We start from the raw sequence: 72,089 nt of genomic DNA, 5'->3' as shown, positions 1-72,089 counted from the left end.
TAATACTTTGTATTAGTTCTAAAACTGAAGATAAGTGTTTAAAAAGAGAGAGATAATTGAAACAATCCAGACAAGATGTAATGCGTTCCTGAACTAGGGTGGTGGCTGCCTGAGGAGAGAGAAGGCACTACATATGAAAAATATAGAAAGAAAATTGATAAGACTTGGCAACTAATTATGTGGGGTGAAGGATAATAAAGAATCAATAATAACAATAATAGTAATAATATCTAACATATGTGTGAACTTTTAGCCTACATGATGAATAAGACATTTGAAAAATTGGAGGCCTATTCACCACCCTACCAATTATATAATGTACAATTATATACTGTATAATTCCTGAGTTAGGCTCCAAGATTAGAAAGGTTCCAATAGGTGGATGTTTGCATTTCCTTTGTTCTTAGGAACTCCAAGGAATGTTTTCCTTTTATCAAAACCTGGTTAATAGGTAAAGGAGACAATGATTCTCTTCCTACCTTTGAGACCCCTATCACCTCTAGAGGTGAGGAGAGGTTGAGAGTTTGATGGACTACCTCTTGATTAGCTATTTACCAATTATAGATATCTTGTGATATCCTAGGGAAGGGCTGAATAATGATACCAAGAGTATATGAAGGTATCTGCCTGAGGAACCTTCAGGGTCTTTGATCTTCAAGGGAACAACTGCCTATCAATCTATTGGTTATATGCTAGCCTAATCAATAAATTAATATTCTTACCCCAAAACTGGTCTTTGAATACTTTAATCGTGACATATATAGTATTTTAAGGTTTGCAAAATGCTTTATTGTTACTCATTGGATCTAATCACTGGACAATTCCAAGGAAACAGATCTGAAAAGAAAATGATTGTTCTTTGTATTTGAAGGGGTCCAAAATGACATCACTATTTTGGGGCCAATGTACAGTGTGTATGCCAGGAGCCATCAAAGCCATGCTGTTTGACACAGTTGTGCATGGAAACCAGGAGGTCACAAAGTGGCCCCCTGGAAGGATGGAGACTCATTCCCAACTCCCGCGCCCCGCCCCCCCCCCCCCCCCCCCCGTGTGACTTCTCTCACTAACATCCCTTCTTATTGCAATTGCTATGATTATTGTTCTCTCCCTACCTTCAGGAAAAATAATATGAGAACAAAATACTTGCAGGATTAATACTAATATTCTACATTATCCCCCCAGAATATCATCAAAAGATTATACTTACAAAATTTAAATATTTACATACTAAATACAAAATACAAAAACTAAAGACTATCATGGGTTAACTTCTACTTATGCATATAACTTCTAACAAAGCTGCACTCAAAATTCCCCACCCAATGTATAGGCCTGGAACAAGCTCTCCTGAGCAAGTTTATTAATTATCCTTCAGGGAGAGGCCAGTATGCCGTGCCTCAGTGACTTGATTTACCAACTAAAATCTCTCTTGGTAACTCCCCATGAAACACTAGAAAAATGATTAACCTAATATTAAAGAATATCTGAAACTGAATTGTGTTTCTATTACCCCTTTGATCCCTCAACTTGGCTACAGTCTTTGTTGATTGTTTTCTAAAGAACTCCTGATTGATCTGGATTGTCTAAGGGAGTGTCCAAGAGATTATCTCAAGGCTTTTCTGCCATGAACACTAGTGTTTCACAACTGTGTAATAGTTCTCCTTAAGTAGGTAAATCTGGAAGCAAGGTGGTAGGGTTAAGGGTTGTACAGCGTTTCAAGATAATGTTTTCGCTATTTAACAAGGTTATTTCATACCTTGTAATTTGTTGATCCAAGAATGCCTGTGTTCTATGCTTTAGCAACAATGCTTCTACCTCATGTGGGAACATAATTGTTAATGGGCTTCCCAATACTAGATCAACAGTTTTTGTTACTAGTAAGGCTGTAGCAGCTACTCCTCTAAGACATGGTGGTGCTCCTGATGCTACTGGGTCCAGTTGGGCAGAATAATAAGCAATTGGGCGCTGAGAAGGTCCCAGAGTCTGAGTTAAAACACCTGAAGCTACTCCTCTTCGCTCATGTACATACAAATAAATGGCTTGTTGTACTCTGGGATGCCTAGAGCAGGGGCAGACAGGATAGCCTGTTTTAAATCTGATAGAACTAACGGGTGTTCTGGTTCTAATTTGAAGGGTTCAGGGACCAAATCCTTTGTTAGTGCTATAAGGGGTTTAGTAATTTTCCCATAGCAAGGAATCCATTGTTTACAAAATCCTGTTACTCCTAAAATTGCTCTTAACTGTTTCTTAGTGGTAGGAGCACTTAAGTTTTGAATATTTTCAATATGTTTGGGAGAAATAGAGCAGGCACCCACAGTCAGGATGAACCCCAAATATTCTACTTTAGGTGAACCTTATCCTTTGAGATGTTATGCCCTCTTTTGTGCAATTCCAAAAGAAGGTGTTTACTATCTTCCTGACATGTATCTGCATCTGTTGAAGCCAAGAATAGATCATCTACATATTTGATTAATTTACTATTTTTAAATGTTATATTATCTGTGTCTTGGGTCAAAATTTGCGCAAAAACACTTGGGCTTTCCACATAACCCTGTAGCAGATGACTTCATGTATATGGGAGCCCTTCCAGGTGAAAGCAAAGATATGCCTAGAGTTCTCATATATGGGAATGGAAAAGAAAACTGAGCACAAGTCCACTACTGTAAAGTATGTAGCTGTGCTAGGAATAGAGGAAATAATAATATTTATGTTGGAAACTACAGAGTGTCTCTTTATAATGTGGTTGTTCACAGCCCTCAGATCCTGTATGATCTATAGAGGTACTTGCCATTGGGCCCCCTTTTTGGTTTTTTAATGGGCAGGATGGGCATGTTGTATTCAGATTTACAAGGGATTATTATTCCCTGATCAATTAATAAGTTTATTACTGGGGTAATACCCTCAATTGCCTCTTTTGAGAGGGGATACTGAGGAATGGAAGGAGGTGGGCTAGATTTAGTTTTAATCTGGACAGGAATAGCTGATTTAAGTATTCCTACATCAGAAGAAGATGTGGCCCAAAGAGACTCCGGTATATCTGTAGGTATTTCAAAGGTGGAAGGCTCTTTTGCCTCCTGGCTCTCTGAGAGAAGTACAGGGAGTAAATTTAAAGATTCCTCAGGTACTTCCAATGATAAGGAGCCATCTGGGGCGCAAATTATTGTGTCTTGGAGTTTGCATAGTAAATCCCTTCCCAGCAAGTTTGTGGGGGCTCCAGGCATTAAAAGAAAAGAATGTTCAAGTTAGTAGTTCCACTCATACCATGCGAGGAGAAAGTTCTGGGACCTTTAAAGGTTTTCCTGATACACCTACTACATTTAGAGAGCCAATAAAGTCACATTTTGCATCTGGTTTGCTTACCAAGACTGACCTAGATGCCTCAGTGTCCAAAAGACAATCTTAGCATGAATTTCCCACCTTTAAAGTGACATGAGATTCCTTACTATGCGGTGGTGTTGGGGGTGGGAGGGGGGCATGTATAGGGATTACTGGCATTAAAATATCAGGGTCTAGAAAATCAAAGGTTTCACTCTTTGATTCCAAGGCCCTCGCCCCCCCCCCCCCTTTACACCTTCATAAAGGTGCTTGGGCAGTTTTCCGGGATCCCCCACGCTTATGGGGATTTTCACCCAGACTATAGTGTGGACAAGCTCCATTTTTTCATATATTGTTGTTGGGCATTGTGTTGGGTATTATCATTTTCCTCATTTGGAGCACTGTCATTATTTTCCCAATTTCTATTTCTATAATTTTTATTGAAAATTTTTTTATTTCTATAGTCATTATAGTTATTTCTATAGTTCTAAAATTGTGATTTCTATTATCATTATCATAGTCATTTCTATAGTTATTATTTCTAAAGCTGTTATTATTCCTTTTCCCCTGTAGCCAGCTCCTACAGACCATCGTTGCATGGCCTCTCTTCCCACAGAAAAGGTATGTTAATGATTTATCTGTGGATTCCTCCAAGGGGGCTATGGTCTCTCCTTTATTTTTCAATTGTCCCTTTAACATTTCAATTTCTTTTTTTAAGTCTTCCACTGACGTATTGTATTCCTCAGGTCTTTTTACATGACCCTTATAAACATGGGCTGCTACTCTCCTCAATTCTTCAAGGTCCATAGAGTCCCAATTAGGACAGCTAGTTTTAAAGTAGTCTTTTACCACTGAACAACAATTCTCAATTAATTGCCTACATATTTACCTAATATCCCTTTCTCTGGATAAATCAAGGTCCATATATGTATTTCCTATGTCAATAAGTCTGTCCATAAACTGGGAGGGGGTCTCATCAATTTCTTGTTGGGTTCTTTCAAATTTTGGCCATTTTCCAGGTCTATCAGAGCAAGCTCTCAAGGCTGTCAATAATGCTTCTCTGACCTGGTTTAGTTTTGTGTGATCTAGTTCAACATTGGGGTTCCAATGTGGATCTTCAGTTGGCCAATAATTTGCTTCTCTACCTCGCTTCTGATTAGCCAGAGAGATGACACAATTTTTCTCTCTCTTTGTCAGAAATTTTTCTAATACATTTTCAACATCCATCCAAGTGGGGTCAAAAGTTCTGAATATGTTCTCCAATCTTTTTATGATTAATATTGGTTCTTCTTCAAATGATGGAAGATCTCCCTTAAATTTATTTAAATCTTCAGGGTTAAAAGGTGTATGGTGTCTTATAGATACCAAGTTCTCATCTTTATTAAAAGTGGGTAGTTCCCTTAAAGGAAATAAACTATCTGAATTATTTGGTACTCCTGTCTCTAGGCTTCTTGCTCCATTCTCAATGGAGTAGGTGTGAGAAAGGGAAGGGTTGGGCACACTGAGGGGGAGGATTTGTTGTTGTCCCATAGTGCCAGAAAGATCAGAGGTAGGAAGGGTATGTGAATTGAATTGGGCAGGGTGGGAAGGAGGGGTAAAGGAAGAAGGGTCAGTAGCTGGGGAAAGGATGCAGAGGGGTTAGGGTTCAAGGCATGAGTAGGGTGTGAATTTAAGTGTGATCTTAAGGTGGAGGGGGTAGGGTAGCAAGCATGGGCAGGGTGTGAACTTAGATGTGAACTTAGGGTAGAGGGGTTAGGGTGGTCAGTATGGGTGGGGGAGGAATGGGTTGGGTAGTAGTAAGTTGGGTATGGGAGGGGCATGTTTGTGAACTAGGACTCAAATTGTTCAGAGCAGGGTGGGACAGAGATTCTGATAATTAGGAAGTATAGAGAGATAAGTCACTCCTATTCTGGGAAGTTATTGAGTCCCTTTTAATACTTTTCATAAAAGCTATGAGTTCCCCCAAACTTTCCTCTATAAACTCAAGCCGAGTATTTAGTTCTGCATTTTGTTGAATATTAGAAGGAGCAATTGGTTCATTTGACTGGGAAATGGGTTTTTCAAGGAGATACAATATTACAGCTACAACAATTAAAATCCTAAGGGGGAGTAGTGTGTTGATTAGACTTTGCCACAAGTTCCATGGGATGAGCCATTTCAGAGAGACATGGAATAATATATTTACAAGTTTGGTAATGGAGCTGATAAGCCAGTTGTTAAGTAAGTTGTGAACTGGCTGTAACCACATATTTCTAAAGTAAATATGTGGGGAGCAGGACAAGGCCAAAACTTTCTCCAGGTTTCCTAGACCTGCCGCTTTTGGTTTAAAAAAAAAAAAAAAAAGAAATACAGTTGTATTTTATCTAATTTAAGGAGGGGGGGGGGATCCAAATTTACTTACCTCTACAGTTGATCAAAATAAGTTATTAAAAGCTGAACTTCGGGATAGTCACAGTAAAGAAAAAATTTAGGAAGGTTAAGAAGATTGAGGGTATTTCTTCACAATCAATGTGGTCAGCCAAAACTGTAAAGATAATTTTAGCGTTGTAACTTAAAATCTAAATTAATTGGTCTCCAGGGAAAATCCCAAATAACAAAATACCCAAGTCAGCTGGAAATTATGGTGATTTTAATTAATATAGAGAGAAGGAAATAAGGAAAAGAGAGAGAGAGAGAGGGATGAGTTAATTTAAACTGCTTCAGCTCAGGCTGAGCCAGGCAGGGGTTAAAGACCTTGGTCAAAGGGGCCTCCCTCAGCCCAAGGGAAAAGGAAGTCAGTCTTATCACTCACCACAAGACTGTCTCAAGGAAGCTGTCTGAGTGAGCTCCTCCAGGCTGAGTTCCAGGATTGAACTGGTGCCCAGGCTGCTCACAAGAAGTGATCAGCCAGATCCATCTCTCTGGGGAAAGAGAATGTTCTCAATCAAGAACTCCCTGGATACAGCAAGGGTGTCAAATATATAGAACTTTACCCTTATGTCTCCTCCTCTAAATTTTCACATCTACCAATCACATCAAAGGCTTTCTCCAGGACTGCCCATACTTTTAGTTCTCACCTTCTTTGATTATATTTTTGAGTTACTTAACACTTTGTTAAGTTCACCTTTTGTTAGTTACTTGACCTTTTTTGTAATTTAACCTTTATAGTTACTTAACACCTTTTTGTATTAAGATCTAAAAATACTTAGCTTAACATTCTAGCTTCACTATAAGGTGAGAACTAAGTACCTTCATTGTTCAATCAGTAGATTACAGCCTTTTCTTCCCCTAAAGTAAGTTTTAAGTAGGGTGGAGCAATGTAAAGTTCCCAAGACATTCCTGATCAAGTATCTCCATTGTTACAATCAGGAAATAGCTAAATCAAATCTTCTTAAAGTATGTCTGAGTAGGGTGGAGGAGTTTTAAAATTCATACCACCACATACCATAAAGGGGTTCTGACAACTTCTCAAGAGATTATCAGATTCCCTTGGCTGGTTCCAAGTGTGAGACTGTAGCATTGCTCATATTTGCAGAGATCCAGGTCCCAAATCTGGGTCATAGTCTCAGGGCAAGGAGGAGCACTAGTACACCACAGTGCCTATGGGCAAATGGGAGTAGAGAACCCTGGATACAGATCCAAGACAGAAAAGAATGCTTGTGATTGCTCACAGATCAGAGAATAGGTCTGGGGAGTATAAAACACATCCTTTCTCAGACCATACTACCGTGGAAGAACTGAAAACTTGTAGATCCCCAGAGGCTATCTCTGATGGCAAATACACAAAGAATCTAACACTTAAAACAATTCTCTCTTTACCACTGGAATGGCATGTCCACTTTTAAGTTAAAAAAACAAAACAAGAAAAAGGCTGTAAAATGAGCAAATAATGACCAAAGAAACTCAATAAAAGAAAGTTATTTTGGTGACAGGGAAGACCAAAACACAAACTCAGAAGAAGACAACAGAGTCAATACTGTTTCATCCAGTCTCCAAGAAAAATATGAATTATTTTCATGCCTAAAAAGAATTAATGGAGGAGCTCAGAAAGGGTTTTAAAAATCAAATGAGAGAGGCAGAAGAAATATTGGAAAAAGAAATGAGAATGATGCAGGAAAATAATGAAAAAAGCCAAAGGAGGCACAAAGAATAATGAAGAAAATGAGGCCTTAAAAAACAGACAAGGTGGGCAAACAGGTGGTTCAGTGGCTTAAGAGCCAGGCCTAGAGATGGGAGGTTCTGAGTTCAAATATAGACTCAGGTACATCCTAGCTCTATGAGCATGAGCAAGTCACACATTGATTCTAAGACAGAAGATAATGGTTAAAGAGAGAGAGAGAGAGAGAGAGAGAGAGAGAGTATAGGTCAATTGGTTTTTGGCATAAAAGGGCATAAAAATCCACTGAAGAAAAGAACTCTTCAAAAATCAGAATTGGCCAAATGGAAAAAATTCACTGTAAAGAACTTCTTAAAAGACAGAAATGTTCATTTGAAAAAGGAGGTACAAAAATTCACTGAGGAAAAGAACTCTTTAAAAAGTAGAATTAGACAAATGGAAAAGGAGGTACAAAAGCTCATTCAAAAGAAAAGAATTTCTTAAAAGTAGAATTGGGCAAGTGGAGACTAATGACTCTATGAGGCATCAAGAAATAATCAAACAAAGTCAAAAGAATGAAAACATAGAAGAAAATATGAAATATCTCATTGGAAAAGCAATTGTCTTGGAAAATAGAACAAGGAGAGATGATGATCTATGAATTACTGGCCTATCTGAAAGCTATAACCAAAAAAAAAAAAGAGCTTAGAAATCATCTTTCAAGAAATTATCAAGAAAAATTGCCTTGATATTCTAGAACCAGAGGGCAAAATAGACATTGAAAGGCTCCAGTGATTACCTTACTTAAATGAGATCCTAAAATGAAAATCCCCAGATATATGGCCAAATTCCAGCACTCTCAGGTCAAAGAAAAATACTGTAAGCAGTCAAAAAGAAAAATTCAAATATTGTGGATCCATAGTCAGAATAACACAAGGTATAGCTCCTTCTACATTAAAGGATCAGAGGTCCTGAAATGGAATATTCCAAAGAGAAAAGGAGCTATAACTTCAACCAAGAATCACCTATCCAGGAAAACTGGGCATAATCCTCAGGGGGAATGGGTATTTAATGAAATTAAGGAATTTTAAGTATTATTGTTGAAAAGACCAGAGCTGAATGGAAAATTTGACTCTCAGATACAATACTCAAGAGAAATTTAAAAAGGTAAACAGGAAAGATAAATCAAAAGATGGTCAATAAGTTCAAACTATTTAAATTCCTGTGAAGAAAGATGAGTCTTATAACTACTAAAACCTTTATCATTATTAGGGCACTTAAAAGGAATACACATGGATAGAGGGCAAGAGTGTAAGTAGAAAATTTGGGATAATATCTAAAAACATAAAATTAAGGAATGAGAAAGAGGAATGCATTGGGAGAAGGGGAAGGGAGAAAGAGAATAGGGTAAATTGTCTTATATGAAAAAAAGCATGAAAGAGCTTTTCTAGTAAAGAGAAGAGGGAGAAGGTGGTGAAGGGAACACTTGAACCTTACTCTCAGAATTGGTTCAAAAAAGGGAAGAACATACACCATTAATTGGGAATAGAAATCTATCTTCCCTATAGGAAAGTAGGAGGGGAAGGGCATAAGAGAAGGGAGAAGGGCTGATAGAAAAGAGGGAAAATTGGGGGATATGGTGGCCAGAAACTTGAGGATGGACAGTATGAAAGGAAAGAGGAAAGGATAAATAGGTGGAGAAATAAAATGAAGAATAATATATACAATAATCATAATAATGAAAAAAAGTACAAGTTTCTAATAAAGGCTGCATTTCTCAAATATAGAGAAATGAGTCAAATGTATAAGAATATCAGTCATTTCCCCAACTGATAGTCAAAGCATATGAGCAAGCAGTTCTCAAAGTAATTAAATCTATGTATAATAATGTGGAAAATGCTCTGTCACAATTAATTAGAGAAATGTAAATTAAAACAACTCTGAGGTACCACCTCACCCCTATCAGATTGGCTATTATGACAGAAAATAACAAAATCTAGAAGGGAAGAGGGAAAATTGGGATACTAACACATTCTTGGGAGAGTTGTGAACTGATTCAACCATTCTGGAGAACAATTTGGATCTCTGCTCAAAGGGTTATAAAACAGTACATACCCCTTGAATCAGGAATACCATTCTAGGTTTGTATCCCAAAGAGATGAAAACAAAAAAGAAAAGTACCTATATGTACAGAATTACTTAAAGTGGCTCTTTTTGTGGTAGTAAGGAATTGCAAAGTGAGGGAATACCCAACAATTAGGAAATAGATGAATAAGTTATAGTATATGATTGTAATGAAATCCTATTGTGCCTTAAGAAATGATGAACAAGAGGAGTTCAGGAAAAAAAAATTGGAAAGACTTTCATGAACTAATAAAGCAGAACCAGAACACCATATATAGTAATAGCAATATTGTATGATAAACAACTGTGAATAACTTAGCTATTCTCAGCAATAAATATAATGATTTGAAAAAATCCCAGTTTTCATGACAAAAAATGTCATCTATTTCCAGAGAAATAACTGATGGATTCTGAATCCAAATCAAAGCAAACTTTTTTCATTTTTTCTTTTTTAGTTTCCTTCCACAAATGGATTAATAAGGAAAAATGCTTCACATAATTGCACTTATAAAATGTTATAAAGGTGTAATCTGTGTGGAAACTATTTCTGGTTGTAATAACTGGAATATATACTCTGGCTTGACTAGAGAGCTGCTACTAGGGGAACCTGAGAGTGTCCAGTTGTAATGGAGATAGATGAGAGATAATGAGAGATCCTTCTAGAGGGGATTACTTTGGAGCTGCCTATTAATCACTAATGTCTAATAAATCAAACTATTTCCTACCCTCTACCCTTCACCTCCCAGTCTTCTACCTGAAGCCCTCCTGCCACCCTTTCCCCTCCCCCGGTCTTAGTCAGCCACCTTCTAAGTAACCCAGGGGAACTATGAGATTTCGGAGAAATATTCTTTACTCTTCTTTTCTCAAGTAAAGGGGTTTATTGGTAACAAACAGAATGGGGATTGAGGTGAGAGGGATGAGGTTTGTCCCTAATCTACAAGGAGAATTAGGAGGGTGTGGGAAATATCAGTACAGCCACAGCTGTAACATGAAGACAGTCAAAGAGATGGAGGACAAGTATTTTTCTTTTTTTTTCTTCTTTCTTTAGTCAGATAATCTCTGCTTGAGTAATTCAAGTCCAGACTCTGTCAAAAACCACAAAGGTCTCTCTCTCTGCCTAGGTCAAGAAAAACCAGTCTCTTTTGGTCAGGAACCCAGAGAAGAGGTTTCTCCCTTGGTCAGTAACCTCAGAGAGAGAGGTTTCTCCCTTGGTTAGTAAACCCAGAGCCCCAGTCTCAGTCCTCTCCTCTGGCCAGGTCAAACTGCCTCTTCCTAGGAACATTCTGTTTGGAATCTTCCCCTTGATTGACAGACAGGTCCTTCACCTTGGTCTGCATGCCTGGCTTGTGCTGCAAATCCTCTCTTTCTTCATGCTTCTTCCACAAAAATCTATATCAGATTGTTTACCCTTTCATGTTTGGGGAAGGAGGGAGAGAATTTGAGAATCAAACTTTGTAAAAAAAATTAGAAATTGTTTTTATATGTAATTGGAGAAAAAAATTTAATGACATGCCTATGTGACATCTAGTTCAAAATGTCTAATAGGAAAATTGGTAATCTGGGATTGGAGTTCTGGAGAGAGAACTGGGGCTGAATATATAGATCTGGGAATCATCTTCATAGATATCCATAGATACGTCATTAAAAATATGGGATTTGATGAGGTAACCAAGAGAGAAAGTATAAAGGGAGGAAAACCTACATTAGAAACTTGGCCTACTTCCATAGTGGTTAAAGGCCATGTAGGAGTCAACTACAAAGGAGGAGAATGAAGGGTGAGCAGTGTTATAAAAATCCAGAGAGCATGTAGTATCCAAGAGAAAAAAATGGGCAACCGTGACAAATGCTACAAAGATGTCAATGAGTTTGAGTATTGAGAAAAGACCATTAGCTTGGCCATCAAGAGATCAGGAGAGGGACAGTTTGAGTAATGAGGATGAAAGCCCGATCTTTAGCAGCAGCTGAGAAGTGAGTGAGAGAAGTGGAAGCAATGAGTACACAAATTTTTTTGAGGATTTAATTGAGAAAATGAGGGAATATATAGAATGATAGCTTGAAAGGATTGTAGAGTCAAGTACAGATTAGGGAGATTTAAATGTGCTTGTTGGCAGCGAGGAACCAGCAGATTCAAAATTAGACAGATTGCAGAAATTCAAGGGGATATGATTAAGGGTATGTGGAAAAACTTTATTGCACTGTTTGAACCTAGTCCCAAATGGCTGTGGAGACTAGACTTGTTGCTTAGAGACTAGATTGGCTTAATGCTTAATTCAAGACTCAGGTTATACTGACCCTGCCCCCCCCCCAAACAAACAAACAAACAAAAAATGCTTCCTGGGGAGTGAGAGCTGAAGATTGATGCAAGGAATGTAATTCCTCCTATTTTACATATCAAACAACCTATAAATCGTATTGGAAACTGAATCTTAAAATTTCTCAGACTCTACCTTGGAATATTATCTTAAGGTTATGGTTAAGGTTATTCCCCATTTAAACAATGGAGGTACTTGATCAGGAATGTATTGGGAACTTTAAAATTACTCCACCCATACTTAGGCATACTTTAGGGGAAGATAAAGTTGTAAAACTCCTTAGTGAACAATGAAGGTACTTAACTCATACTTATAGTGAGGCCAAAACCTTAAGCTAGGTCTATTTTTAGATCTAATACAAAAGGGTGCTAAGTACCTATGAAAGTCAAATTAATCACTAAAAGGTCAGGCAACTTGCAAGGGGCAAGCTTAACAAAGAGGTGTGAAGTACTCAGAAGATATAATCTCCCCAGAGAAGGTGAGAACTAAAAACTTAGAATGGGCAGTCCTAGGAAAAGCATCTACTGTGATTGGCAGACATGAAAATTTAGGGGAGGTGACACAAGAGGAATTTCTCTTTAAAAGGAGCTGTCTGAACCAGATCAAGGTAGTTCGATTTAGTTCAGCTTTGGTAGCTGAATTAGAGGTCAGGAGTCAGAGGAGGCTGCTGGGTCTCTGAACACTAGAGTTTTGCTTGAAAAGATCTTGTGGTGAGTGATTAAAGACTGACTTAGTTTCTCTCTTAAAGAGAAAGGCTAGCCTTTTCCTACTATTTCCTCTTACTCTGTCTCTTTCACTTTCCTTAATTCCTTCATTTATATTAATTAAAATCTCCATAAAACCCAGTTGACTTGGGTATTTCATATTTGGGAATTTTTCCAATGGTGACCACTTATTTTTATATAAAATCAAGACGCTAAAAATTATCTTTGCAGTTTGGGCAATTCACAGTCTTGAAACCCATATTTTGGGGGTCACAAAACTGCCTCTATGCTGGCCAGTCAGCTACTGTTTCCTTATTCCTTTGAATTCCACATAATGCAAAACTTACCGGAGACTGGGGGAGGTGGAGAGTGGGCTCCCACTTTTTTGCACTTCCCCCTGCTGGATGACTTAATAAACTTCCTTCTAAACATCTGTCAATTTTGAGCTTGTTCTCTGCCAACACGTATATATTGAGGAACTGGCTTGGTGAGAAAGTCCCTCATTCATCTGCAGGTGGAGGAATTGAGTTGAGAATGGGTGATGTCATGGAGTTTTGACATAGAGTAAAGGGGAGAGGAGGGAGTTGGTTATAAATAGCTTCTATTTTTTTCAGAAAAAGATGAGGGAATGTCCTCTGTTGAAAGAGTTTGAAGATGATGTTATAAGAGTTTTGAGAAAAAAATAGGTTTGGAACAGCCTCTGTAGGGAATGATGTAGAGAATCAATTAGGCAGGAGCAAAAGGAATGCCTTGCTGCAGCTGAGATTTGATAACATTAATTTGTATTTGGTGTGACTTCCTCTGATGTGTAGAAGCATAGGAAGTGGTTTGTGGGAGTCATTTAGGATTGGAGTTTGGCAAGACTTGAGTAGCCGTAGGACAAGGGTTGAGATTTAATCAATTATCTGTTGATAAGTATCTGTTTATTGTCTAGAATAATAAGCCCAAACAACTCCTATTATCTTTGAGAGTACATTCTATCAGATAGAGACAACACAAACACAAATATATATATATATATATATACATATATATATGGGGGGGTATGCATATATATATATATGCCTGTGTGTGTGCAAATACATTTCTATTCCTAGCAGTAGGGGGGAATCAGGAAAACCTCTGTGTTGAAAGTGGTATTTGATGAACATAGAATAGTATACCTGTCAGATCTATGGGAAAGGAAGGAATTTAAGACCAAGCAGGAGGTAGAGAACACTACAAAATGTAAAATGAATAATTTTGATCATATTAAATTAAAAGATTTCTGTGCAAACAAAACCAATGCAACCAAAATTAGAAGGGAAGCAACAAATTGGGGGGAAATTTTATAACAAAAACCACTGACAAAGGGCTAATCTCTCAAATTTATAAGGAGTATAATAAAGGGGGAAATTAAGCCATTTCTCAATTGAAAAATAGTAAAGGGACATGAATAGGCAGTTTTCAGATAAAGAAATCAAAAGTATCAATAAGCAAATGAAAAAGTGTTCTAAATCTCTGATAATTAGAGAAATGCAAATGAAAATAACACTGAGTACCACCTCACACCTAGCAGATTGGTCAATATGACAGTAAAAGAAAATAATAAATGTTGATGGGGTTGTGGCAAAACCAGGACACTAATGCATTGTTGGTGGAGTTGTAAGTTAATCTAGCCATCTGGAAGGCATTTTGGAATTATGTACAAAGGACTTTAAAAGAATGCATACCTTTTGATTCAGCAATACCACTACTAGATTTGTACCCCCAAGAGATAATAAGGAAAAACACTTGTACAAAAATATTGATAGCCATGCTCTTCTGGTGTCAAAAAATTGGAAAATGAGGGGGTGTTCCTCAATAGGGAAGTGGCTAAACAAATTGTGGTATATGATGGTGATGGAATACTGTTGTGCTGAAAAAAATGATGATCTAGAAGACTTCTATATGAACTTGGAGAACTTCAGTGAACTGATGCAGAGTGAAATGATCAGAACCAGGAAAACATTGTACACAGAAAGTAAACATTGTGGAACCATCCAATATAATGGACTTTGCTACTAATAGCAATGCAACAAGCCAGGACACTCCTAAAGGACTTATGGGAAAGAATGCTAACCACATTGATAGAAAGAACTATGGGAGAAAAACATATGACATCACTTATCATGTGTATATATACATATGTGATTTGGGGTTCAAGCTTTTAAAAAATTGCTCTATAGCAAAAATGAATAATATGGAAATGGATATTAAGTGATAACATTTGTATGACCCAGTGGAATTGCTTGTCAGTTCTGGGAGGGGGGAGAGAAGAGGGGAGGGAAAGAAAATAAATCATGTAAAAATGAAAAAATATTTAAAAATAAAAATAAAATAAATAAAATAAAAATGAATAAAAAATAAAAAGAGAAAAAAGTGTTTGAGCTTTCATGAAGAAAGCTGGGGATTTCTAAGAGAAAGAAGTAAGGATATGTATATTCTGGGCATGAGAGATGGCCATTGCAAGAGCAGAAAATGGTATAATGTTGAAATGGTTAACTATAGGTTCAGGCTTGGAAAAAGAGGGAAGTCTAGTAGAATCTATGTAGAGTATATACACCTTTAAGAAACAGAAGTGATATTAAATAGCATGAAGTGGGGTGGACCTTTTTATAATGTGTAATATAATGATTGGATCAAAACATATGATCAATTTTGTGATTTCTACTTTAATTGCCATATTGTACTCTAAAATGTTTGCACAATTTCTGCAATACTACCAAAAATCTATTAGGGTGCCTATTTTCCCATAACCTAACCAATACGAGACTATTTTCTTTAGCTATTCTAATGATTATAAAATAGTATATAATCCACATTTATCCTTCTCTTTCCCCTGCCATCAATGTGGATATGGTACTAGCCCTGGAGTCAGAAAGACTCATCTTCCTGAGATTTAATCTGGCCTTAGATACTTACTAGCTGTGTGACCCTGGGCAAGTCACTTAACCCTGTTGGCCTCAGTTTCCTCATCTGCAAAATTATCTGGAGAAGGAAATGGCAAACCATTCTTTGCCAAGAAAACCCCAAATGGGGTCATGAAGAGTCAAACAGAACTGAAAAACAACTTCCCATCTCGTCAGCATTTCTGTCCTCTAAGAACTCTAATTTCTCTTGCAACTTTGATAATTCTCTTTACAGAGGCACTTGTTCTACATTATCACTAGAGCTAGAAAGGCAGGTAGGTAGAAAAGCACAGTCAAAGCCCTTGTGCCTCCTGAGGGCAGGGGCTGGAATATAGAGCTCCTCAGGATGCAATCTCTACATGAACCACCGGGTGGTGACAAAAGCCCTTAGCTGCCAGCCCAAGTTCCTTTGTGCTTTCATGGATGTGGTTTTTTAGAGTTTCCTTGGCCCCTTAACTTAGGGTACTTAGGTTCTTTGTCCATGTTATAAAATTTCCCCAAAATAAAAATTGGACAAAAAAAGCAAACAAACCCTTATGCTCTCATTCCTACAGTATCATTATCTCTTCAACATCTTTTGACTCAGAAAAACTATAAATGGATAAAGCACTGATTGTGAGTTTCTTAGGTGTTAGGCACTGTGCTAAGCTGGGAATACAAATGCTCTCAAAAAGAAAGACAGTTCCTGACATCTAGGAGGAGTTTACATCCTAATACAGGAATTCGACTCTTACAAAGGAGCTGAAAAAGGGGAGGAAGTTCCCATTTGGAATAATGGGGTTAGCCTGGTTTGAAGAGAACATGACTGGTAACTACTTCCTCAAATAGATTTTATGGGGACAAGCTTGACAATCAGAAGTGGCACATATTTTAACATGAAAACTCCTCAGTGGCAGAGGCAGCCATTCTCAGAAACGAGTAAAATATCAACTTCCTGGTGGCTGTGACTGTCACATATATCTTTAATGTTGTCAGCTTCACTTTCACTAAGGGAACAGATATTCCCAGAGGCTGCTTGTAAAGGAGGGCCAGCTAGCATCTCCTGAGATCCAAGCCAAATTGGGCAGAGGAATCATTCACTCCATTTGAGATTTGTGATTTACTGTGACTTGATTTTTGGCCAAATGCCAAGTGACACTTGGAAGTAGATAATCAGTGGAATTGACACTAGAGGTTCCAAGGTCAGAAGCCACCTTGGTTTTCTCCCAGCTCAGGGGCTTCCAGGCACCCTGGACTTAGGTAAGTCCCCTTACCAAGAAGTAGAGTGACTCCCATCCTGTTCTGCTCTGGGGATGCAAACTTGGTATCCATGAAGCAACTTAAAGATGTCGTGTTTTCCCCTATTTTTTTTCCTGGTGTATTTACTATTAAGCTGACAACTCTGTATTTTAAATATAGCACTATATTGGAACATTAAAAGATTTTACATAACTCTTCTTTAAGATGAAAAGTCCCAGACAATTCAATTCCCAGTCCCCTACATTTCTACTTCTCTCAAGTGCCTAGTTAGAAAAATAAAGAGGAAAATGTTAAGGGCCTGAAACTTGCAAAGGATTATAGCTATCAGGTGTTCTGTTCCAATTCAACAAATATTTGTTACGTCTCTACTATATACAAAGCACTTTGCTAGACTCTGGAGATTGAAAATGAAATTCACATGAAAGTATTACTGAGTCTATAGATTTTCTCAGACAAGTGCACTGGAGTGGAAGTTAAGAAACTTGGATTTTAGTGTTACTAAAGTTCAAAGGCAATATGAAACTGGGCAAGACCAATGATAATGAACAATGCTACCTCCTTATAAAGAGATAAGAGATCTAAAGATGCAGAATTAGATACACATTTTTGGAGACAGCCAATATGGAAATGTGTTTTGTTTATTTATACATATATATTTGCCACAAGGATTATTTTTTTTTCTTTTTGAGGTGGGGAGGGGTAGGAAGGAGAGAAAACAAATACATATAAATAAAAAAATAAATTATTTTAAAAGATTTTTAAAAAATGAGTGAGTTGAACTAGATGACTTCAACTCTATGAGGTACTTCTTTTATTCCCCACAGAGCCTATCCTAGCTTGTTATAAACCAGGAGCTCAGCAACTACTTGCTAAATGAACAGTTTAATGTTTTATACTTCCCTAGAGAATGTACCCTTTTAAAGAGGAAGCTTGGAGATGCAGTACTTTAACCCAGAAATATGAGTTTCTAATGATAGCATTTTAGGCCCTTTGGCATGTGAAGAAGGATATTAATTTTCAGGGGTTGGGGAGTATTCTATTTATACTAGGGTCTTCTCTTTTTTCTATATAGTCTCTCCCTTGGTAACCTTATCAGTTCCCATGGGTTCAAGTATAAACTCAGTGCAGAAGTCTCCTAAATTGATATCTAAATTGTCTCTCCAGAATTAAATCTTTCTCATATCCCTCTACACCCTAGGCAACCAAACAGTTGCCAAATCTTGTTGGGTTAATGGCTCTAGTATCAATTCTCTTTCTCTCCACTCAACATAGTTGCTTTATCCCTACAGGCTAATATTACCTTTCAAAAGGATTATGGCAATAGCCTTTTTGGTCTCTTTGCTTCCAATGTCTCCCATCTCCAATCTATCCTCTACACAGTTGCCAAAATAATCTTCCTGAAGCAAAGATCTGGCCTTGTTAACTTTTTTGCTCAAGAAGATCTGGTTGTTTCCATAATTAATTACAAATTTATTAGCCTTGCATTTAAAGCCCTCCCAGATCTTACATCTACCTCACCTTTCCTGTTCCTCCTCTTCACACACTAGTCTATATTCAGGCCAAACTGAACTACTAACTTCCCTTAACCCAACCTGCCATCTTCCACCCTCCCTGAACTCTTCTTTGAATGGGTTGTCCTCCAGGGCTGGAATACACTCCTTTCTCAGTCTCTAGACACCTTCAAAGCACAGATCAGATGTTCCTTTCCTGATTCTCTCCATGCCAAGAAATGAATTTGTATACACATGGTGTATAGATTTCATATACTTATTTGTGTTTCCCCCCAATAGAATATAAGCTGATGAAAGGTCAGAAGTGGATAAATGTTTAATTTTGTCTGTAGCATCCAGTGAGTAGCTTGATGTCTGAAGCGTAGTATGTGTTCAATAAATCCTTGAAATAAATTCAACTTCTTTGAGTCTGCTTCTGTATCTGTAAAATGGGGATGATGAGCTCTATGCCATCTACTTGAGAGTTTTTGTGAGGAAATGAGTTTGTAAACTTTAAAGCTTTCAATTAAGAAAATGTGAGTCATTACCAAAGAGTATCGATAGTATCAAGGGAATTAAAGAGAAATAGCAGAGACTAACTAGTTCAACTCTGGATCTCTTCCATTTTTTGTTACTATTAAACTTTTCATTTTGGTGTAGCACCTGGCAGCAAATTAGTGTCGGAGAATAGGGTGTCTCACTGCGAATCTGTTCAGAATCTGTTCTTTACATTCGCTAGTCAAGTCCCTATGACCCAAGCCAAGTCACTTAACTTTTATGTTCCTCAAGCAAACTCTCTCAACTAAAGTCACAGACTATCATGATCCTGGAGGAAATCCCAGTGCCTTCCTGTATTACCGCACAAATCCGCTTGGGAAAGCCAACCTTTCAATTCTCAGCTACTTGTAAACGTGTCACTCTCTTAAGATACGAGCCTCAAAAGGAGAGGAAAGAGAAAATGGGCGATGGTTGGAGCAAGGAGTGGGGCCTTTCGTAATCTTTCTCTAATGGCGAAAACCCAGAGAAATATCTCTAAAGGGACTAGAAGATCCTTCCTCGCTCCTTAACCTACGTGGATTTATTTTGCAAGTGACCGGGAGCTATACCAGTTTAAGTTACTATGGTTCTCCGCAAGTCTTGAACTTTCCACAATATCCCCTACTAACAACAACAACAACAAAACCAGCAGTTCCTAGAACTTTTGCTTGGCTGCTTGTCACTTCGGGGACTGCTCCGCTTTATTTCTTTCCCTCTCCTCCCACTTAGTTTACCCCGACGCCAGGCGTCCGTGCCACCTCCATTTCCTCCTTTCCTCTGTCCCCAGTGCATGTCCCTTTGAGGTTTGGCATAACCTTTTTTTTTCTCTCTCTCTTTTTAACCAGCTACGTATGAGGGGAATCACTGAGATATCGGAGATACCGGAGATACCGAAGTACCAGAGACAAACAGCTGTTCTCAAACTCTTCTATTATATTTATATCTTTTCTTCTCAAACTTGTGCAGGGCTTACCCCGACGCCAGGTGTCCGTGTCAACCCCATTTCCTCCTTTCCTCTGTCCCCAGGGCTTGTCTCTTTGCGGTTTGACACAAACTTTTTTTTCATTTCTTTTTAACAAACACTAAGATATCGGAGTTACCGGAAGTCTCATGGACACCCAGGATGCCCTCAAGCTCTTCGCGGTGTCTCGCCACTGCAAAGGAACGAGTATTTTTTACACAAGTTGTCATCCAAATCCCCCTTGCCAGTTCACTCAGGTCACCACAAATTCATCTTTGCACTTAAGTGGCAGAGAGCAAGGGGGGGTCTTCTTTACAAAGGAAACACCTTGTTTCCACGGTGATCTTTATTTTTAAGGGGAGTGTAAAATACAACCTTACACCGCTGCGAGCAGGGTTCGAACCTGCGCGGGGAGACCCCATTGGATTTCAAGTCCAACGCCTTAACCACTCGGCCATCGCAGCGCCCTCGAAGGAGGATTCTTCCCAGTCTTATTCTTATTCGGTAGACAATTACCTGTAGCGTCTTTTCATTCAGTCTTTTTTGTTTTTTCCTGCATCATGTATACGATATAGTTCTGTATTCTGTACCTTCCATTCAGGGTTAGGGAATTCTAGTATTGAGGAGAGGAGGGGTTACTCGTTGGATGCTTGTGGGTTTAAAAGAAAAAAAAATTTAAATTATTCACAAGATATTCAATCCTGGGCTCAATTGCAATTCCTTCTGGACCCGGTGGAGAAACGGAACATTCCTCTCCGTTCCCCCTAGCCCCGAGTGACTAACCCAGGGTATGGTTCCCCACCGGGAGTTGAAGTGGGGCAGCTCTGAGGACCCCTCAAGAGAACCCTCAGCTATTTGTGAAGTTCTCACTTCTCCATTTCCATTTTACAGAGGAGGAAACAAACTCAAAGGGGGAAAGCCTCTTACCCAGGATCACCGAGCAAGAACATAATGATAGCCTGCACAGAAATAATCAGAGGTTTGTAAAGAGCTTTGCAGACATGATAGCGGGGAATGGATTTGAACTAGGCACTCTAGCTTCACGTTATATGACTCGACCTAGGTCATAAAACCAGAAGCACTAAAATATTTTAGCTAATGTGATTTCCCCAATTTCCAAGATAGTCACAGTGAATTCCATAATTTTGTGACTTCTACTACACTCCCCATTCCCTTCCCCCCAGATTCCCGAAACGTTGGGTTTTTTGAAGAATCGGAGAGGGAGAAATTACAGGAGCTAAATGCTTTTTAACAACTCTAATTGGTTGACATTTTGCTTAAAGAAGACTGACTGAATCCCAGATAATAATAGATAAAGAAGGGATCACGAAGGTTAACAAATCTATCTCCCATTATTCTTAACAAATGAGACCTAGAGAAACTAAACTTGCTCAAAACCACATGGTCATCTACCCATCTATACATCCCCCCTGTGTAGATAAGACATATTCAGACTGGTGTCCAAGAAAAGAAAATGCAGCCCTCTTCCGTCATTGAAGATATCAAGTGAAATCTTGTTGTTCAAGTAGTGTCTGACTCTGAGCGACTCCATTTGAGTTTCTTTTTTTTTTTTTTAATCCTTACCTTCAGTCAGTACCATGTATTGGCTCCAAGACAGAAGAGTGGTAAGGGTTAGGCAATGGGGGTCAAAAGTCTGAGGTCATACTTGAACCTAGGACCTCCAGTCTCTAGGCCTGACTCTCAATCCACTGAGCTACCCAGCTGCCCCTTATTTGGAGTTTTCTTGGAAAGATACTGGAGTGGGTTGCCATTTCCTTTTCCAGTTCATTTTGCAGGAGGAAATAGTTAAATGACTTGTCCAGGGTCACACAGCCATTAAGTGTCTGAGGTCAAATTTGAACTCAGGAAGATGACTCTTCCTGACTCCAGCCCTGGTACTCCATCCACTGCCCCACCTAGCTGCATGAGGGGAATCTGTGGGTGCAGCATATAGCATACACTGTCAGATTCAGTTGATCCATGAGTTGATTTTGAACTGCTTTTTTAAAATCCCATTTTGAATTTCCCATAAAAAGTATAAGTTAAAGTTTGTACAAAGATATATTTTACAAAATATACACAAGGCAAAATGAGAGAGCACCACAGAACACAGACAAGATGTCAATGTCAACACCTAATAATACCTCTCAAGGTTTACAGTAGACTAGAGGAACATATTATATCCCAAGAGAGTCTGCACAATGTAACATGCAATAAATTATAGCAATGTACAGGAAGATATTAAAGATGTAGAGTCCCCTTGAATCTGCCATGATCCCTTCAGCACAAAGGAAGGCCATTTCCCACAAAATCTATATATGGGGAAATATTTGAGGAGGAAGAAAAATTCCTGAGGGAATGAAATGATTTGCCTTAAAACATTAATAGCCCTTGTTATATACTATTAGGAATACATGTGTTAAGTCTATTCAGTAGAAGGAAGTGTGGAGTTTTTTGCCAGCTATTAGTAAAGAAAATGGGTTAAGTTTGTACTTCTCATTCTAACTTAATGAGCTGAGCAAATATGACTTTCCAGAAAAATCTTGAATGGATTTTCAGTTCATACACACACACAGCCATTGCTGCCAAGCCAGCTCCTTTCATTCATAATTTATCCTCATTGGGGGTTGTGATGCTTTGACACTTTATCCCCTAAACTAAAACTTCCCTTCATCCTCTAGCCTATAGCATTTTGTTGTGACTAATACGATGGTCAATGCCATCTTTAATAGGCTGTTCATAATTAACAAATTAACCTCAAACTATTTTCCTTGTATGGGTTCCTGAGGTTCTGGGATTCTATAGTTTGCTCTCAGTCCTTCATCTCTCTTTCCCAATTAAATTTGAAAGTCTCTAGTTCTTGCTCAAATTGTCTAGATTGTTAATGCCTATGTTATCCTTATGTAAATCTGAGACTTATTGATGTCTAATAAAATCATTTTTGTTGGGAAATTGCTTTCCACAGAATGACAGGTCCTTTTTTTCCAACAGTCAATTTTTCTCCTTTATTTTTAATTCTTTCCACTGATTCTATACCATTATCACTACCACCATTAAAAGCAGCAACTTGACCATGTTGGAGTTGGTTTTTCTACTCTCAGTTTTTCACCAGCTCTGGAAAAAGTTGTTGTCTTTCAGTCAAAGCTCCCTTCTTCTCAAAGAGAGTAAAGCCAACATCTGCCATGGCAGATTCTCTCCTCTCTTCTTCCCTCAAGGAATTGACAGGCTGGAAGCTATTTTTGAAGTTTTCTTTTTGTTTGTTCAAGCTCTTAGCCCAGCCATCAATTAATGTATGAGAATTTATTTAGTAGTTACTAGTATTCACCAGGTACTGTGCTAGAGACTAGGTACTCAAAGACAAAAACTAAACAGTCCCTGCCCTCACTGAACTTGAGTGATATGCACACATAAAATTATATACAAAACACAAACCAAATAAATACAAGGTAATTCTGCAGAGAAAAACAGCAGGGACTAGGGGTTTTGGGGAGGGGCTAGAAAGGTCTTATGAAGGGAGGGGGGTATTTGAGCTGAGTTTTGAATCATCTAGAGGTCAGCTAAACAGTATAGTGCCTGGTCTGGACTCAGAATGACCTGAGTGCAAATTTGGCCTCAGAAACTTACTAGCTATGTGATTCTGGGCAAGTTACTTAATTCTGTTTGCCTTAGTTTCCTCATCTGGAAAATGAACTGGAGAAGGAAATGGCAAACCATTCCAGTATCTTGGCCAAGAAAACCCCAAATGGGGTTATGAAGAGTCAGATATGACTAAATCTACAGAACAAGAGATTCTAAGAGTGAGAGGAAGTTTCAATATTCCAGCTGTGGAAGGACAGCCTAGGCAAAGGCAGAGGGACAAGGGAGAAAATTTGTGTGTAAGGAACAGGAAGAAAGTCAGTTTGACTGAATCATAGGGTGTGTGAAGGAGAGTAATTTCTAAGACTGGAAAGACAGGTTAGAACCAGGTTGGGAAGGACCATAAATGGCCAAAAAAGGAGTTTATATTTTATCTTCAAGGTTGCTACTGGAGTTTATTAAGCAGAGGATTGACAATGTCAGATCTATACTTTGGGAATATCTCTTTGGCAACTCTGTGGAAGATAGATTGTAGAGAAGAGAGATTTAGGGCAGAGTGAACCATTAGGAGTGTGGAAAGGAAACAAGACTGACAGTTGGTAGAGGAAGGGGAAATTGGGAGTGGCAGTTGGGTCTTGTGACTAGCACTTCCTTCCTGCCAGGGTTTGAATTCCTTCCTGGTGTTGGAGGAGGGAGGAGCTTATTCAGCCCAGTCTGGGGTGGTGTGCCTCTTCTTGGTTCAGCCCAAAGATTTAGGCCCAATCACTTCTTAAGGTCAGAACTGTTCTTGTTTGCTTTCTGTCTACTGCTAAGATTCTGAATTAGACAAAGTGAGGACTGATATAGAGTAGATGGGAGTGGAAGAAACCCTCTGCCAGCCTCTGGGGCCTGGCCTCAGCTCTAAAGCTGAGGAAAAAAACTCCAATCCTAACTGGTTATTAAACTTTATATTATTTGAATTCACAGTCAGATAAGTGGACTATCTTTTCTGGGCATAGAGGGAGCTGAACCTCAGTTCAGTGATTCAACGATACACAGACCTTATTGGACCCCTGCTGTTTCCTCTTGGCAGGGGGCATCTCTCTCCTTTGCCTCACTGAGCAATATTCCCTCTCTCCCCTCAATTCCTCAGTACCCCCATACAAACTTCAATCTTCCCCATCCTTTCCCAATAAATATTACAGGAGGTAATGGCAATAGAGAATGATTATTCATAAAAATAAAATAAAACAAAACAACAACTACAACTACAACAAAAACTCTAACCTGTACTTTACACAGCTTTCCATTGTCCTGACTCCTAAACCTATTTCTTATCCTTATTAGGATGTTCAAGAATTCCCTGTTCTCTTAATCCAATGCTCCTTTTCTAGCCTTATTTTTTGTTCTTCTCAATCCTGACCTTATAATTGACCATTTCATTCTTTCATCATGCTCACCCTTGATTCTTTTCCTCTCTTGTCCTATTATTGCTCAAGCTTTCTGCTTCTCAACCCTTGCATATCCTCTACCACTTGCTCTTCTTTTCCTCTCTCTCTCTCTGCCTCTGTTTCTGACTCTCTCCTCATCCTTTCTCTCTCTCTCTCTCTCTCTCTCTCTCTCTCTCTCTCTCTCTCTCTCTCTCTCTCTCTCTCTCTCTCTCCATTGCTTTCTGTCTTAAAATTGATAATACTAAGTATTGGCTCCAAGACAGAAAAGTGGTAAGAGCTAAATTGGGATTTAATAACTTCTTCAGAGTTACACAGCCAGGAAGAATCTGATTCTAGATTTGAACCCAGCACCTCCCATCCTTAAGCCTGACTCTTTATTCACTAATCCACCTAGTTGTCCCAGCCACTTGCTTTTTCAACTGTTACTCTTGTGCTGCTGAAGTCAATCATAGAACTTGGTGGTTTAAATCTATTAAAAATTCATTATTTAATTTCAACTGGGTGCTTACAGATTCCCAGAAATTATTTTATTCTTCCCCAAGTAACCCCCTATCCCACTGTTCATAGCAACTGTTGCAATGCTTCTCTTTTCTCCGAATTCTGCTATATCACTTTCTCTCTGAAATAGTTTCTTAACCTTTTTTGGTATGTCATAGATCCCTTTGGCAATCTTGTGAAGTACATGGACCCCTTTTCAGAATAATTGTTTTAAATAAATTGAATGAAATGTTGAATTTCAGTTATGTTGGTAAAAAAAATTATATATATATATATATATATATATTATATATATATATTAAAGTATATATATGCCCTTGGATGGGGAGGGCATGGACCCCAGGTTAAGGAATCCTAATCTAAGCAGCAGACTTTGACTTCTACTTTAATGAGAAAGTCAAAGTAAGCTGCTAGGACCTCTCTTTTCTCAAAATCCTCCTGTATAATGCCTTGTTTGCTCCTCCTTTCCTTACATTTTGAAGAAAAGATGGTCTTCTTTGCCAAGACTAACCTTTCTCTTGCACTTTTGATCTTGTCCTCTTCCAAGTCTTCTGGGCCTTTGTCCTGCCACTTATTCACTTTCTTTTTTCTCATCTTCCTTCTCTTCTTGCCTCTTGGCTCTTTCTGTGATCCCTAAAATAGGCCTCACTTTTCTCTATTCCACAAGGTCTCAGTCTATATCTCTTATTTCTTTCACAGCCAGATTCCTAGTACAAGTTATCTATGCTTTTTACATACATTTTATCATTTTCCAGAACATTTTTAGCTTTACCAGTTTTTTGGAACTGGTGCCTTGTCTAAAGGTACTATATTGACTTCTGATGGATGAAGGCATTAGACCTGTGATTTTATTGGTATAGTAAGCAAACTTTTACAAATGCAGGATTGTGACTGCTTTCCAATTTATAGTCTTAGAGATTTGCTTGGGAGCCTGAGAGTGACTTATCTAGGATTTCAGAGCTAAAACTTGAACCAGCTCTTCTAGGCTCTAAGGACTTTTATTCCCTGTTGCTCCCAATTAATTGCTACATTGAATAGCTTTTTCTTAGTCTTCATTCTGCCTGATCTTTTCTCAGCTTTTAATAGTTAATCTCTATCTCCTGTTTACTTTCTCCTCCTTGGTTTTCAAGACACTGCCCTTTCCTAGTTTTCTGCCTCCCTTGTGAACACTTCTTCTGTCTCTTTTCCTGGATCATACTCAATTTCCTATCTCCTAACTCTGGTTGTCCCTCAAGGTTCTGTCTGGATCTTTTTCTCTCTCCATATTTTATTTCTTTCTTTTGCTTCTATAGATTTAATCAATCAATTGATAAACATTTATTTTGTTTCTATTATTGTTATTGGATTATTTTTATTGGATAAATATTATTATTCTGTGCCAGTCTGCGCTAAGCACCAGGGATACAAATATTAAAAAAGCAATATAGTCTGTGACTTTAAGAAGCTTTCAGGTTAAAGAATCCAATGATCAATTCTACCCAGATAATTCCCAAGTCTAGATAGCTAGCCCTACTCCTTCTCCTGAACTCCAGTCCTGGATTACCAACTGTCTATTGAACATTTCCATTGGATGTCCCATAGGCATCTTAAACTCAACATGTTCAAAAGGAAACTGATGTTCCTCTTTGGCCCCACTTTTCATTCCCTTATTAGGTTCATAGCTTACCTCAGTTCCAATAGATCCCAGATTTAGTTTTAGGTCCAAAATTCCCTTCAGGTTTGAGTTCTAAGCACCCTGAATTCTAAGCTGGAATACTCCCATCAAGGTTGCCATGGCTTGAACTTCTAGTCCTGGGATTCTGGTGGAGATTGCCATACTGTGACCTGCAACAGAGAAGGATAAATGACACAGAACAGAAACAAATATCTCCAGGCTAATTTCTCAGAGCTGGGATTAGAGAAAAGGAGAACAGGAGAAGGAAATCTTTCCCTTTCACATCCTGCTGTGTGTAAACTGTTATCTTTACCCTCAGTGCAGAAAAGAACGTAGGGTAGAAAGAGTTCAACCATCTCGTTCTTGCCTTTTTTTAAAGACAAAGAAGCCAATCAAAAGAGGCTATACCACCCACATGGCAGAGCACTTCATGTAAGGCAATGTTAGGCACACTCCCAAGACCCTTCAGGGTACCTACCATGACAATATGGGCAGGTTCTAAGCTCCTGCTATATATCTCCCTCTATTTGAAATTGACTGCCCTCTCCAAATAGGCGAGGGTGGGTTTTTTGTTTGTTTATTTTTTAACCTCAACAGTCTTCATCCAAAATTCAGAATAGTTCTATGGTTCTGGGGAGGCATAAGCAGTGCCCATTCACTAGCTTCTCCAGTACCACTCAATGGTCTCAATACAGCCAATACTAAGTCTTTCTTAGCTATTCTATCTTCATACCATTTCTGACATCGCACACACACTAGTCCAGCCCTTATCACCTCCACCTGAACTGGCATGAAAAGCCATCTCTTCAGTTTCATTTCTTCAAGTCTCCTATTTAGTCCTTCCTTTAGACAGCTGCCAGGGTAGGAATCCTTAAACTCAGACACGAGCAGGTCACTCTCCTTTCATGAAATTCCAATGGCTCTCCTGGAAGGTCAATATAAACTCATACGTTTGACGTTAAAGCCCCTCATGATTCCAGGTCTATGTTTCTAGGTTTTTACACAGTTTTGTTGTTCAGTCATTTCAATCATGTCTGACACTTAGTGGCCCCATTTGGGCTTTCCTTGGCAGACATACTGGAGTGGTTTGCCATTTCCTTCTCCAGTTCATTTTACATATGAGGGATATGAGGCAAACAGGGTTAAATGACTTGCCCACAGACACACAGTGAATAAGGATCAGAAGGCAAACTGGGACTCAGGAAGATGAGGCTTTTTGCCTTCAGGCTGCTGCTCTGTTGCTGCCCCATTTCAAGTAGCACTGAAATCCTTAACACATGTGGGAAGAAAGTTATAGGTCAAAACAATAAAAAAACATCACCATAGTAGACACAAGAATATTTGTGGAAGCAAACTAATAACAATGACACTAACCTACACTGAAATAGCATTTAGCATTGATCTCCTTTCTGGGAGAGGAGTTGTTGACAGATCTGTCAGAAAGAGAACCCTTGCATGGAACAATCATGCTTCCAGTAAGCAAGAACTGCCATTAGATTCTGAGATCCTTCAGGGCAGGGACTGTTTTTTGCTATCCTTTGTATCTTCTGTGCTTAGCATGATGTCTGGAACATAGTAAGGGCTTAATAAGTGTATGTTGACTATCTGGCTTCCCAAAAAGGAAAACCAAAAGAACAGCAGAGAATGGGATGCCTCATGGATGCCACCATATAGTGCTATTGGATTACATGAAACCGATAATACTTCTGGATACTTTACTTTATCCTTCTCAAGAGGAATCAAAAGACTTTAAAAACACCAGCGGGATCAATCAGTTGTCTCTAGTCACCAATTAGAATATAAAAGGAAGGGACTTCTCTTCTTTGTAGAGATGGAAGACTATGGGTGTGAATTAATGCGTACATTATCAGATTTAATTGATATGTTGTTTTTCTTCTTCTAGATTTTCTAGATAGAGGTGATGAAACCAAAAGACATTGATTTAATTGATATGCTGTTTTCTTCTTCTTCTAGATTTTCTAGATAGAGGTGATGAAACCAAAAGACATTAATTTTATATAATTTGTGTGTTATATGTTTTATGGTTCCCTGCCCCAGGAAATGGTGGTTGTCTACACTTCTTCAGTTTTGAGAAAAACACATGACCACTTTTTTAGGTTTAGTAGTTTGATGACTAATTTCTCCAACTGTATTCAGAAGTTCATGGTTAACAAGGCAATTTTCTTGGTCTCAGACATTAATACCTTTCAGGCAAAGTTCTCTGATGGAAAAGGTCAGTTTGGTAGGTGGTATTTCCCCCCATTACAAATGAAAAAATTAAAAATTTTAAAACACTTTGCATTTACATCACAGTTGCCTATCTATAGATATATTTATGGATTTGTATTTACTTATTTGTGTACATGTTGTTTCCATAGAATGAAAGTTCCTTAAAGACAGAGACAATTTTGTTGTGGTTTTTGTTCCTAGTATATGCTTGGAGCTTAATAAATGCTTGTTGAATTGTACTGAAATGAATGTTCTTGGCTTCATATTTTAAAGAGTTTCCATTGAGCCCAGAATTCCAAAATCAGTAGATCGATTCAGGCTTCAGTCCTCAGCTATGGATCCTTGCTCACATAATCAAACATTTAACTAATATTTGTATTTTTTCCCTTTTGCTCCCCTATTGCTCTGCAGGGTGAGGAAGTTCCTCCAAGGGAAGCAAGAGTTATCAAGGGAGTATTTGAAGATTAAGATTTTGACATTGAAAGGGACCCTAGAGATTGTTTACTGCCAACTTTTTATTTTTACAAGTGAAGAAACTGAGACTCACAGACTTGTTGCTGTGGGGTATAGAATTGAGAGCACTGGATTTTGTGAAAGAATGGGTGACCAGTCCTAGGTCTTTTTATTCTAATTAGCAATGAAACACTAGACAAATCAATTTCTTTCTTTAGGCTTCATTTTAATCATCTATAATATAAAGTTAATTATAATGATCCTCATTATATTTTACTCTATTTATCTCATCTGCTTCATAGGATAATACCACTTTTAACTGAAACGGAATTTGGGGATAATCTGGTTCAAACTCTTTATTCTAAGGTTCAGGAAATAAGGTTGAAGAGACATTAAATGACTTGTTTGAAGTTACATAGGTAGTAAATAGCAGTCAGGAGATTTGAATTCAAATCTTCAGACTTCAAATCCAGTGTTCCTTAGAAAATATTTCAGAGACTTTGGAGTTCTACAGAGACATGAAATATTATTCTTTACTGCTAGTCTGTGGCAGATGATGGCCTACATTTTTTGACTCCCAATGCTGCAGGGATCTTTCTACTGTTATGTGAAGAGTCTGAGAGTTGGGTCATGGGATTAGAAGTATTTGAGGACTCCGAGCATTGGGACTCTTTCACCAAAACTGCTACTGTAGGCCCTAAGCATCACTGGACAAGTCTGAGTAGTCTCTAGGCTAAAACACTGTATGACAGCCACTATCCAAAATGATCTGCATAGGCTACTATAGGGATGAATTTAATTTGAATTTAAGTCACATTTAATAGGAATTAATGTAAAGCCTTCTATCTCGGTTCTGGGATAGATTTTTCAAATAGAAGCAGATTTGTCCCAAAGAGGGCAGGTAGATGGCAGCAAAGTGGATAGAGCTCCAGGCCTGGAGGTCAGAGAATCTGGCCTCAGGCATTTCCTTGATATGTGACCTTGGGTTAATCACTTAACCCTATTTGCCTAGCCTTTGCCCTTCTGTCTTAAACTTGTTACTAAGATAGAAAGTAAGGGTTAGAAAAAAAAGATTTGTCTGAAAACAATCTGGGAATTTTAATGGACTACCAGCTCAGTATAAATCAATAGTATGACTTGTCAACCAACCAAAAATTAATTTAACTCTGAATTGGATTGAGAAATGCATAATTTATAGGAATAAGGAGACCATCTACACTTGGCTCTGGTCAGGTTACATCAAACAATTAACAAACACTTTATTATCTAATCAGACTTGTATGACCTGATGTAGATAGAAGGGAGAACCAGGAGAACAATTTCTATAATTTACCGCAGAGTAAAGAAAAACAATTTGAAAGGTTTGAGCATTTCTAATGGAAATTAGCCCAATGGCCAAACATCCTTCCAGAGGACCAAAGATGAAGCATTCTACCCCTTTCCTGACAGAGAGGAGATGCTTTCGAGATGCATAAGGAGACATACATCTTTGGATGGGACAGAAGAGGTGATTTGTTTTGCTTGACTATGCATATTTGTCCTAAGGCTTTTTATTTCTTTTTTTCCTCCCAAGAATGAGAGAGAAAGAAAAGTTGATTTTTGTTCATTGAAAAATTTCATAAAATAAAATAAGCTTTTGTTGATTGCAAAAATAAAAGAAAAATTTAAATGCATATTCATATCATGAACCAGATATAAACACAAAGGTCAAACATTACCATGCCTTCAAGGACCTTGAACACACTCTAAACATCTGGTGACTCTGTGGTTTGGTTTGCTACCAAGCAAGTGATAAGGCATGCCAAGCTTATCAGTTACTTTATTCTGTTTTCTCCCCTCCCTCCCCTCCCTACTTTTGCCCTCTTTAAGCTACATCCTCCTTTTGCTTCTAGCTCCTACCCTAACTACATCCTCCTTTTCACAGGGCAGGAAGAGGTGTCCAAGACCTCCAAGAGGGAGGGAGTGGTTGGAGACCAAAATACCCATATCTGTGCCACCTTCAGTCTTTTGCCAGCCTCTGGACATACCAATAAGTATTTATAAGACATATACAAATTAGATACAAGATGACCCTGAAGGCATTATCAATTGGAGAAATCAAGAAAGATCTCCTGCAAAAGGTAGCATTTGAACTAATTCTTTTTTTTTTAACCCTTGTCCACTCTCTTATAATCAATACTAAGAAGGCTCCTGAGTGGCTCAGAGATTGAGAGCTGGACCTAGAAACAGGAGGTTCGGGGTCATAGCTGTGTGATCCTGGACAAGTCATTTAACCCCCTTTGCCTACTTACCACTTTTCTGACTTGGAACCAATATGCAGCATTGACTCCAAGATGGAAAGTAAGGGTTTTTAGGAGGGGGAAAAAAAAAAGAATCTATACTAAGCATTGATCCCAAAGCAGAAGAGTGGTAAGGGCTAGGCAATTGGGGTTAAGTGACTCTTGCTTAGGATTACATGGTTAGGAAGGGTCTGAGGCCAGATTTATTTGAACCCAGGACCTCCTGTCCCCAAGCCTGGCTTTCTATTCACTAAATGACTTAGCTGAGCCTTGAACTAATTCTTGAAGGAAACCAAGGAGTCTCTGTATTTTGTTTATCTCTAGGCATTACCTTTTCAAAAATATCAATATTGATAAGGTAGATGGAGAGCAAACAGAAGAGGGTAAACAAAATGGTGAAGGGACTCCAGTTCATGCTACAGAGAGATTGGTTAAAAGAAAAGGGGTTGTATAATCTGGAGAAGAGAAGACTGGGGAGTAGGGAGAGAAGGGAGAGAACGGATGCTTTCCATCAGTTGATAAGACTGTCTTGCAGAAGAATTAGACTTGTACTGTTTGGCCCCAGAGCATAGAATTAGGAATACATAAAAACTGTAAAGAGGCTGATTTTGGCAGGATGTCAGAAAATCAAAAACACTTAAAAGTTAGGACTTGGAAAATGCGGGCAAGGTTAAAGAAAAGATATAAAAATATATCACTTAACCTCAGTTTCCCCATTTGTAAATGGGGGTGTTAGACCAGGAGCCTTCTGAGGCCTCTTCCGGCCCTATATCTCAGGACACAAATGGAATGGGCTTTCTCAGGAGACAGTGCCTCAACCTTCTTTGCTTTTTGGAGCTCTTCAATCAGAACCTGGTTGACCACTTGTAAGAAGTATTAAAGTCAATCAGTCAACAAATGTTAATTAAGCACTTGGACTATGAACCAGACACCTAATGAAATGCTAAGGATATAAAGAAAGGAGAAAAAAAAAGACCAAACAAGAATCTTACTTCCAAGGAGCTCAAGTTTCAGTAGGATAATTGATGGGGGAGACATCATGCAAAAGTGATGTAAATGGGAAATAATCTCAAAGGCAGGGTGCTAGTAGCGAAAGGACAGTAAGGGGGAGATTTCTTGTAGAAGGTGGGACTGAAAGAAGCCAGGGAAGCCACAAGGCAGAGATGGCAGAGATGAGAAGGGAGAATGCAGGGGACAGTGAGTAAAAAGGCACAGGGCTGAGGAGAATGAATTTTAGAGAAACTTGCGTGGAGAAATAGCAGCAGGAGCATAGAGAAAAGCAAAGGGTATGAAGATTGGAAAATGGGAAGGGGCCAGATGGTGAAAGACTTTAAAAAAAAGGCAAGAGGTCTCTCTCTACTCTGAAGTGCTGTGATTCTACAATATTCTCTGTATATTTCTTTTTTTATTGTCATGTGAAACATACTTCAGTATTGGTCATTGTTGTCAGAGCAATCTCATCTATAACCAAAACCCCCCAATAAAACCAAAGATATACTGATGTGGGAGATGACTACAACAGTTCTTTCTCTGGACAGTCTACAGACTTCTTAGGCAAGGACAGGTGTTTGTTAGAATAACAGCTGAACATGGAGTAAGAAACGGAGATGGAGCCTTTGTGCAAAAGTAGCGGGGCGCACAGACTGATTCAAATGTCAGCATCATTTCTTCAGTTATTAAACTCAAGTTGAGTTTATAGGCAGGCACTGAGCTAAACAGAGTTGCAAAGGGCCAAATACCCTCAGCTGACACTGGCCTAAGGCAGAAGGGGTAAGGGCGTGAAGTTGTAGTTAATTTTCAACTGAATTAGTGATCTCAACCCTTGGAGCAGTTTTACCATGTCATTTCCTTTCTAGATTGCCCCCAGCTTCTGGTGCTCATTTACATTGTAGAACCTCTCTCTCCATCCATCCATGTATAAATAACACACACAATACATATATGTACAATGCATATACATACACATATATTCTTAGTATGTATACTCATGTATATAAAATATTGTATAACTTTGCCTATACATAATAAATGTGTATGTGTACATATATACAGGCATATGTATTAATACCATATACATCTATGCATATGTGCTAAGACTAAACATGTATAATATACATAAAATACATACTGACTATATGTGAGTATATACGTATAAGTATTAAGACTACATCTACAAATAATTGTCTCATATGGGTACATGCATTCTCCCTGTGTGAATGTGAGTTCCTTGTGAGCAGGCATTTGCTTCACATTTATCTGTGTATCTCCTCCAATTTGCAGATTTGTCTGGTTGGTGTTTAGTTGTTGATTGATATTCCCTTGTGTTTGTAGTGAAAGAGCTCTGGAATGGGCTAAGTTAGAGACCAGGGTTATATTTCGTCAGTTTCAACAGTAAAGTTCTCTAGAAATCTCAAACCATTCTAAATCTTCTCCTATTTTTCCCTCCTTTTTTTCTAGTCTTTGATGATGAGCCCAATGAGTTCCAAGACTAGAAATATGTGTAGGCTTTTCTCATCTTTAAGTACAAGAACAAGAACAAAAACAAAACAGAACAGAACAAACTACTTGACCCTAACATCCTATTAAACTGTCATATCATAGTTCTCTTTTTTTCCCCCATTGCCTAACTCCTTGAAAGAGCCTCTTATTTCCTCACCACTCACTAACTTCTTATCTTGTGCAATCTGACTTCTGATTGCATCACTCTGGAAACCCTTTCTTAAAGGTAACCAATGATCTTAATGCTAAGGCTTACGTATTTTCCCAGTCCTCATCCCCCTTAACTTGTCTGTAACTTTTGATACTTTTGATCACCTTCTTCTCCCTCCCTCTCTCTCTCTCTCTCTCTCTCTCTCTCTCTCTCTCTCTCTCTCCCTCTCTCTCCCTCCCTCCCTCTCTCTCTCTCCCTCCCTCCCTCTCTCTCCCTCCCTCTCTCTCTCTCTCCCTCTCTCTCTCTCTCTCTCTCTCTCTCTCTCTCTCTCTCTCTCTCTCTCTCTCTCCCCCCTCCCTCCCTCGTCATTTTCTTTGGAGTCTATGACAGGCTTTCCCCTGGTTTTCCTCCAACCAATTTTATTATTTCTCATCAGTCTCCTTTTGATGGATCCCCATTCCATTCTTTAAGTAAGAGTTTCCCCCAAAGGCTCTGTCCAGAGTACCTTCCTCTTTATTCTCTATACTAATCTCTCTTGTTGATATCATTGCTTCCCCTGGGTTTGATCATCTTTATTCACATGACATAAAAATTCATATATCCAGCCTAATATTTCTCTTGAATTCAAGTTTCAAATTGCCAATTATCTGCTTGACAATCCTATTTGAACATCCCATTAGCATTTCAAACTTTGTGCCCAAATCAGAACTCAAGGATTATATCACCTGTGGCTCCTTCTCTATATTTGCCTATTCAACAAATGCCAGTGACTGGCTATCATTTCCTAGATCAAACATAAACTTCTTTATTTGATATTCAAATCCTTTTCACAATCTGAAAAGGGTTGCCCCTCAAGTTTCATATGTTTCATATGACTATTGAAAACGTCAGTTTCTTCCTTACAAAACTTCCTATTTATATCCTTTTAAAATTAATATTTTATTTTTTCCTCAATTACATAAAAGTTTTTTAACCTTTTTTTTTTTAAGTTTGAGTCAAGTTCTCACCCTCCCCCTGGCCTTTCCATCTCCCCCTCCTTGAAGGCAGCAAGCAATTTGATATAGATTTTACATGTGTAAGAGTGTAAAACATCTTTCCATATTATACATTTTGTGAAACAGAACTGGAACAAATGAAAGAAAATGAAGAAATAAAGTGCTATTCATATTCTTTGATAATTTTTATCAATTAAGGAATTGTTCTTAATTTTATAAATTTTAATTGATTCCTTATCTATCTTGGAAATGAGGCACAGTTTAGGGAAAGTACAAAATTTGGAGGGCAAATTTTGACTGGTATCTGTGACCAAAAGAGAGAGAGAATGGTGGGTATTGAGAGCAGATATAATGCATCTTGTTTAATATTCATCTCTATATCTCTATCCTCCACCCAAAAATAGTATGGAATACTTTATCAAATACTTTGCTAAATTCTAGTAAACTATTTCTATAGCATACCTCTGAACAAAGGATTGACAAATTACAGCCTATAGACCCAATCTAGCCTGTTGTCTATTTTTGCACAGTGAGTAAGCTATTTTTTTACATTTTAAAATATAGTAAAACTCTATTTTATTTATTTTTTAAACCCTTACCTTCCATCTTGGAATCAATAGTGTGTATTGGTTCCAAGGCAGAAGAGTGGTAAGAGCTAGGCAATGGGGGTCAAGTGACTTGCCCAGGGTCACACAGCTGGGAAGTGTCTCAGGCCAGATTTGAACCCAGGACTTCCCATCTCTAGGCCTGGCTATCCATCCACTAAGCTACCCAGCTGCCCCCATAAAACTCTATTTTAAAATGTAAGTACCATTTGTTTACTCAAGGGTGATAGGTCTAAACTAGCTTAATAAGCTTGTCAAAAAAAGGAATAAGGTTTTTCTGACATGACCACATTTTTTATGAAGTTGACCTTTGGTAATCATTGCTTCCTTTTCTAGATATTTGTTATTAGACTTTTAGTGACTTCTTCTGAAATTTTCCCAGACCTCTGCAAAGTCAAATTCTCTGACTGTAGTTTGTACTCTGTCTTCTTTTCCCTTTTTTTGAAATTGAGACAATACTTTCTCTTTTCTAGGCCTGTGGTCCTTCTTTCATTCTCCACATCTTTCAAAAACTCTCACTGATGGGGCAGCTGGGTAGCTCAGTGGATTGAGAGCCAAGCCTAGAGATGGGAGGTCCTAGGTTCAAATCTGGCCTCAGACACTTCCCAGCTGTGTGACCCTGGGCAAGTCACTTGACCCCCATTGCCTAGCCCTTACCCCTCTTTTGCTTTGGAGCCAATAAACAATATTGATTCTAAAGCGAAAGATAAGAGTTGGTTTTTTTTTTTTAATGATTTTAGAAGAGACTTGAAGGAAGCCTTGTGGCAAGATGAGACAAGAGAGATGACCAGTGACAAGCTATGGAGTTACATGCATGGAATAACAAGGAGGCCATGCCACTCTGAGGGATGGAGGTACCTCTTGTGCCAAGATATTAATTCTTCTAAATCTTGCTTCCATTATTTTCATTTCCTAAAAATTTCTTCTAGCCCTTTCATTTTTTCCAAAACAATTTTTGTGAGATTCTAATTTTATTGATGAAGTTACTTTGCATTCTTCTTAAAAATAAACAAATAAACTCTTGCTCATTTCTTCCACAAATTCTCCTTGAACTTGTGCTTAAGTTGATTATTCTTTGAGGCTTTGCTTATGGATGTTTAGAAGACCTTTTCTTCTTCTGTGGTTTATTTCTTAGTATCACCTTTTTGTCTCTTTATGGTAAAGGGTTTTGGGGGGGAGGGTGGAGTGGGGTGGTTATTGAGTGTTTGGTTATTCTTATAGCCTTACTTCCTATCTTTTATCTTTGAATTAGAGCCACGCCCTTTGCACTTCTAGATAGGTTTATTTCTTGTCTTGTTTTTTTTTTTTGCTATAGCTTTCTAGGAGGTATTGCATATGATCTTTTTCCAATATCACCAGGATAGCTTACAATGGGGTCCTGCCAACTTTCAGCGTGCTCACTGTGGTCTGATCCAAGATGAAGTTTGAGCTCTGTCCTCCTAGTCTAAGATCTGCAAGTTCCTAACCAGGTTTGGGTCTGAACAACATAATTGTGAGCTTCCTCAGCAGATCACTGCTAGACCCAACCACTGTCAGGCAGCCAGAAATTTTAGTAGTCTCAGAGAAATAGAACTGCAGATGCTCTTTTGATCTAGGCTTCCTACCCTAGTTATTCCATTACAACCTTCAAACTGCTTGTGGGTGGGATCTAAGACTTGTGACTTTTACCAGGTTCAGAGTTTTATAGGTTGCTCCTCACTTAGTACATATCCCAGGGCCCCAGGGTTTCCCTTTGCCTTGGACATTCAACCCTAGGCACCAGTGTCCTCATCAGGATACTTTGGATCTAGGATCCAACAGATCTTTTCTTCTTTTTCCCTGAATAAGGTCAGGACTCTCTGTCCTGTATATGGGGCTTCTTGATCTAGTGCATAGAGCTTAGAGAAGGCTCTTGTGTAGCCTTAGGTTAGACCTCCATCTCCAGCATCTTTACAACTCCTCTTCTCTTTGTGGATTTGGACTGGAAAAATGGTTCACCATGTTTTTGTTTTCTTGGATTTCTCATTCAGAGCATTTTCTAGATCTTTGTGGAGGAGTGGAAGAGAACTAAGCTGTACTGTTTCCTTCTACTCCCCTATTTTGGATGGTCCCTTTTGCTCTAAATCTAAAATCCTATGCATTTCAATGATCCAGGACTATTCTGAGGGACTTCTGAGAAAGAGCACTATCCACATCCAGAGAAAGAACTGTGGGAGTAGAAACAGAAGGAAAAAACAACTGTCTGAGCGATGACATGAGTCGACTGGGGATAGAGACTCTAGTGCAAATATCAATAATATGGAAATGAGTCTTGATCAATGACACATGTAAAACCCAGTAGATTTGTTCTTTGGCTATGAGAGGGGGGGAGGGAGGAGAGGAGAGAAAGAATATGAATCACATAACTATGGAAAAATATTCTAAATTAATTAATTAAATAAAAATTTTCAAATATTAAAAAAAATCCTATGCATTTAAACTCCCTGAATACAGTGTTGTGTTTTTGTCTTTGTATCCCTAGTTTTCAGGACAGAGTAGCTACTTGTTAAATAAACAAGCTCAGAAACAGTAGTGATTTGCTATATTTATAATGCCATATCCCAGGCTAACCAACAAAGCTGAAATTCTATCCTTGCCCTTTGGAAATAAAGGTGTCTCTCATCTGAGTTGCAAGATTGTTTTCTCCAGTTATCTTGATTTAGAATCTTGGACTCATAGGACTTTAGAGCTGAAAAGGACCTTCTCATTCTCATTTTAATTCTACAAAATGCAATTGAACACATAATTTTTAGATGCCAGATGCAAGGCACTAGAGTAGGCATTCATTGGGTTAGGTTAAATATAAGTAATAATAGGTTCATGCCTTCAAGGAGCTTATAATATAATAGAAGAAGTGAGATAAAAATACAACAAAAATAATACAAAGAATGGGTCTGAACAATGTGTTGCAAGAACTTGCTATATGCTGGGCACATAGTAAATGCTATTAAAGTCTTATGGAATGCATATGGAATGAATGCAGGAGAGAGATGGCACAGACTAAGGGGGTGGGGAGCAAAAGACAGGCTATTCTATTTGAACTGACTTCTTAACAGATGGATAAGATTTCAACAGGCAGAGATAAAGAAGGGAAGCATTCCAAGCCTAAGAAACAGGAAGCAAACACAAAGGTATAGTGGTGGGCTAAGAACAGGACATTTGAGGAGATTTTCAGTAGTCTAGTTTGTCTGTACTGAAGAGAAATGTTATGTAGAAAGGTTAAAGCCAGATTGTGGAAGGCCTTGAATGTCAAACTAAAATGTTTGGGTTTTTAAATGTAGGCAGTGAGAACCCACTAACGGTTCCTTCCCTTGCTCCCTCTCTCTTTCCTTCCTTCCTTCCTTCCTTCCTTCCTTCCTTCCTTCCTTCCTTCCTTCCTTCCTTCCTTCCTTCCTTCCTTCCTTCCTTCCTTCCTTCCTTCCTTCCTTCCTTCCTTCCTTCCTTCCTTCCTTCCCTCCTTCCCTCCTTCCCTCCTTCCCTCCCTCCCTCCTTCCCTCCCTCCTTCCCTCCCTCCTTCCTTCCTTCCTTCCTTCCTTCCTTCCTTCCTTCCTTCCTTCCTTCCTTCCTTCCTTCCTTCCTTCCTTCCTTCCTTCCTTCCTTCCTTCCTTCCTTCCTTCCTTCTTTCCTTCCTTCCTTCCTTCCTTCCTTCCTTTCTTCTTCCTTCCTTCCTTCCTTCCTTCCTTCCTTCCTTCCTTCCTTCCTTCCTTCCTTCCTTCCTTCCTTCCTTCCTTCCTTCCTTCCTTCCTTCCTTCTTTCTTTCCTTCTCTTGCACAGTGATAAGATTGGACTAGTGCATTAAAGCATATTAATGAAGTTCAGAAAGGACTGAAGTAGAGAATGAACATAAGGAGAACTGAAGGCTGACAACTAGAATGATAAAAATGAATGATAATGAAGACTTGAATTAGTGATGATGAAAAAATGGGGTCAGAGGTGGAATCAACAGACCTGCACACATTGATAAGGGGCCAGGGTGGTACTTAAAAAGTATGAGAAGCAAAGAAAAGGGGAACTCAATAATGACCAAAGGTTTCCAGCCCAGAAGTTCCTTTTTCTCTCTGCTGATGGCATATGAAATTGTTCCTTCATAGATATATCTCTGGTATGTGACATGACTAAGGATATGAATAACAATGTCCGAGGTTTCCTTTTCATCATTGGCTCTCATTTCATGCTCCCAGCTCTGAAGTGATGCTGCGTCAAGCTAAGATGCCCCTATGATGAGTAGAATAAATGTCTCATATGATTCTCTAGGAACAGACAACAGACAAGGAACTGGAAGTGAAACTCAAAAGTTTAAATAAACTATGTCTACAGTGAGCCTACGTGGCCATTAGTGATTTTAGGTGGTACCATGTTGTTCTATCTCCTCTTCATTTTTGTCTTTCTGTTGTGGCCAGCAGGTAAGTAGATGTTTTAAATGATTCTCCATGAGAAGGGCAACGTGGCTAAGGGTATGGCAAAGGCAGATGGGATGTTCAGTCAGTGTGAATACTGGTTCAAAAGCATTTTAAGTTAACTTGCAGAGAGAGAAGTTTCATACTACCTATTTTCTTTGGATCCTTGCACAGGCATCCTTTAGTTTATCTACAAATATGGGATGCATTAAGAGTGATGACAATCATTTTTAAAGTGTTGTTTCTTTCATTTTCTTTCTTTCATTTTTTTTAGCCTCTTTCCTTTGGAGATATCACAAGGCTTTTACTATGGCAGATTGTTGTGGTAGTTGTTTAATCATTCAGTTATGTCTGACTCTATGTGACTCTATGGACTTTGCCCATGGGATTTCTTGGCAAAGATATTGAAGTTGTTTGCCATTTCCTTCTCCAATGTGTCCCTGTTTTACAGATGAAAAATTGAAGCAAATAGGAGTTAAGTGACTTGTCTAGGGTAACACAATTAATAAGTGGATTTGAATTTAGATTTTCTTGATTCTAAGCCCAGGGTGGTATTCTAGCCACTGCACCACCTAGCTGCCTCTACTATGGTAGATAGCCTCATGACAGGTTGGGTCATATAATCTCTTCAGCAAACTATTTGAAGAATTATTTTTCTGTTACTGGTGTGTTTTTTTTTTTAACATTTACCTTCTTTCTTACAATCAGTTCCAAGACAGAAGAGCAGCAAGGGTTAGGCAATGGGGATTAAGTGACTTTCCCAGGGTCACATAGCTAGGAAATGTCTGAGGTCAAATTTGAACCCAGGTCCTCCTGACTCCAGACCTGGTGCTCTGCCCACTGTGCTACCTACCTGCTCCACACATGTTTTGCTTTAATAACATTTGCCTAACTTTGCTCCCTCCTCTGTCTTAGATGCTTTTTTTTTCTTTTTCAATCTCAATCCACAGAGTCTTCAGAAGATACCCTCACAGCAAAGGTTGGTCAGACTATCCTTCTACCATGTACCTATGTGGTTAAGTCAGAGCCTGTGCATATGTGCTGGGGTAGACAATGCAATCTGCTAAGTTGTGGCCAAGTAGTTCTCAGAACTGATGGACAGAAAGTGACATATAAGAAGGAAAAGAGATACCAGCTAGAAGGTGATCAACGCCGCGGGAATGTGTCTCTCACAATTGAGAATGTGGCAGAAGCTGACAGTGGGGAATATTGCTGTAGGATAGAATTTCCAGGTCCACTTAATGACCAAAAAACGTCCATGAACTTAGTGGTCAAATCAGGTAAGTGCAATTTTTCCTCTTTTATGAAGTTCTTATGGAAATATCCAAAGGAGAGACTTTCTGAGACTCACAGTCTCACGAAACAGCAGAAATAGAAGGAATCTTAGAGGACAAATAATATCCAAACAAGAGGTCATGTAAGTCATCTCTGACAAGTAGTCACCCAGTTGTTCCATGAAGTCTTTCAGTGGAGGCAGTTGTGGTGGGGGGCACCATTTCCTGAAGCGGCTCGTTCCACTTACTAATATTTTTAAGTTAGGAAAAACATTTTCCCCTCTTGTTATTGACCTTAAATGTACTTCTTTTCTAATAAACATCCCTGTCATTATCAACAAGCATTTGTTAAGCTTCTATAAGTGTTAGAAATAAAAATAATCTGCGCCATTATTCTGAACTAAAGATCCAGCTTTAGCTTTCAGAAATTAGAGCTGGAGGTCTCACCATACCCAGTCTGAGGCAAGATCTCATTTAGATGTACAACAGTCTGTTTTATAGGCTTTTGACAGTCAGTTAACATAAGTGATTAGTAAAACCAAATGTACAGTATATGTTATTAAAGTTTAGGAAATAATTTGCTAAGAGAGTTAATAAATTCCAATAAAAGTTTAATATTGGCAGCCCCCATTTGCTCCTGTCCTTCTGGCGATGTAGTAGCAATTAAGTTTCCTGTTTGGACATTAGAAGGATTTACAAAGATCAGGACCTCTGTTAAATGTCTCAAGCTCTAGAATGTATGGTTCATGATCTGTCACAAGCACCATTCATCATTACAGTTCGAAAGTAAAAATAACAGAAAATATGGGAGTGAATCCGATCCAGATCCACTTTTCAGTCATCTCTAATTGATTCTATAAATAATAAACTGACAATCAGACTTAACTTATTATACCGATTCTAGAAGTAAGCTTAAAGATAAACGCAAAGTTACCTCTCTGGGCTATGAACTCTGAGAAACTTGTAGTGAATATAAATCCTTCACAAAAAGAAATACCATCTTGTCTTTGTAATACATTCCTAATTTCTTCTACTGACTTAATGATTATCTGTTATCTTAATCAGGAATCTGGATTCAGTCAAGCTAAACACTTAATATTCCAAAATTGATAACAGAAACTCTTAATTTTATTGGTAACTATAATATTCAAATACTCCATAGTATAACTATTTTTTCTACTACTACGGTTAATATTATATTATTAAAATTGATATACAGAGTTAATTTACGAACTGGGTCTAACTTTCTAAATTATAGTTGCAGTTATCTTCCTAAATGATTATATAATCATTGATATAAAAGTAATAAAGGCAATTTCCTTTTTATAAGTATTCAGCTCCTGCGGGCACTGTCCTAAGCCCTGGAGATATTTGGTGCTTGCCCTCAAGGAGCTTACACTTAATGGGGATGTAGTATGCAGACAACCACACACATATAAAAATATATACATGATTAATGGGACGAACAGTACTAGCAGCATGTGTGGAGTGAAGAAATGAGGAGGAATAAGAAGAGAACCAGGAAAGACAGAGGTGTGCCAGCTTGAACCTGCTCAGAAGAAACAATTGTTGAATTTTTAGCGGGAATATTTATGACTCAGCAAGAAGTAAACCCTACAAATCAGGAATACATTTATTGTTTTGTTGATGTGTAGATTTACGTGATGCAGAAAATGCGAATAATATAGATAAAATTTAAAAAGCATTGATTATACATTTTTCCCTCCATTTCTGAGCCATTTACCAGCCCAACCCTAAAGAAAAGCCTTCTGCTTGCAAAAGGTGGTATTTCTGTTGAGACATCAGCCAAAAATTTCCCTCCAAACTGTCATTTTGCTGAACTGTGGACTTTCATGGTCACTGATGTTCAAGGAGCTAAGGTAGAACGTTCTGTTGGTATCACAGCACTTTATACCCCGGCTAGCATTTGAGACAAAGATGAGCATGGGGATTGCTCCCATGAGATAGGCTAAATATTTTAGTTACATTAAAAAGCAGTAGGATAATAAAGGAACCAACCAGTAGATATTCAGAGAGGAAGAATACCAACAAATTTTCACTAACCAAAAGCTTAATTGCCTTAATTGTGGAGTTTATCCCACAAGTAAGATTCAAAATTTTTTTGGATAGAATTAGAAGCATCTGCTTTAACCTAATCCAAACCAACCCCTATCATCCCATTCATGTCCTGTGCCTACATCTCTGCATCCTTTGATACAAGCATTCTCTTCTCTTTAATGCTCTTTTCTCTAAGGTTTCCTGTCATTGCTCTCTCCTAGTTCTCCTCCAATCTGTCTGCCTGGTGACCCCTAGGGATCTCCCAAGACTGTCCTGAGCATTTCTCTTTTTCTTCTTTAAAAACAAAACCCTCTTACTTTCCTTCTTAGAATCAATATTTTGTATTGGTTCCAAGGCAGAAGAATTGTAAGGGCTAGGCAATGGGAGTTAAGTGACTTGCCCAGGGTTACACAGCTGGGAAGTGTCTGAGGTCAGATTTGAACTCATAACCTTTTATTTCTAGGCCTGATTTTCCATTTCCTGAGCCACCTGTCTTCCACTTCTCTCTCAAGACTATTTTGTTTGCTGATCTAATCAACTCTCCTGGATTCAATTATCTCTATACCGATGATTTTAAAATCTTGCTTCTAATTCTTTGCCTCAACAAAAGAGCGCTGCTGTAAATATTTTTACATGTGGATTCTTTTCTACCTTCTTTGGGTATAGGTCTAGTATTATATCTCTGGGTTCAAAGCCACCATCGTCTAGTATCTTTGGAAACATGGTTCTGAATTGCTTTTCCAGTTTACAGTTCCATCAATAGTGTATCAGTATGCCCATGTTCCTTTAGCTCTTCCAATATTTGTCATTTCCCTTTTCTTGTCAGTTTTGCCAATCTAGTGGGCAAGAGTGTGAGCCTCAGGGTTGCTTTTATCTATATTTCCCTACTTATTCAGGATTTGGAGAAGTTTTTCATGTGATTATTAGTAACTTTAATTTCTTCCTTACAAAACTTTCTATTCATATCTTTTAAAAATTTATATTTTATTTTTCCCCTCAATTACATAATTTTTTAAACTTTCCTTTTTTAAAAGTTTGAACCAACTTCTCTCCTCCCTTCATCCTTTTCCTCTCCTCACCCTGAGATGGCAAGCCATCTGAGATAGATTTTACATGTGTAATAGAATAAAACATCCATATTAGCATTTTTTAAAACCCTTATCTTCTGTCTTGGAATTAATACTGTGTATTGGTTCCAAAGCAGAAGAGTGGTAAGGGCTAGGCACAGTAGGGGTCAAGTGACTTGCCCAGGGTCACCCAGCTGGGAAGTGCCTGAGTCCAAATTTGAACCCAGGACCTCCCATCTCTAGGCCTGGCTCTCAATCCACTGAGCTACCCAGATTGCCACCCCCCCCCCCCCAATTAGGCATTTTGTGAAAGAGAATTGAACAAACAAACAAAAATAAAAGTGCTAGTCATATCCTTTGATGATTTTCATCAATTAGAGATGGCTCTTAATCTTATAAATCTGAATCAGTTCTTTATCTGTCCTGGAAATCAGGCACAGTTTAGGGAAAGTACAAAGCTTCAGGGAGAAAGTTTTGCCTGGTGTCTGTGGTCAGAATTTTTCCTATGGAAAAGAGAGAAGATGGTGGGTATTGAGTGCAGATAAAATGCATCTTGCCATGAACCTGAGGTGAGAACCAAGGTAGTATTTGATCTGGGAAGGGGTTGACCTAGTAGCAGGAATGAATCCAAGTGAGTTTCCTCACATTTCCAATTCTAGAAGGAATACTTCTGGTAACACTTCAAGTAACAGTTCCTTATTAATGAAGCAAAGAATTTTCCTTTCTATTTTGAAGGGGTGCGGGAGTGAGGAAGAATGAAGGAGGAGTAATGACTTGGAAAGAATTTTCACTAAGATGTGCTATTCCATAGGATCTTAGGATTTAAAGAAAGAAGCAGGGGCAGCTGGGTGGCTCAGTGGATTGAGAGTCAGGCTCAGAGACAGGAGGTGCTGGGTTCAAATCTGACCTCAGACACATCCCAGCTGTGTGACCCTGGACAAGTCACTTAATTGCCTTACCATTCTTCTACCTTGGAATCAATACATGATATTGATTCTAAGAAGGAAGGTAAGGGTTAAAAAAAAAGTATGTCAAGCATCTTTTCTGTAAAAGCCAGAGAACCAGCTAAACACTCACTAATACACCCCTGGTAGTAAGTGGCAAACCCATGATTTAAATCCATCTGACTTCAGATCCTGTACCCTATTGCACCATACTTTTTTTCCTTAGAAATCATTTAGTGAAACCTCCAGAGGTCTAGGGAACAAACACATTGGGTTACATGTACTGGATGTTTGACATTTTTAGAGTATTCTAGTTTACTGTGGAGCAGCAGTCACATCTAGCAAGGTACATCTTCTTTAGAGAATGTCAGAGCTGGAAGAGACCTTACATATCATTCAGTCTTCCCACTTCCTTTTAGAAATAAAGAAACTAGAGGCTAGCCACTGTTTATGTGATTTTATAGTTAATGGCTGAGTTAGAACTAAGATTTTAGGATCTTAGGATTTCAGAGTTGGAAGGCACCTTAGGGGGGCATTTATGTTATAACTATGCAAGGAACAGTGACTACATGGTCTACCTGTACATAAGACCGCTTGCATACTAGGGTTACTAAGTTGTACAGGGAAAAGAAGTCTAGTAGTATCTTCCCAGATATGCCTGTGATTCTATCTTTCATGGGACACAGTTTCAATTAAGGGAAGAAGAACTGGAACTATGATCTCTCTGTTATAGGAAAGGGAAAAAGCTTTTATCTAGAGTTTACTATGTTTATAGGAAATTTCTTGGTGAAATTCTTTCTAGAAATGTTAATATGTTGCATGTAGGCAGCTAGGTGGTGTAGTGTGACTAGAGTCAGGAAGACCCTTCTTCTGGAGTTCAAATCTGGTCTCAGGCACTTATTAGCTGTGTGACCCTGGGCTAATCACATCACCCTGTTTGCATCAGTTTCCCCATCTGTAAAATGAGCTGGAGAAGGAACCTTTCTAGTATCTTTGACCAGGAAACTCCAAAAGAGACCATGAAGCATCCTATATGATTGAACAACAACAACAAATATTCCTTTGAGCTCTAAATTCTATTTTCCTATAATCCTATGTGAATCATTTGTGGCATTTCAGGGCTCTATATAATTGCTTTAGGTCTCATGGTACAAAGAGGAAAGTGCTAAATCTGGAGTCAGGGGATTTTAGCTTTGAATCCCAGGTCTTCCATTCACTATTTCTATGAAGGTGGGAAAGCCATTGAACCTTTAGGCCTCAGTTTCCTCATCCATAAAATGGATGAGCTCCAAGGTCCTTTTCAACTTAAAGTTAATGAATCCAGAGGACACACTTTGATGGATGACATGTGTAACTTTGGAAGAGGAGGCAAATTTTGACAAGGTTTTGTTTGAGGCAACATGAGAGGGAAAAGCAGCCTTTAAAGCAGTAAAACCTTTGGTAAAGAAAAATAAACACTAATAGAGAAGTAAAAATTGGTTATAAAGATGTCAATTTTAGTATTGGCTTCTTCCCTCCAGAGTGAAAAATACTTTTTGAGATTCTTGTTGACAACAATACAATCATGTGTTTTTCCTACTTTAAATTCCTTTTACAATAACAAGATAACTGAAGTTTGTTTAGATTTGAGATAAGCCTAAGATAACCCCCCTCCTGGCTGTAGGGAAAAACTGTCCCATTCTGTGGAGGTTTAGGCCCACACTGGATTAAAAGCATGCTTTGCGAAATCTTTTTAAATGCATTTAAAGCAGGATCTTAAAGCACTCTATAAACATTAGAGACCTTTGAGCTTTTCTGGAGGAGACCCAAGGAGTGTTTGAGCCTAAGATTCTAGGCCAGAAAAATCAGAACAAGTCTTCATTTCCTCACTGGTCATTGCTTATTTCTTAACTTCAACATAGTTTGTGCTGTTGTCTTAAAGATCTAGCAAGACAGGGAGAAAGATTTCCTGAAGAACTGGGTTTTGAATTGAGTTTTTAAATGAAGTAACAGTTAACTGTCAGATTAAACCATATCGATCCAACAGGCATTTCTTAAATGCCAACTCTATGCCAGGTACTGCAGTAGGTGCTGGAATACAAAAAAGATATTAAACAGTCCTGGTCTCAAGAAACCTACATTCTGTTGTGGGGGGAAGGAAGGAGGGACACTTACACATATAAGTACATACCAAAAATATAGAATGATTTCTGGATGTGGGCACAAGTCAAATGTTTATTAGCAGTAAAAGGGAGATTCCAGGGGGCACAATGTAAGGATAAGGAAGAATGGAATAGGGATATAGGAAGGAGAAGACTTTCATGAATGAGTACCAGGAAGCAGGTGATGAGGAAAGGGATCTTTGTTTTAGGCAATCTACAACTCAGAATGGAGCAATTTTTAGTATTGCTAAATACTAGGCAATGAGGTCTTTGTGCCTTTCACAATTAGTAACAAAAGTAATGTTGGTTTGATTATCAGTTACTGAGAAGGTAGTGTGTATGTGTGAGGAGTTAGGTCAGATGTCCGTTCTCTAGTCCTTTTTAGAGATGGAGGGGACCTCTGAAGCCAATCTACTCCCAATAATTTCTCTCTACAGATGAGGAAATGAAAATTCAGAAAAGATCTATCACTCACCCAATGACATAGGTCGTTACTGTTGAATCATTTTCAGTTGTTTCATACTCTTCATGCCCCTGTTTTAGGGTTTTCTTGGCAAAGATATATGATGTAGCTTTACCATTTCCCTCTCCAACTAATTTTACAGATGAGGAAATTAAGGCAAACAGGGTTCAGTGACTTGCCTAGGGTCACACATGTAGGAAGTGTCTGAGATCTGCTTTAAACCCATAGATAAGTCTTCCTGATTCCAAACCCAGTGCTCTTTCACTGCTCCAACTAGTTGCCTGAAATGTTGTGGGTAGTAATTAACAAAGTTAAAATTCAAATCCAGGTCCTTTGATTCTAAATCTTCCCTTCCCTTCCTTCCTTCCTTCCTTCCTTCCTTCCTTCCTTCCTTCCTTCCTTCCTTCCTTCCTTCCTTCCTTCCTTCCTTCCTTCCTTCCTTCCTTCCTTCCTTCCTTCCTTCCTTCCTTCCTTCCTTTCTTCCTTCCTTCCTTCCTTTCTTTCTTTCTTTCTTTCTTTCTTTCTTTCTTTCTCTTTCTCCCTTTCTCCCTTTCTCCCTTTCTCCCTTTCTCCCTTTCTCCCTTTCTCCCTTTCTCCCTTTCTCCCTTTCTCCCTTTCTCCCTTTCTCCCTTTCTCCCTTTCTCCCTTTCTCCCTTTCTCCCTTTCTCCCTTTCTCTCTTTCTCCCTTTCTCTCTTTCTCTCTTTCTCTCTTTCTCTCTTTCTTTCTTTCTCTCTTTCTTTCTTTCTTTCTTTCTTTCTTTCTTTCTTTCTTTCTTTCTTTCTTTCTTTCTTTCTTTCTTTCTTTCTTTCTTTCTTTCTTTCTTTCTTTCTTTCTTTCTTTCTTTCTTTCTTTCTTTCTTTCTTTCTTTCTTTCTTTTCTTTCTTTCTTTCTTCCTTTCTTCCTTTCTTTCTTCCTTTCTTTCTTTCTTTCCCTCCTTCTCTCCCTCTCTCTCTCTCCATTCCTTTCTTTTAACATAGTGATACAACTTTAAAAACATTATTTATTTAAGAATATTTTTTCATGGTCACATGATTCATATTATCTCCCTTTCCTCTTCTGTTCCCCCTCCTGGAGCTGACAAGCAATTCCATAGTGATACAATTTTAGCAATTACTTCCTGACATTTTGCAATCCATTTTCTTTTCTCCCACACCTCCTACTTCCCCAAGATGGAAGGTAATATGAGAGATTGTACATTTTTTTTCTACTCCTCTTTCTTCCCTTTTGTCCTATCTCTCTAATTCTAGGAATAAGACTAGTTATAGAGAGGTGAGACTTGTTCAACATTCTTACTCTGAGCCAGATCATTTCTGCTCCAGGATGGGCCATTTTTACATAAGTATTTGTGACTTTTCCTGCTTTATTCATATTAAGAAAGTGACTACCATTAAATACTCAAATTAATTTTGGTGTCTTTCTAATTGAGAAAGTACAGCTTGAAACAATATTTTTTTCTTCCTGGGGCTCAATTTCTTTCTCTATAAAATTGGGGGAGGACTAGGTTAAGTTCTCTCCTAGCTTTGTCATTCTATGGACATAGTATTTTACTTGGGATGTTTATACTTTTTATTGTAGATTTACTGTGCTATCAAGTTTCCTCTAGATAGAAACTGACCACATCAATATTTACTCTGAGGAACTTGCTCTGAATTTGCCCTCTAAGAACATATCTGCATTTCTCAGGAATAGAGTGATAACTTTTTTTCTGGAGAAAAATGGTGGTCATCTAAAGGTAAAATTTGCAAGGATGAAGCAAGTTGCATTTGCTTTCATGAGATGGAGTGAAATGTACCTGTCTGCTTGGCTTAATTTTATTAAGTCCATGTCAATCAGTCAATGAATTAAGTGCCTATATACTAGGTACTATGGACTTAGCAATGGAAAGAAGCATACAGTCTAATGGGGGATACAACATTTAAGAAACTATGATTATATACAGGATAACTTGCACAAATTTTCAGATGTAAAGCACTAAAATTAAGGAAGCTAAGATAAGGCTTCCTATAGAATGTAGAATTTTAGCTGGAATTTGACATAATCCAGGAAAGTCAGGAGGTTAGAAATGAGGAAGGAAAACATTCCACACAGGGCAGACAGCCAGTGAAAATACTGGAAGTTCAGGAGATTGGAGTGTTTTGTTTGAAGAACAGCAAGGAGGTCAGTGTCACTGGATTCAAGGAGATAGCAGACATTAGAAGATTGGAAAGGCAGAGGTGGGAGGAGCAGGATGTGAAGGACTTTGAGCACCAAACTGAGGATTTTATATTTGATCCTGAAACTACTGGAGTTTATAAGGTTCCAACTAAAATCCCCTTTCTATGGGAAGTCTTCCACAACTCCTCTTAATTTTAGAGCCTTCCCTCTGTTACGTTGTGGAGGAGAGATGGGGAAAAATCTGCAGCAAATGCTGGAGAAGCAGGGACCGCAAAAACTGTCAATCAAGATGGACATTCTATTTGGAAGGAAGACTGGGGAAAGACAGTTGGAAAAGAAGAGGCAAACTGAAAAAACTTTGTCTTTGCTCTTGAGAAAGAAAGGAGGAAGGACAGAAAGTCCTGCTCTCTGGTTTCTCCCTCCAATACTCCAGTGACTGATTCTTCAAACCTGTTGGCCATCTCCCCAAATCTGAACTCTATTCTACCATCCTCCAATTTAGGAATTGTTTTAGGATTAGGGAAACCCCAAACCCTCTCTCCCTTCAACTTCTTTGCCTTTCCCTTCTCCTAAATAAACCCCCTTACTTAAACTTAGAAAAGAGAGAGAGTGATTTGTCTGATATACCAAGATACGCACTCTGAGCTGAATTCAGTGATACCAGCAGAAGAATCAACTGAGGGAGGAAGGGAGGAAAGACAGGGAGGGAGGAGGGGAGGAAAGAGGGAGAAGGGAGGAGATTGGCAGATCTGATCTTGAAATTATCATCTTCCTCTTAAAATAATCCCCTAGTACACCTCTGTATATATATATATATATATATATATATATATATATATAGTTTGCTTTGTATACATTTGTTTGCAAGTTGTCTCCTCGTGGATTGCAAACTCCTTGAGGGCAGGGACTACTTTTTTTTGCCTCTTTTGGTATCTCCAGTATTTTAATACCGTATTTGACACATAGTAGGCCCTTAATAAATGTTGACTGATTGATTGATTGGAGAAGGATTATGACATTGTCCGACCTATACTTTGGGAAGATTATTTTGACAGCTGAGTGGAGGATGGATTGGAGTGAGGAGAGGTAAGGAAGATAGACCAACATGCAGGCTATTGCTATAATCTAGCATTAGGTAAACAGGGCCTTCAATAGGTTGGTGGCCATGTCAGAGGAGAAGGGGTTATAATTGATATGTTATGAAGATAAAACTAAGAGACGTTGGCAACATATTAGATATGGAGAAGTGAGAGTAAAGAGCCAAGGATACTGTGACAGTGCCTATATTGTTATATTAAAATATTAATAATAAAAACACAAAAAATATTAGTTATTATATAAACACAAAAATAGTCAGTAGAAACATTTTTTGCAATTGCTTGATGCATTATGATAAAAACAAAAACCCACAGATATTTTTCACTAATAAAAGAAGCTTGAAGAATTTTGGTTTTGAGACTAGAAGTCTTAATGCTTAATTATAGATGATCTTGGTCAAGATACTTTACCTGTTTAGCCCCTCTTTCTTTTCTAAAATGAGGATAGGATAGGAAGGAGACCCAGAAGTGCCCAATTGATAGAAAATCAGAAAGTCAAGTTTTGTCTCAGACTCATACTCCTTGTATAACAGCAAGCAAATCGTTTAACTTTTGTGTGCTTCAGGAAGCTCTTTAGGATTTGTCTTCTAAATTATAGATGGGCAGGTGGAGGCACTTCCTATACTGCTTGATGAAATCACAGATTATTCTCATGTTTTTAGCTATTTTAACTTATTTTACTATTCTTTCTTTTCAGTAGAGACAACCACCTTCAGACTTCAAACACAACAGACTTCAAGAACTGCCCAGTCTAACACCCCAATGGTAAGAGCTTGTTCTCACTTGTGATCTGATGTTGATGATTATTAATAAATGCTTATTGACTGCCTGACTGAACTCATCTAGGCTTCAAAGGTAGAATGAGCTGCCTCAGGAGGTAATGAGATCCCTCTACTTTGGAGTCAAGTTTAAGAAAAGGCTGGATTCAGGTGTGTTACTAGAAGAGATGTCTATTCAGGTGGGGAGGCTGGCCTCTATGAGACCTTCTGACCCTGAGTAAAGCTGATTCCATGAGACCAGGAGAAAGTTGAAGCCCTCTCAGGCCACCTCTTTCCATTCTGGAGTGTAGCAGTATTTGGACTCCCTGGTCCCATACAACTTTGGCAGGACTAAGGTCTGACTTATCTGGTCTGCTCTTTAACTTTTCTCTTCTGAAAACTGAATAATTATGGAGTAAGCTGCTATTTTGGTGGCACAGGTTACAGATATTTAAGTAAGTTATTTATTCAAATAAGAAGCAAAGGGATAAACAATGTCACTCTCTAAATAGCAATATTTTAAAACCTGTTGTCCATTTCCCCCCAGCTGTATTTCACTGTTAGGGGAAGGACAAAGTATAGAGGAAGTTAGGTGGTTCAGTGGATAGAACACAGGGCTGGAATCAGAAATCTGGACTAGCTATTTGACCCTGGATAAGTCATTTAACCTCTGCCTGCCTCAGTTTTCTCAACTATAAATAACCCTATTCTTCATAATATTGTTGTGATAATCAAATGCAATGTCTGTAAAGTGACTTTATAATATTGCCTGGTACATAGTAGGCTCATAATAAATGCTAGTTCTCTTCCCTTTTTCCCTTCCTCCAGCCTCCTCCTTTGGAAAATGAGGGAATTGACACTGAGACCTAGAAAGGGGGAGTGATTTGCAAAAGACAAAGTGGGCAGAAAATCAGTTCTAATACAGGAAATTAGGGAATTCATGATAAAGGAAGCAAGTATTTCAGCTGGACCTTCAAGGAGAAAATTGTCAATAGATAGAAATGGGAGGCAACAGGAATGAAGGAAAGAGCAAAGGTACAAATGCATGAAGGCAGGAAAAGTCAGGACAGGCTTGCCAAACACTTCTGTTTTGATGGAGTATAGCATCTACAAGTAATACTAAAAATGGGGCTAGAAAGTAGTTTGGATCTTGAATGCAAGTCAAGTGTCAGGCTGATTTGTTTGTGCTTTACCCATTAGGCAATGAGAAGTTTGGGGGTGAGAGGAGATATGGTCAGAAGCATTAGGATAATTATTTTGGCATCGGTGCAAAGGATGGATTGCAGAGATGAGAGACTAGAGATGGGGAGATCATTTTAGGAGTCTAGAATTATAGCTTAAGGAGAGGTTATGAGGGTATGAATTAAAGTGGAAATGGGAAAGTGGGATAAGTGTGAGAGATTTTGGAGATAGATGCAAAAGAACTTTAAGTAGGATTAGATATGAAGGGAGGAAGAGAGAAGAATCCAGCCTGACTGAGGGGATTGTGAGGATCCAATGAGATAATATTTGTAAAATGCATTGCATACCCCAAGTAATGGGAGAATGTTGGTTCCATCAGCAAAATGGAGAAGGGCAGGTTTTGGGTGGAAGAAGAAAAATTCAGCTATGAACACTATAGAGTTTGAGCTTACCTTCCATCTTAGACTCAATCCCAAGTATTGGTTCCAAGGCAGAAGAACAGTAAGAACTAGGCAATTGGGGCTTAAGTAACTTGGCCAAGGTTGGTCACACACACATCTAGGAAGTGTTTGGTCACATTTGAATCCAGGTCAGGCTGTCAATCCACTGAATCACCTAGCTCCCCCTCTCATGCGTTTTTTTCCCCCCTCACTGATTTTATTATTTTAATCATAGAAGTGAGTCTGCTTTCCTTCTCTACATCTGTCTCTGAGCAGCCACCTAGCTGTCCCAATGAGTGTGAGGTACTAATGAAACAATGAGATGAACTCTTTCAGCAGATAGTTTGAAATACAGACTAGAGCTCATGGGAGAGGTCACAGCTGTGGAAATTGCAGAGTAACCGCATAGAAGTGACCATGAGAGTCACAGGAGGGAATAAAAATGTCAAAGGAGAGAATGTAGTGTCAAAAGGAGAAAGGGCAGAGGGCTAAGAACAAGACCTTTATGGAGGAGAAGGATAGCCAGAGGGAGGGATTCCCAATGTTAGGGAATAGGAGGAGGAAAAAAGCTAGAAAAGGAGTCTAGGCATGCTCAAAGGACTAAAGAGAGCTAGGAAACAGTGGTTGTGTGGAAGTCAGAAGAAAAGTGAACCTGGCAAATCACTGAACCCTCTTTGTTTCTGTTCCTTATCTGTAAAAATGAGCTGGACAAGGAAATAGCAAATCACTCCAGTATCTTTTGCAAGAAAACTCCAAATGAGGGCATGAAGAATCAACAACACCTTTATAAATAGTTTAATTTACTTTTCAGAGATTGGACTATTTAAGATCTCTAACTGATCTCCAGATAGTTTGAGTATTTTATATTTTTGAAAGTATTGCTGAAGAGCAGCTGGGTAGTTCTGTGGAGTGAGAGCCAGGCCTAGAGATGAGAAGTCTTAGATTCAAATTTGGCCTCACACACTTCCTAGCTTAACTCCCATTGCCTGGCCCTTACAGCTCTTTTCTGCCTTGGAACTACTACATAGTATTGATTCTAAGGCAGAAGATAAGGGTTTAAAAAATAAAAAAAAAGTACTCTATTTCATTTGTGTTTTCAGTTTTGTTGTATAAGAATATACACTATGTTCTGATTATTTTTTATTTCTTTTTTTTGTGATTTCACTTTGTTCATTTTCTATTTTATTGACTTGATTTCTACCCTTTTCTTTTTAATAAAATTAGCTAAAGGTTTGTCAATTTTGTTCCCCCCCCAAAAAGCTTTTAGTTTTATTTATCATTTCTTTGTGTTTTTTAATTTCAGTGTATCTATTAATACTCTAATTTTTAATACTTCCTCTTTTGCGCTTATTTTAGATTTATTTGTTGACTTTCTAATTTACAAAATGCCAATCAGTTCATTAATCCTCCCCCCTCCCTCAATTTTGTTTATGTTTGCTTCTAGGAATATACTTTTTTCTCTGAGACTGGCTTTACCCACATCACAGAATTTTTGGTATGTTGTTTCATCATCATAATTTTCTTTCACATAATTATCACATCTATGGCTTGTCTTTGACCCATTTATTATTTAGGATTACATAAGTCTCTATTTATGTCTGTGTCTTTTGTTTGAACCTATGACTATTTTTCATTGTTTTGTGGTCTATGAAGGACGTAATTACTATTTCTACCTTTTTACATTTCTTTGAAATATTTCTGTATCCTAACACATGGTCAATTTTTGTAAAAGTTCCACATAGTGCTAAGAAATACATATATTCTTTTGTGATTCTATGTAGAAGAGGTCATCAGTCTTTTAGTTCCAGTTTCTCTAGTAGTTTGTTTAGTTTCATATTCTCCATTTTACGTAATCTTCTATTAGACTTATCCAAAACTGAGAGATGGATATTGACATTTCATGTCCCTATTCTGTTATTGCCTATATATTCTTAAAGCTCAGTTAGTGTTTCCCTTATGAACTTTGATCCTGTGGCATTTGGAACATATGTTTATTATTGATATTTGTTTATGGTTCCTTTCAGCATGATAAAGTTTCATTGTTTAACTCTATTTTTTGAAAGTTTGTTTTTACTTTGTCAGCATGATTGCAAATCCCGATTTTTTTGGATTCACTTAATAGATAATACATTTTGCCATATGGCTTCAGGTTTATTTTGAGTACTTCTTGATTTTTAAATATATTTCTTACCAGCAATAGATTATAGGGTTTTGCTTTGTTATCCAATTTATCACTTTTTTTTTCATTTTATGGAATTTAAAAAACCATTCACATTTAAAATTGCATTTTAGGTTTACTTCCCCCCCCATTTGTCTCTAATAATGTTTTTTTTTCAGATTATGATTTTTTTTTGCATTCTTCTTCTGCTTCTGTAATCAAAGTACTGTCTCATCACTTACTCTTAAAGTTCAATCTTTTTTTTTTTAAGGTGACTATATTCCTGCTAGCTCTCTTTCTCTCATCCTTTACCTGTTCTCTCATTGTTTCCTCTTTTCCTTTGGAGTTTTGTTTATTATCTCCTTTTTATTTCATGCAATGATCTAGTTAATTAATTCTTAGATTCAGCCTTCCTTGCCTCCCTTTCTCTTCTAAAGTCTATTCATTACTTTTTAAAAACTTCATTTTTTTTGTCCCCTTTCTAGAGAGGATTTCTCTTCTCAACTATTATCCACCCTCTTCTTTTGATTACTTTAGATCTTCATATTTTGGTTTATGGTCTCTATACTTATTTATTTAATTTTTTTAACCCTTACCTTCTGTCTTGGAGTCAATGTATTGGCTCCAAGGCAGAAGAGTGGTAAGGGTTGGGCAATGGGGGTTGAATGATTGCCCAGGGGCCCACAGTTGGGAAGTGTCTGAGGCCAGATTTGAACCTAGAACCTCCCATCTCTAGGCCTGGCTCTCAATCCACTGAGCTACCCAGCTGTCCCCTCTATGCTTATTTTTAATCCCTTTCTATTACCTACTTTTCTCATTGAATCAAAACTTCTAAGGTATCCATTCTAGTTTCTCCCCTCTAAATAGTTTTTGTCAATGCTTTAGAGAGTTTGCCTCTTATCTCTCTCTTTTCTATTGTGTTTCACTCCCCCAAAAATGCCAATTCCTTTAAGTGATAGAGAGGACACTGCCTCATGGAAACTTCTTTATCCTCTGATTATGTTGTCTACCTCTGATCTACTATACTCATCCTCTGTTCACCTTATTTGCCTCAAAATCTCTTCCTTGAATCCATGCCCTTCTACTCTACCAGGTACCAGTTGCTCCCAGTAGCTCTAACTGTTTACCTCAAAAGGCAGGAAAGTGGTCTTTTCTCTTCTTACAGATAATACTCAGAACACAGTCCCTATCTCTCCTCACAGAATATATCTCTTCTCCTATAGGAGATTCATTAGTGGAAGCTCTTCCCAGTAGCAAAACAGGGTCTTCCCTTTTCTTCTTCCTTTTCAATATCCCACCCCGCAACTTCCTACCCTCTTACCTCTTCTCTTTCTGAGAATGAGGGGAAGGTGACTCCTGTATAATCCTATACAGGAGTCACCTTCCCTTCTTTGCTAGATAGCCTTCAACTTAACCAGGGTTATTTCATATCCTCCCTTCTATCCCCGTCCTTCCTCCCCTCTGCCCTTCTTATTACCCTCCCATTTTGTAATTTAGTCTGTCTTCCCACCCTTCTAACCCCACCCTGCCAAAAAACCCCTACATTACTTTCTTCCTAGGAGAGAGGGAGGGGTGCTTTGAGAAGTGTTTTCCATAATGCTCCAGGCCCTCCAAACCACCATTATTTTTACTTGACTTTCATTTTCATCCCTATCTTCATGCTCATATTTAGAAAAAAAAGTCCTTACAGATCTTTCTGCTAATCTTTGTTGTTGCTCTATGTGGCAGCTGCATTCATTCATCCCACCTGCATCTCTGTTGTTTGGAGTGTCCAAGAAACAAATAAACCCTTTGGATTTGTTTTTATTTCTAAAAATGTTTCAAATGCCTCTTTATTATTGAATATCCAGTCTTTTTTCATTTATAGCTAAACTTGGATTTGCAATGTAGGTTACCCTTGACTGCACCATTAGCTCCATTATTCTTCAGAACATTTTATCCCATTCTCTTCTGAATTGTCTAGTGGGTGCAAAATATCCTTATGTTACTTGAATTTCCTTTCATTTGTATTTTAAGGTCTTTCTTCTGATAGCTGGCAGAATTTGTTATTTCTGAATTAAATTTTTAGATTTATCTACTTAAAGTTTGAAGCCTCAGGTTTTTTTTTTCCTCTTCTGGCTACATGTTGACTTAGTTTTAAAATGTAATGTTATCAATATTTTATTGTATTTTTATTTATTAATTATTATTGGTTAAATATTTTCAATTAAATTTTTATTTAGTTCTCACATTCAGGAGTATTGTGGGCTGCATGTGGCTTAGGCTTAGGCAAAATGTTTACTATCTTTGGAGCTAGACCATGGAAATAGCTGAAGTTGTTTTATCTTTGGTGCATAATGCCTGTTTTGAAGAGGTTTTAGAGATCCCAAGGATCAGAATAAATGTCTAATTCTTTCTCTTCTTGGTCATCTGACCTAGAAATCTTCTTTAATTGTTGAGACAAAATGTGTTTATGTACAGCTGATTGTAAATCCTATTCAAGTTAATTGGTATCCCTGTTTCTTTGAGCTTATATAGGTTTTATTATAATAATCATAGAATCTGGTACAAGGTCCTTCAGAATTTATCAAGACTAACCTCTAACTCAACAGCAGGTCTCTTTCCTATTGCCTCTAAAAAAGTAGTCATCACTTTTTGTTTGAAAATCCCTCCAAATAGGTATGGACCTCCTGTAGGACCTTCAGGATCAAGAGTCATAGTTCTCGAGGCCTGCAAAGTGTAAAGGAGAGCAGCTATTCTTTTTCCAAGACCCCACAATAGTGCATTCTATCACCTTCCTAGGCCTGGAATATCTATCAATCAATCAACATTTATTTTAAGTCCCTACCACATTCCAGGCACTGTGCTAAGAGCTGAAGAATCAAAATAAGCAAAAGATGATTCTTGCTCTTAAGAACCTAACAATGTGGAGGAGTCAGTCATCTTTTTATTACCTCTGTATCAAAAAGGAATCCCTCTCCTTCTTGGTTGGTTTGGGGATTGTCTAGGGCCAGCGGGGACAAACTAAATGGCTTTATTGGGTTCTTTGACCCTATAAGAGACAATAATAATAATACCACCATCATCACCAGAAATAATCAGTATAGGGTTCCAGGTATAAACAAATCATGAAAATATTAAAGATGCATTTAATAGCTGACTCTAATGAGCAAAGTGCTCATGTACCAGACTTATGGATATATTTCTAATATTTCACATGATTGATCCAGATCCTTGAACTGAATTGGAGCTCAAATCTTGTGGTATTCAAACTCCTCCTCACACTGGCAGACTGGCCAGCAATTTCTACATTTTCTTTGTAATGTCAATGGAACTCAGTTAGCATCTGTATGAGATAGGGCCAGTGTGCAGAAGGTGAAATGAACTTCTGGTCAGGGTGTTGGCTACTCCACTATCTTAGGATCCCACTCTTTTATCTTGTCATTGATTAGGGATACGATGCTAATTTTTCTGCCTGGTCACATTTTTGAGTTACTATCCCAAATGCCCCATTCCTAAAAACCTCAATAAAATCCAGTCTGTCTGTCTGTCTGTCTGTCTGTCTGTCTTGGGGGCTCTACACCATCAGAGCGAGACAGCACAGGCTTGACATTATGCTGAAGAATCTTGTGTCTCTGTGTCTCTTTTCCCTCTCTGTGTCTTCCCCACCTTAAGCTTTAAACCCTTCCACACAAATTTCCTCAGTCCCCAGCTTCCCTTTAAGGTGGTCAACCCAAGCAAGAATATTTTGTAGCTGCTGGTCAGCTACAATCAGCATTTGTATGACTCTTTAGAATGTCCTTCTGATCAATGCATCGATCAATTATGATTCTAAAGGAGTATGGTGAGTGTTGATTTTCTTGGGTCCCTCCAGAATTCCAGTGTAAATTATGAACTACTGAGCTGTCATGAGGCAGTCGAGGTAGCTTGTTACTATTATTGCTTGTTCTAACTTAAAATTCTGTTTCCACAGGAAATAACGAGACCAGTTACTAAGTTACCAAAGACTGAAGACATCAGAAGAATTGGAATATATAGTGGTGTTAGCATCATTTTGTTACTAGTCTTATTTCTTGCCATTGTTGTCTTAATTCTCAAAAGTAAGTTATTTTGAGAAACACTTCTCATTTTTCATGAGGGTCTTTTAAAAATTTAATTCATTTTCTTTTTTAAAATTATATTTTATTTTATTTTCAGATCCCTATTTTTTCATTCCACCTCTCCCTTTCCCCTCTGAGGAAGCAAGGGGATAAAACCCCAACCATTATACATAAATATAGTCAAATGAAACAAATTAGTCTACTGACCATGTCAAATATATTTTATACACATATAATTATTGAGGCATATGTGGATGCATTACATGTATATGTGTATATACACATGCATACATACATACATATGTCCTATCCCTACTTCACCCATCCCACCACTAAATTGGTAAAACAAAGCAAATCCCTTTTAACAAATATGCATAATCAATCAACTCAACAACAAAAAGCTCCTCCCATATTGACCATATTTGAAAAAGCCTTTCTCATTCTTTATCTTGAGTCCTTCAAGTCCATAACATGCTTCATTATTTGTCCTTTTGAATCAAATTGATCAATGCATTGCTCAGATGGACATTTATTCTTTTTGTCCTGGAGGGGAACACTGTACTAAGTGACTTGCTTCAAATTTTTCTTTTTTTTACTGCTGTGTCATTTAGCTCAATTTTTTGGGGAGAAATTTATTTCTCTGTCCCAGGATCTAGATCTGTTCATAGCATGTCATGGGAGCCCCAGGTCCATTTTTGTAGTCTCTCAATTCAATTCAATTCAATTCAATTCAATTCAATTCAATTCAATTCAATTCAATTCAATTGATATCTATTAATCTGTACTCTTTGTCAGGCAACTGTGCTAGGTTTTGGTTATGGAAATCTAAATGATGAAAGAGATAGAGCAATGGGTTAGAAAGATATGAGTTCAAATCCAGTTTCAGAGACTTATCTGTAGCCCCATGACCTGGTGAATCACTGAAATTCTATTTGCCTCAGTTTCCTCAACTGCAAAATGGGGAATAATAATAATGCCTACCTTCCAAAGACATTGTGAGGATCAAAAAAGGTATTATTGGTAAAAAGCTTAGCACAGTAACTGACACATAGTAGACACTTCATATATACTTGTTTCCTTCCTTTCTTCCTTTGGGCATACCAAAGGAATAGCCCCTTCCTAAAGGACTTAAAAGTGCTTAAGTTCGAGGGAGTGGGAAAAAACAGGTTATCCTGCAGCTAGATGGGGCAGTGCTGAGCCTAAAGTTCCTGAGTTCAAACTTGATTTCAGACACTTATTAGCTGTGTGACTCCAGGCAAGTCACTTAACTCTTGTTTTTGCTTCAGTTTTATCATCTGTAAAATGATTTGGAGAAGGAAATGACAAACTACTTCAGTATTTTTGTCAAGAAAACCTCAAATTAGGTCATAAAAGTCAGACATGACTTAAATATTTAAACATAATAAGAAGTACAAAATAAATACAAATTCTTTCCTGAATGTCAGAAAAGGCAAAGAATTGCCTGACTCTGAGAAGTTCTCTTTTAGGAAGTGGTCCTGAACCTTCTCTGAGCTTAAGGGATGAAGAGGCTATTAGCATTCTAAGTCACCTATGCAAGGTGATGAGAATGGGGATGGAATCTCCAGCTCTCTTTACCTCCTCACCTTGGATAACCCCAATTCTGTCCCTCTCCCAGAATTCAGTTCAACAGTAATTTATTCAGGGGACCTTGGATATAGAAAGCTGGAGTTGGAGTTATTATTATTATATCACAGTGATCACTTTTATCCTATGCTCATCTTTTTTTTTTTAAACCCTTACCTTCCATCTTGGAGTCAATACTGTGTATTGTATCCAAGGCAGAAGAGTGATAAGGGCTAGGCAATGGGGGTCAAGTGACTTGCCCAGGGTCACACAGCTAGGAAGTGGCTGAGGCTGGATTTGAACCTAGGAACCCCCCCCCGCCCCCCCCCGCCCCCCCCCCCCCCCCCCCCCCCCCCCCCCCGTCTCTAGGCCTGGTTTATGCTCATCTTTTTAATGATGTTCAGGTAGAAATAATCTGAAGATATCCTGTTGTTGTTCTTTCATATTAATATTCTGTGCAGTATTACAGAAGTGTATACATTTTTTTTGTCACTGAATAATGCAATTGGAATTTGTCATCTTTCGATTTGTTATCTTTAGATAGATTGAAAGTATCTCACAGATGACTCTAGTAGTACTCAAGACAACAGAGATGATGTGGTTCTTATTCCCAGTTAGTTTAAATTTCTTCCACAAATTCTTTGTATTTTGAACAATTCCATTTCTATGTATTTAAAAGATTATGAATACTGAGAATGGATACATCTATTAAGAGGATTGTTTCTAAATTGTTATGGATCTATCTGGCTGAAAGGTTGTGAGTAACAATTCTGGTTTTAACAATGCTTTAGTCCAGTTTATCTATTGAAATTCTTAAAGATGATAGCGATGATGATGAAGATTATAGATTAGTTGGAAGACGGGGGTAAGGAGGGCAGTTAGAGTTCATGGGCAGGATGTTTCAAGCTTATATTTTATATCTCCATTTTTTTAACATATACGTTCATTTGACTTTTTTCCCCAAAAAAATCTTTTTAGGAAATTCCTATAAGAAAAAGAAGTTGCAGAAGCCCAGGTGAATATAATTTTATTGAATTCTTTGCCCTTTGTGCATTTTCAATGCTCTTCTGTCTTTGGACCTTTGCTCAGATGTCCTCCTGCTTTGAATAACCTTTCTATCTTCCTACCCCAAATTCTGTCTTTTGAAATCTTATTCTTCCTTCAAGAGATAGTTTAAGTACTTTCCCTGGAGGACATCATGATTTTTTCCCCTCCTTTCCTCACTCTCTTTCCCATTGCAAGGTTAGAAATGATCTTTCTTTCCTTACAGATAAAGTAGTTTGTTCTAGTCTCATACATTCCTTACCAAAGGATAATTAGTGCTTATCTGTGCAAATGCCACATTCCTGTTGCTAGATCTTAGGTTCCATGAAGGCAGGGATCACATTTTAAAAATTACCTTCGTATATCCTCCATCACTAAGCATAATTCTTTTATATAGGAATTGCTTAATAGGTGGTTGTTGAATGAAGGAATACAATAAATGTCAAATGAATTTCAGTTCAATTTTATGCATTTAAAAATAATGTAAGTTGATTCCACATAGCATTGTTCCCAAATTTACATATTTAGCCTTGACTACTTTCAACTACACTCAAATTGTATATTTCCAACTGTGGAGGGGAGAAGACAGTGATGCTGAGATGGTGATGTTGGGGAACAAATATTTATTAAACACATAATATTTCCTTCCCTTCTTCTACTCTGGGCCAGGCACTATGCTAAGTACTGTAAAAATATTTCAAACAATCCTCAGGATAACCCTAGGAAGAAGGTACTACTATTATTCTCATTTTACAGTTGAGGAAATTGAAGCAGACAGCAATTAAATGACTTGCCCAGGATCACAAAACTAGGAACCATATGGGGCCTGGTCACATCTTTCTGACTCCAGGCTATCCATTCAACCACTAACTAGCTGCCTCAGAAAAATCTTCACTTGTATGTACCCTCACCTTAAACTTAATATGTCCAAAACAGAAGTCATCCTCTTCCATTTCATACTCTCCACCAACCATTCCTCTTATTGAGCTAACAGTAGAATCACTACCTGCACATTAGATGTGTTAAATCATCTGTCCCAATTGCTTGTGGCCCACAACAATTCCATGTGGCTTAGTCATATTAAAATATAATTGGAAAATATTTAAAAAATAAATAAAAGTACAATAAAACATAGATAATATCACAATTTAAAACTGTCAACATATTGCCCACAGGGATCCTTATATATGACTTAGAAGTCCTTGTTTCTATTTGAGTTTGACACCACCATGGGACTTTTTAGGACCAAATTTTTACTGATCCAGCTGAGTGGTCCTCAGGACCAGTTGACACTATAGCCAAGGAAGGGAGCAGGGTAGTCACTTAGAAATATCTGTTACATGAATGAAGAATCAATGAATCAATGAATGAATGACTCAAACAGGGATTGAATCTTGAATTATAGCCTCATCACAAACATTATACATTGTAACCAAACAGGATTATAGTAGCTAAATTCTGAGGATGCAAAAAAAATAAAAAATAAAAAAGATAGTCCCTATCCTAAAAGAGATTTAATTCTACTAGAGAAAGAGACCATATAAAAGGGAGATAAAAAAAAAGGAATAGGGATAAGGTACCTGCACCAGGGCATGGACACAAAGTCCAGAGAGTCAGATGTGGATATAGTACAGGAATGGATCCCCCTCAAAATGGAGGCTTTTGGAGCAACTCACCAACAAACAGAGGGGGCATGCAGGGTGGGATGGAAGTCATATGGGGATGAGGTAAAGAGTAAGGCAGTTGAGGCATGGCTCTGAAGTTGGGAGTCAGAAAATAAAATTCCGATGCCCTAGGGGGAAATCTCTTAAGCTACTATCATATCTATCTATCTATCTATCTATCTATCTATCTATCTATCTATCTATCTATCTTGGAATCTAATCCTATTTGCCACATTTTCCTCATATGTAAAATGAGCTAGTTTTTGATAGAAGTTCTTAAGACATATATCATGAGAGAAGGCAAATTACCTCTGAGACAGAAGTGGAGAGAAAGGTGTAGAACTGGGGACTGGCTAGAGGCACTAATTTCATAGTTTTTCATGGAGTTTTAATTAATCTATGAGGTTCTTTTTTTTCTCTCCTTCCATTGGGCAGGTCTAAGATTCTCAGAGCTGGGAGCAACTTTGGGAACTATATAATACAATTTTCACTTGAGCAGAAATTCTATCTACAATATTCTAGCTTTTGCCTGAAGAGCTTTATTGATGGGAGAGTCCCACTATTACCCCAAGCAGCTCAGTTTTCTTTTGGGCAACTTGATATGTTAGGATAGGTTTTCTTAAATAGAAAGAAACTGCCTCTGCAATTCTGCATGACTTCCACGGTCAAGTAAAACAAGTCAAATCTATCTTCCACATGATAGCCCTTTAAGTAGTTAAAGATGGCTATCATGTCCATTCTGTGGATCATTGATCCAAATCTGACAGTGGTTTGATAGCAACTGTGCTGGTAAGAGCATGGCTGTCACACCTTCTTACCTGCTCCTTCTCTTCTATAGGTAGGGAGAGGCTGCTCCTCCTAATCCTGTTCTCCCTCTCTGGGAGAGAATTTTCCTATCAAACTCAACTGAGGAAAACACTGAGAAGGAAAAATAAATGATGTCATCACCTCTTAATGGCAATCAGCTAATCATAAACTCCCTCATCTAACCTGTTGATTCATTCATTGACTAGAGTAGTAGTTTTCAAAAAATTTGGTCTCAGGATTCCTTTACATGCTTAAAAATTATTAGGACCTATATTCAATTACCTGCTTTCTGGGGGAGGAGGGAGAAGTAGGTGAGAGAGGATAAAAGTAAAACAAAAAACAAAAAAAATTTAGGACCCATTCAAGAGCTTTTGCTTTTGCTTATGCAGTCTAGATCGCTAGGTCTGTATTAGAAATTAAAAGCTCAGTATTATTATGAAAATAGTTTGAATTGGTGGACCTCCTGAAAGCATTTCAGGGACCCCCAAGGATCATAGAATCACTTTTTGAGAACCATTATTCTAAAGGACTCAGTGTTCTCTTTGCTTCCTACTTTGAGTGAGTATAAAAATGAATTACTGATTGATAATATTACTGTTGTTGTTACTCTTAGCCCTCAACCAAGAAATAGCACTCTGATAAAATATACTGCAATTGTGAAGATCTATTTTCCTTCCAGGTGCTCCCTTCTCATTTCTCACTCCTACATTTGTGTAATCACACGCATAGGCTAGCAATGGAATGGTTAATCATGTTTATCAAAAATAGTTAATAGTTGAATTAAAAAACAAGTAAACAGAAATGTCTACCAGCTTCTCAGAAGCAGAGCTAAATTTTAGGAAACAGGCATACCTACCCTTTAAGGAGAGAAGGATGAAAAGGCAAAGACAGAAATGAAAGAGCAGCAGCTCTAGAGTCAAGAATACTAATGGGTTTTGGCAAGACAATGCCTGCTCTAGGTATCTAGTTCGTTGTTCAGTCATGCATCCCTCATCATGGTGTCTTGGCATCTGCTCTTCTTGGCAGCAGCCTTTTTCTTTTGTCTTCTCCAGTTTAGCTTTTCCTGTGCCACTGCTGCCCCACTTTTTTTTTTTTTGTGGTAAATGCTCTTCTCTTAAGTGACTTCTGCTTTTCCAATCTATTAATATGGCAAGGGCTAGTTTGTCAGCTAAAGTCCAACCCTGTCAGTCCCATGATCAGTACAAATCCCCAGGAATTCTGCAAGAGCCCTCCACAAGTACTGCTGACCTTGAGGTCCCTCACCTGGTCACCACCTCAAGATGGACTCCTTGTCAATATCCTCCTAGAACTGAATGCTATACTTCCTTCTGATGCTGTGTGATTAGGGCAGAGTATGACAGGATATTGGATTATCCAAGGTAGAATTATTAATGGTCATTAGTTAGATTAGAGATCAATTCAATAAGAATCTCTTAACCTTCTGCCACTGTGGTAAGTGCTAGGAATACAAAGACAATTTTTTTTAAAGTCCTCATTTTCCAGCAGTCTATGTTTTGCTTGGGATGATACAATATTTACATTTGTATAGCTAAGTCTATAGAATACAATTTTAGGAGGAAGAGAACACTAATGACTAAGATCATAGAATTGTAGATTTAGAGCTTAAAGGGACCTGGGAAGTCATCTAGTCCAACCTATTCTTTTACAGATGACAAAGTTGAGTGTCAACAAGGTGCAAAGATTTGTTCAGCAAGTAGGCAGATAGGTGGAACAGTGGTCAGAGCATTGGACCTAGAGTCAGAAAGACCAAAGTCCAAATCTGATGTTAGACATTTAATAGCTAAGTGACTGGGCAAATAAATCACTTAATGCTGTTTGCCACATTTTCCTCATATGTAAAATGAGCTAGAGAAGGAAATGGTAAAACTACATCAGCATCTTTGCCAGGAAAATCCCAAATGGGGTCATGAAGAGTGGATATTACTGAAAAGATTAAACAACAACAAAAACAACATAGCTAATGTAAAGAGGTAGACTGATTTGGATCCAGACTTTTCTGACTTTCAAGTCCAATCCTGGGTCCATGATGTCCCACTTTTTTTCTTTATGGTTTACCAAGCACTTTAGATCAATTTATAGTTGAAAGACATGTTGGAAGTTGTCTGGTCCATGGTCAATCATTTTTATAGGTGAGGAAATTGAGTCTCACAGAGAAGTTACTTGCTCAGGATCACACAGGTAGCAATTTGCAGAACCAGGAATCCAAGCACCAAGTCCAAAGACTCCCAATCTCATATTCTTTCTATTATGGCCTGTTGTCTCCAAAGGAAATCGGGAATATTTTTGCATAACTAAACTGAATCATGAAGGAAGCTAAGATTCTCCAAAGTCAAAGTGAAAGAGAATGAATTCCAGGCATAAAGTATAGCCTGTGCCAAGGCACTAAGATAAGAGATGGAATGTCTTTAAGGAGCTTAGAGGGAGGGAGTATGAACTTTTAAAAGTGTATACAAAATAGTCACAAGGCAATTTTGGAAAGAGTTGTGCAAAATGGTTATGCAAAAAGGAAAAAAAAAGCAACGAGGGGCCCAATGAGATTAGATAGCATGTATATAAGCCATCCTGTCACCATATTTATATGCCTTACTCTGGTAGTATTCAGAAGCACATGAAAGTAAGAAGAGAGAAGGTGGATGGTAATGATTATTTTGGTTTGGGGTTTAGCAAAGAATGAGTGAATGTGATAGGACAATGGATCATTTAAATTCTAACCCATTTTTAGACAATATATTTTTATTTATGTAGTCTAAGATTGCAATAGCTCATATTCTGTAGATTCATACTGATCTTTTGTAGTGAGATCTTCCTAGGTCTTTTTTCCTTCATCTGTAAAATTAGTAGATCAGATTATTTCTAAGATCACTTAGAGACCGAAATGGCTTTGATTCTAGTCTTTAAGAAATCATGAAAATGCAGTTATAATGGCAAAATTTAAATTAATGCTTTAGGGGATCAAACCCTAAATTTATTGAACTGTCTAGCTTGGGTCCCACTGCTGACATTTGTTTAACTTTCTATTTCTACAGTGAAATCTCCAAGTCAAATCCACTCCCCAAAAACCTAAGAGAGATAGCAGAAGAGAGATTTAGAGTTGAAGAAAATGTGTATGGCATGGAAGAGCACATTTATGAAAGTCAGGATATGTGAATATTCAAGAGTAGCATCAGGACTTCAGAAGCCAGAAGTGACTCCAATGACCTCCTCGATTGTCTTATTTCAAGTGTACTGATCAACTTTAGGTGACCATGCCATCCCACTGCTCAAACATCTTTAATTGGCCCATGTTTCATATAGGACAAAATACAAATGATCAAGTCTGAAATTTAAGCCCTCCACAATCAGGCTCCAACTCACCTTTCTAAATTTATTTCACATTGTTTTCCCTTTGTGCACTCTCCGATTCTACCAAATTGGTCTACTAACTGTTCCTTGAACTTAATATCCCATCTCCCATCTCTATATCTGTGCATCTTCTGTGTCTGGAGTGTGTAGAGGGCTTCATTTCCATCAAGGTAGGACTCAGGTGTGACTTCTATCAAGTCTTCTCTGATTCCCTCTGAGTTTCCCTTATTCCTATTCCCATTTGGTGCTTTCTGACTTCTCAGACTATCTTGTTTTAACTTCTCTGTATATACATCTATTCCTTAATAGAAGGTAAGCTCCTTAAAGCGCAGGGACCTATTTCTGCTTCTGTCTTGTTTTTGTCTTTGTATTTCTACATACAGTGCTGTGCCTTGTAGATGGTGGGTGGGTATTTAATAAATTTTTTTACTTATCTGTCATATTTGTCAAATCAAATCAAATCAGTCAATCCTTAAAGACATTAATTCAGATTATTCACTGGAAGGTCAAATACTGAAGCTGAAGCTTAAATACTTTGGTCACATAATGAACAGGCAGGATCCATTGGAAAAGCTCCTGATGTTGGGAAAGACTGGAGGCAAAAGGAAAAGGAGAGGGCAGAGGATGAGATGATTAGAGGCTGTCATGGGAACAATGAAGATGAACCTGGACTTTGAGAGATAGTGGAGGATAGAAAGGCCTGGCGTGCTATGGTCCATGGGGTCATTAAGAGTCAGGCACAACTCAACAACTGAACAACAATACATTTTATAAAAATTGTGTTGAATTGAATTGGCAGTTAAGTATGTAACATCATCAGGAAAGCAGAAAATTCATCCAAGAAGAAACCTGCACATAGTAAATACACTGTCTAGTAAAACAGTGGAATAATAGAACAAAAATCCTTATTTTGCATGAAATTAGCTTTCTATGAATGAGGTTTAATATCTTCAGTACTTCATGCAATCGGACGGATGATCAAAATTTTCCTACTAACTCTAAAAACTCTTAGATATTTGTTTCCTCATCTCTTTTGCCACACATTTTTCATCTATGACCATAGCACTTGTCTTGAAGATAAACGTCAATCGTTATATTTATTACGACACAAGGAGTAAGTTGATGAGATTAGAATGGGCTGACCGGAATCCTAGGTGATTCTAGAAAATAACAGAAATCCTGCAAATAGCCTTAAAAAAATGTTTAAGGAGCAGCTAAGTAGCAAGTAGATAAGAGTATAAGGCCTGGAATTGGGAGGACCCATGTTCAAATCTGATCTCAGACATTTTCTAGCTCTGTGATCCTAATTGGGTCACTTAATCCTGACTGTCTAGCCCTTATTGTTCATATGTCTTAGATTTAATACTAAGAGAGAAGATAAGGGGATTAAAAATGTTATTATTATTAATTCTTTTTTGCTATTCTGAAGGTGACAAACACCAACTGGGTATCTCTAAGCCATGCTGCCTCTTCTCTGGCCTCATTGTAACTCAGATCCCTCCTTTTATCTCCCACCCCCAAACTAGACTCTGGGCTCTGACTCCAGAGCTGATAGCTGATTCTGGGCCTACTCACCACTTCCTGGTTATCTGTGCTTTTTCCTTTTAGAATGTAGACTCCATAGAAGGAGGGAGAAGGAGAAAGAGAGAGAGAGACAGAGACAGAGAGAAAGAAAATGAAGAGTGGAAGACAATAGCAAGGTTGGAAACTAGAAGGATGTTGGAACCCTCAAATGGTGGATTTTGTGGGAAAGATAAATGAAATGATCTGAGATCCAATAATAATTCATTTAGATTTTTCATCCTGTAGGGCTCACTCCACTGAAAATGAAAAATATATTTGGGGGTAGGTATGAGTACATGGGGGAGGTCACATTAGGATCATACTCACCAGTGACTTAGGCAGAGTGCAGTCTACTCTCTGACAGAGGGTCCCTCCCACAACCATTGGGTGCTCTAGGGGCCAGTAGGTGGATTTCTTGTGAGGGGAGGGTTGTGGAATTTCTCCAGTGGTTGCTCATATAGTCACTACAGGGAATGCTGAAGTAGTGGTTAGATAATCATCGCCCAGAAGAGCCTATACCCAGCACAGGAGGTTGGAGTTGGAGGAGATGGGAGCTTGCACAAGAGGAGGAAGAAGAGACTGGCCTCATGTTTGGCTGGCCACTGTTGGCTTTTGAGGGGATATAATCCATCTTATTACTCTCAGACTAGTAATATGCCCTCTGTAGTCTGACCATAGAGTCCCCATTCTGGAGACCACTGGTCTAGATGACTTCTCAGGTTCTTTTCAACTTTCAGTTTATGATTCTATTATTGAAGTCATCATTGTTTTGTGTGGAACTGGGCAGCTGGGTAGACTGGAGTATGGAGTTTATAGGGCCTGTAGTCAGGAAGACCAGAGTTGAAATATGGCCAGAGATACTTATTAGTTGTGTGAACCAAGGCAAGTCACTTAACCTCTGCCTCAGTTACCTCATTTGTAAAATGAGGATAATATCTATCTTCCTTGCTTGCTGAGAGGATAAAATGAGGTAATAATTGTAAGATGCTTAGCACAGTGCCTGACATTCATTTGTGCTCCATAAATGCTAGCAATTATTACTATAATTATTATTGTTGGTCCCAGTGGTCCAACATGTAAAACATGAATGACTTGATTTATATGAACAATGACAATATCCTATATGATGTGTGGAGAGTTGGGACACTCTGTGAACAGGATCTATTGTGTAGATATGAAGAAAGGCAAATTAAAAATTAGGAGATCTGTGATTTCATTTGTGTAATATCTTCTTTTTCTTTATATATAGAAATTCTTGTTTTGTTTGGATTTGTAAACATTTGGAATAATAAAAAGCTTTTAAAATTAAAAGAATTAAACAATTTTCAACTAGTGTTGTACTATGCTCTTATGAAAAAATCTAAAACTCTTTACTAGTAACTATTATGAGAGAATTTCAAGATTGGATTAGACCCCAAAGAACACTTTATCTGGTTTCTGAGGACCTTAAGTAGAACTCTGTTTCTACCATTTATTACCTGTATGACTTGGGGTAATTTATTTAACCTCCTTGGGCTTCAATTTCCTTGTCGGTAAAATGAAGGGGTTGAACTAGGTCACCCTTATGGTCCTTTAAGCTCTAATTCTATGTTCTTATGATTCTTCTACAATAATGGGGTTTTTAACCCTGTGATCTATGAACTTATGTTTTTGATTGCTTCTGTAAGCCTCTGTATTTTATTTTATGTTTTTAAAGACTTTATTTTGAGTTTATAGGCTTCACTATATTGCCAAAGGGGTCTATGATACAAAAAAGGTTAAGAATCCCTTCTCTAGC

General features: G+C 38.1%; 1 protein-coding gene and 1 non-coding gene across 2 annotated transcripts; one reads left to right on the top strand and one right to left on the bottom strand.

Moving 5' to 3' along the window:
• Positions 1-20,069: 20,069 nt before the first annotated feature.
• Positions 20,070-20,151, bottom strand: TRNAS-UGA (transfer RNA serine (anticodon UGA)). The gene has a single exon. It is a non-coding gene; the product is annotated as a tRNA-Ser (tRNA).
• Positions 20,152-40,323: 20,172 nt separating this feature from the next.
• Positions 40,324-71,645, top strand: LOC103105634 (hepatitis A virus cellular receptor 2 homolog). The gene is made up of 7 exons (XM_056811520.1): positions 40,324-40,477; positions 41,422-41,751; positions 52,368-52,435; positions 55,495-55,545; positions 60,161-60,287; positions 62,850-62,886; positions 68,434-71,645. Exons 1-7 carry the CDS (start codon positions 40,429-40,431, stop codon positions 68,552-68,554), a joined length of 783 nt encoding a protein of 260 aa, XP_056667498.1. The 5' UTR covers positions 40,324-40,428; the 3' UTR covers positions 68,555-71,645.
• The last annotated feature ends 444 nt before the right edge of the window (positions 71,646-72,089 follow it).

The sequence above is a fragment of the Monodelphis domestica genome, chromosome 1 (assembly GCF_027887165.1).
Source record: "Monodelphis domestica isolate mMonDom1 chromosome 1, mMonDom1.pri, whole genome shotgun sequence".
Taxonomy (NCBI): domain Eukaryota; kingdom Metazoa; phylum Chordata; class Mammalia; order Didelphimorphia; family Didelphidae; genus Monodelphis; species Monodelphis domestica.
Note: the sequence above shows the minus strand (reverse complement) of the source record. Positions and strands in the feature narration are given on the sequence as shown.

Bases quoted from the DNA above. Each gene is read 5' to 3' on its own strand.
- LOC103105634 (XM_056811520.1), top strand. From the start codon at position 40,429: ATGTTGTTCTATCTCCTCTTCATTTTTGTCTTTCTGTTGTGGCCAGCA. The intron at 60,288-62,849 runs GTAAGTTATTTT...AAATCTTTTTAG, and splicing joins TGTTGTCTTAATTCTCAAAA to GAAATTCCTATAAGAAAAAG. The intron at 62,887-68,433 runs GTGAATATAATT...CTATTTCTACAG, and splicing joins AAGAAGTTGCAGAAGCCCAG to TGAAATCTCCAAGTCAAATC.